This window comes from Ptychodera flava, chromosome 3, assembly GCF_041260155.1.
Source record: "Ptychodera flava strain L36383 chromosome 3, AS_Pfla_20210202, whole genome shotgun sequence".
Classification (NCBI taxonomy): Eukaryota; Metazoa; Hemichordata; class Enteropneusta; family Ptychoderidae; genus Ptychodera; species Ptychodera flava.
The window spans coordinates 26,176,156-26,248,244 of NC_091930.1; the positions used below are offsets into that span (position 1 = coordinate 26,176,156).

Genomic DNA, 72,089 nt, shown 5'->3' on the forward strand with positions numbered 1-72,089 from the left:
AGCGGTCAATTCAAGAAAAGTGGCTTAGTTTTCGAGTTTAATGGACCCACCGTACCCAAAGCTATGCGATACCTCATTTTAAAGCTTATTTTGTCTACTTTTCGAAAATGCCTGCTGTACTGTCAAAATCTGGCAGCGTTACCATGGAAACGGGCCTTAAACAAAGTGCATTAAATTCAACGTTTTTAACCATGTCTGCTATTCTTGATGGAATGGATTTGGTTTGAGTTACCAATTCGCTTTTGTATGTTATATTATCATCTATACCGTAAAACAGAGTATTAATTATGAAAAATGTTTGCATAATTACTATGTCACACGACCTTAAAACTGTTAAAATTGATATTAAACTCTAAATACGCGAGCGTGAGAGCGATATCGTCTTTAAAGATGTTGAAACTGACCCATTCTACAGCTTGCAGTTGTAATTACATCTTTATAGTTCTATGTTTAACTTCTCGACACCGCATCTCATAGCTTTCTGTCACGTGACCATTCATGCACCCAAATATTTAGTGCGTGTTTGCTTTGAAGATGCGCGCGTGCTGAACAGCTGAATCACACAGCCGGCTAATTCAGGCAAACACAGTCTCCTTTATTTTGCGCGCTTTCAAGATTTGTCGCTAAAAATAAATACAAAGTATCAAAGAACCTTATATTCTCGCTATTTTACGCGGGAAACCAGAGTATAAAAAGAGCAATTTTTCAGGTAGAGCCCAGTTGCAAGCTTGGCTTTTCAGGTGATACTTCGAGTTTCCCCTGTGCTGTACGCATCGACCCTTCTTTCTCGCGGGTATTTTACGCGGGAAACCAGAGCATAAAAGGAGCAATATTTCAGGTTGAGTCCAGTTGATAGTTGTAAGCTTGGCGTTTTCAGGTGACGCTTCGTGCGCATCGAAACTGAATGCACTCTAAAATCTCCAAAGTTCACTTGACGATTTGACATTGCTTATCATAGACAACAGTCATGGCATCCAGCGAAAGTTTAGGGGAGAGCCCCTTAAACTTGCTCCAAAACGGCGTAGATTCTCTACTAACTTTGCACGGCGTGTGGTTTGCCAGCAAAGTCAAAATGAGAGTCTCAGTTTAGCAACACCAAAGGGAATAACTAGTTTCTTCCATGCTGCTGAGGTTAGGAGAGATGATGTGTTCATCCGCTTACGAGAAAAATTTCCAGACTTTAGTGAACCTCCAGATAATGCGGAAATAAGATATCATAGAAAATGTTTGCATTCGTATGTCAGCAAGAGAAATCTATCTTTTAAAAGTGTGCCGGGGAAGGTGAGCATGACGCACATGGTTCAGGGAACTTTTCTGATAAAATTTGCACTCCAGATATGGTATCAGGCAGATGTAACAGATCAACAGTTGAAAGTACTGACTTTTCCAAGTGTATAGTATGCCAAAAAGTATACCATAAAAAGGATAAAAATTGCATAAAATAGAAACTTTTGAAAGGGGTGAAAATCTGAAAAGAGCTGCAGAAAGTCGGGGCGATTTAAAAATGCTTCATAGAATTCAGCATGAAGATTTAATCGCAAAAGATGTCGTATATCATGTTGGGTGTCTGTCGACATATATCGGTAAGAGAAACATCAAGCATCTGTTGCATCGACGGATGCAGAGACCGATCATTACCAAACTGCCTTTGACATGTTAATCGGCGAAATTAAAGAGGATCTTCTCATCAAAGGGAAGGCACTGCTACTTTCAAACCTTTTAGAAAGGTTTAAAGAGCTGTTGTCAAATGAAATGAATGCAGGCCACTCCACAAGTTCCAAATTACAAAATAGACTAACGAAACATTATGGTGACGCAATTGCCATTCAGTCCCAACAGGGCAAGGGATGTCAAATATAGTAATTAGCAGCAAAATTACACTTGCAGATGCTATCAGAGCAGCGAATGAGTTAAAACGAGATTTAAAAATGAAAATCCAAAGAAAGAAGTCATTCATTCATGGACGGAAGCCTAATAAATCCCACTTCTATTTTTTACGATGCAGCAACAATTTTGAGGGGTGAAATATCTGACATACAAATGTAAATGAGTATCCCACTCCTGATGGTGTCAGTATACAAACTTCAATTAATCTCATACCAAAAATCTATACCGTTTGATACTTTGGCTTATAGATAAAAAAGCATATAAGTCAGCAAACCCGGATTACAAGACATCGGGTGATGTCAATAGAAAGTGCGTCTCAATTGCTGAATGTATTTTATTTGAAATGGAATTAATCTCACTCCTCAACATGTGGGTCTTGCAGTACAACTCCACAATGATTTTGGATCTAAAGCATTAATTGATATTTTACATGCCTATGGGTTTTCAATTAGTTATGACGAACTTCGACGTTTCATGACAAGTGCAGCTGAGCAAGAGATAAACAGGATTAAAGAAGGTGTTTACGTTCCAAGTGAAATAATTCCCATTCAATCAGGTGGAAATTTAGTCCATGAAAGAGATGATAATATTGATATAAATGCAGAAACTATTGATGGAAAGAACACCTTTCACTCGATGGCCTGTGTTGTTTTTCAACAGCAATGTGTACCCCAAAATAAAGTATTTACTCCCATCAGTCGAGGCCAGTACAAATCCCTACATATGTCAGATGACATAACAAATCTTATGCAATGCGAAAAATTCAGAAAACCAAACACTCGTCCTACACCTCCACGGTATACGGACCCGGTCAAGAAAATCGCTTTATGCACAGTAAATACACCCGTTTCGGTACGAGACCTTTCCTGGCTTCTATTAAGATTTTTTCCCAGAAATGTGTTACCTCTCCCCGTTGAACTTGATTTTAATGATAACCAAGTTGTGCCATTTTGGACTGTCTTTAATGCTATGATCAGTGAGAAAAAAGAAAGCTTTACAGCAGTTGCTTATGCTCCTGTAATCGATTCAAAACCTGCAGAAATGGCAACTGTTTATACTACCATGATGAAGTGCAGACAAATGTGCTTACAACTCGGACAAAGTATGTCCATTCAAACTATGGATCAGCAGCTATATGCTATAGCTCAACAGGTTAAGTGGAGTAAACCAGATATTTTTAAGATGCACTATGTACGTTTAGGTGGGTTCCACGCCCTCTGCAGTTTCATTGCAGCAATTGGGCGACTGTGGGGAGATGGTGGTCTTGGCGATCTTTTAGTGGACTCTGGCGTTTATGCTGGTTCAACTGTAAATCTCATGCTTGCTGGGAAACAGTTCAAGCGGGCGGTTAGAGGGTTGTCTCTTGCATATGAGGCACTAAACCAAATTTTTTTCTCTGCCTTTTTTGAGTGGTGTGAGCGTGAACGGTATCTGCAATCTATCCCAAACGAAGTTTGGCAACAGTTGGCTTGTGTACAAGTAACATTGACTGAAGGTGATCAAAATGACAGTCTTACTGCAGTCAAAACACTCGATGCTTCAGTACTGAAGTATATTGTGCCACTTCTAATTAAGTTTAAAGAATTTGGCGGAGTACATTCTCCAACTTTCAAATACTGGGATATGTTTCTCGATGCCGCACACATCATGCTCTTAAACATAAGAGCAGAACGAGAAGGTAATTGGGTTTTACATTTGCACACAGTGGCAGCAATGTTACCTTATTTCTTCTGTACAAATAGGACAAATTATTCGCGTTGGATGCCAGCATTCATTTTAGAAATGCTTGAAATACCAAAGACTATTCAGTCAGCATTTGAAGACGGGCAATTTAGTGTTCAGAAATTGCTGGCCGATTTAATGGTATTTGGAGTGACATGGGAACCGAAAAAACAGTTATAAGAGATTCAAAAGTGAAGGGGGAATTGTGGGTTTGACACGCAAGAAATCAGCCTTGATGAGATGGTCCTTAACTTGCCATATTACGGCAAGATATTCGATAGCAATGAAATACAGGGCTGGAATGACAATTGTAGAGAACAATGAAATAGGCAGACACAACCAGCTGCTATGAAACAAGATGAAGATCACGTTCAACGTTGGTCTATCACTTGAAGGATAACATGACAATCCTTTTGAGATTAGTGATGATGCATGCTCAGATATTCTGATTAATATATCCACGGGTATGCATGCCTCTGAGGATGTAAAAAAATCCCTGCTGAATGCTACTGAAATGGGTAACCGCAGGATGGAGGTATTTATCAATTCTGCATTCTCTGAAAATGAAAATGGTAGTTTTTATGCTCCAATAAGTCGGTCACAACTTAAAACATTTAGTGACATGTCAAAGAAAACAAAAATCAAGCAGCAAGGGCATATAAAGAATGCGAACATCAGTTCTGAACTAGTCTTTCGCCGTGCTCTAACAATTGCGAATTGTCGGGATGATGTTACTCTGGATAATATCCTAAGTCATCCTATTGGACCAGTTCCAGTCTCTCTTTTCCACGAAGATGGTACAATGAGAAAATGTACAAAAGCGGAACTTGGTCAGAAGCTCGAAGAGACTATTATAAGTCAAGAAACGTTTCCAACTATAGAAAATGTTCAACTATATACATTCGCGATGCAATGGCTATTATTCAAATGATTAAGGTAATAATTGGAAACATTTGACGACCTTGGCGCTGCCTATTTGAGGCAGTTAATCACTTGTTTTGATAGGGCTATAACAGTTGTTGATGTCTTTGATAGATACGATGTTCAGGACTCAGTCAAAAGTGGGGAGAGAGCACGCAGGACTTGTGGTGTTGAGGGTGCCAGGCAATACAATGTAATTGGTGGACGTTCAATTCCTCCTTGGACTAAGTTTCTTGCTGTTCCTGAAAATAAACAATCTCTCACCAAATTCCTGTGTGGCTACTTAGTTAACCATGCCCCATTGCAATTTAGTCTCCATCCAGAATGGAAACTTGTTATTTGCTGGAGGTTTTGCAGATGGAAAGAAACAAAATGTGTTACAGCAAATGGTGTTTATGAAATGCACGATATGTATAGCACTCAGGAAGAAGCCGATACACGTATGCTACTACATGCCATAAATACTATTTTCGTAAATGAGACTGGTAAAATGGTAGAGCGTGTCATAATCAAATCCCCCGATACAGATGTTTTAGTTTTAGCAGTACATTACTTTCCTGAAATCCAACATCTCAAAGAACTATGGATAGAAAAAGATGTCACCACTTCTGTTCGAAATATACATAGATTCGTACCTGTTCACGAGATTTGTCAGACTGTGCCTGTTACCTTTTCTCAAATCCTGCCTGCAGTGCATTCACTAACAGGCTGTGACTCAACATCCTCTTTTCTGGGTATCGGGAAGAAATCTGTTATTAATGCCATGAAATCAAATGGCTTCAAAGATTTTCAAAACCTCCTTTCGCTACAAGAAAGCGATGTAGAGATTGCAGTAAAAGCGTCCCGCACCTTAATAGCTACTCTGTACGACCCAAAATAAAAACAAAAGATGTCGCATGACAATTTAAAACAAGTTGCGAGTGAAATTGGCGACAAAAGGGAGGCTTCACTGTCAAAGTTGCCTCCGTGTGAAGCTAGCTTCAAACAGCACGTACTTAGAGCAATGTGGCAAACTAAAATTTGGACATCCGCACATGTAAGCATGCCTGATTTAGGAACACCAATTGATTATGGGTGGCAGAGAACTGATCTAAAATTGTCCCCGGTTTATTTTGAAGGTCCAACGGCTTCTGAGATCATCAAAGACTTGATATGCTCATGCCACGGCAGGAACCGGTGCATAGCTGTGTGTGCATGCCACCAAAATAACCTACCTTGCACAGATTTGTGTACCTGTCAGGCTAATGTTGAAACATGTGGCAATACTTTAACACATGAATTTGAGGTCAAAAGTGAATATTTATATAAAATAAGAGCCTTAATCTTTCACACTGTGTGATTACTGTGCATAATTTACCATTAAAAGTATGTAGATTCTGTCATAATACCTCTGAATTTATTTTTAACTACATAAATTTGTGTTTCTAAATAAGCGCAATAGTTATACTAGCTCAAGCCCATTCGGGCTTAATCGGCCCATTTTGGTTTAATTAGCATACATTTAATTAATTTAATTTACATATTAATTTACATATTTTGCTGATTATTTATTTAATATTTAGGTTCGGTATCTTTATATCTGAATGCAACCTATATAGTTACTTAAATGGTTGGTAAGCCGGGTTATCACCATTGCACGCACGGCCGAAAGACAAAGCCAATGTTGAATAATATTTTCAATCCTTTTGTTTACTATTTGTGTATTAAAGTCATGCTGTTTTCAATTTTGTGCGTGCTTTTTATGTTTTAGGAGATGAATTTGAATTTCAAACTGTTAAACTTGCAAATTACTGTTTTTAAATTGTAATAGTAAAGGGCTAATGAATCCAGACAATGACGGTTATCGAACGATGTTACTGTTTTGAAATACGGAAGAGTTAAAATCTTCTTATTTCGGCGGGAAAATGTCGCAAACGGTCACGTGACTTGTAGCTTACTGCAGAATGGCACAGTATACATGTAGATAGACTCAAGTCAGTTATTACTTTTAACTTTTAGACGGTGTTTAGGGCGTTATATCGGTCCCTGCCCATAAATCGTAATTATTAGGTGTACTTTGTTTGAAGCCGGTTACCATGGTTACGCTGCCAGATTTTGACAGTACAGCAGGCATTTTCGAAAAGTAGACAAAACAAGCTTTCAAATGAGGTATGACATAGCTTCTGGTACGGTGGGTCTATTAAACCGATTTTTCAGCTGTCCTGGCCGCTCACCTATACCCTAACTACTAGTCCACGGTGCCTCCTAGTGTAGAGGGAAATTACATCCATAGTGACGAGGATACTGTTATCTGGTACTGTGGTATTTTCAGTGTCCTGCGGATGATTGATGGTGTCCTTCAGGTATGTGCTGCGGCATTTTGTAATACTGACGTGTTTTGTAATAACTTACGCAAAATGTAATAGGGAGTATCAGCATTTTGTAATAACTGACGGCATTTTGTAATAACGTCTGCAGTATTTTGTAATAAACCAGTCTACGCGTTTTGTAACAAGGGTATCAGCATTTTGTAATAAAAAATTGTCTACGCAAATGTAACAAGGGTATCAGCATTTTGTAATAATTCGCACTTTGTAATAACAGTTAACGCATTTTGTAATAATTTTAAAAACGTTTCCCAGTTTTATAACATTAACAGATATTTTATTGACTTTGGAATGGTATTACAAAGTGTGTGTTTACTCGGTAAGTAAGTACAAAAAATTGATCGCTCCCTGACTTTAATTTCAAGTTAGAAAGACTTAATTTTAGATAGCTGTCAATCAATTTTTTTACAAACTGATCATCTGAGGCAGGTAACTACTAGATTTTGACTGGTTTATTATCATATTATTGAGAGAATAATTGGTATACATACTCAGTTGATTTATTAAATAGAGGATAACGACATTGTTTCTGATGTATTGCAGACAACCAGTAATCTACAGGTTCATACTCAGATAAAATAAAATATAATGACATAAAATAAATTATTATACATCTGCCTTCGCAAACAATAATATCGAGCTCCCGTAAAAACGGGCACGTAACGGGCATGCGATAACCCCTATACTTTCATATTTGATGATAAACATTGCGTCATTGAATGGCTTACATGGAGGAAACCCCTAGCGCGACGTCTGTCACCGGCAGGCACCTCCATGTTGTGAGCGAAACTCCATACTGTACTTTGAAAATAACTTCTGATAAAAGAAACGAAGGTAAATGTATTACGACTGTTTGAAGGTGAAAAATATTATGAGGTAATAACGAAAGTGTTCACCAAGACGGCACTGTACAGATATGGCACGACATCGCTGATCGGCTCGTGATCGAAAATAGGTCAGAATAATCTGATGTTTTAGTGATTTGATTTGTTTAATTACTAAAGCAGAAGTATATCTGACCTGTTGAGTATGTATGTATGTATGTATGTATGTATGTATGTATGTATGTATGTATGTATGTATGTATGTATGTATGTTGTATGTATGTATGTATGTATGTATGTATGTATGTATGTATGTATGTATGTATGTATGTATGTATGTATGTATGTATGTATGTATGTATGTATGTATGTATGTATGTACGTACGTACGTACGTACGCACGCACGCACGCACGCACGCACGCACGCACGCACGCATGCATGCATGCATGGATGGATGGATGGATGGATGGATGGATGGATGTATGTATGTATGTATGTATGTATGTAGGCCTCTGTATGTATCTCTGCATCTATGTTGGTAGGGAGGTAGGTAGGGAGGAAAGAGTGCCTGAGTATGCCTGTTTATCTGTCTGTCTGTCTGTCTGTCTGTCTGTCTGTCTGTCTGTCTATCTATCTTTCTGTGGCTGTTATCATTTAATGATAATGGCAGATATTTGGCAGGTATAACCCTAAGGATAGCGAGTCAAATTTAGCTTAATCATAATATTGCAGGGCAGCTTATTCTAGCTCGTTGGCTAGACAAATTTTTACCATTGGAGAAAACACAACCATGTCTCAGTAGATATGAAGTGTCACCTTTTACATACAAGGAAAAGTGGCAGGTCTGTCGATAGAGCTTCATTTCGTCCTTGTATATTAAAATAAATTATCGTTCAGTATTTTAATTGGCTGCTTCACATCAGTGTTTATTAGTCCCCCGGACGAAGTCTGAGGGGACTTATGGTTTCTGTCTGTCCGTCCGTCCGTCCGTCCGTCCACGAAGATATCTCAGACATGTCCGGGCCAATTTCTTTCAAACTGTGTATAAGAATAAAGCGCTATGGCATACATATGCACGTTCATTGTTTTGGGTGTGGCACGCATAATTAGTGCTAATTTGCATAATTAGTGATTTTTGAAAATAGAGCTCTGTTTTTTAAGAGATAGCACCAAATTTGACGAAACTTTGTACAAATGTCGGTCACACACAGGTCTAATAGCACATAAAGACATTTGTCAGTATTGTGTCAATTAATTGCTAATTTGCGTAAATTATGAATTTTCATAATTCCACTTATATTTCGAAAAATACTGACTCAAATTTAATGAAACTTCTTACAGATGTATACATACCAGAGCTGTTACTTTCTGCAAAGGCATTTAGCAGGATTATGTCAATTAATAGCTAATTTGCATATTTGATGATTTTTTATAATTAGGTTACAAAGTCAAGAAATTCCAATTAAAATTCAATGAAACATGGTAGAGATGCTGATATACCAGAGCTGTAACAGTATGCAATGATAGTTAGCAGGATCATGTCATATACTTGCTAATTTGCATATTTTATGAATTTTTGTAATTAAGGAAATATGTCTAGAAATACGACAGCAAATTTGATGAAACTTGGTATAGATGTTGATCTCAAAGTGTTGTAATAGCTAACAAAGACATTCAGCAGTCTCTTGTCAATTAATCGCTAATTTGCATATTTAATGAACTTTCCTAATTAGTGTGCTGTGTCCAGTAATATTGCACCAAATTTGATGAAACTCGGTACAGATGTTGATCTCAAAGTGTTGTAGTAGCATGCAAAAACATTAATCATATCATGTCAATTAATTGTGTATTGCATATGTAATGAATTTTCATAATTAGACTGATACGTCAAGAAATACATCTTCAGATTTGTTGAAACTTGGCATAGATGTTGAGCTCATCTTGCTTTAACTGTGTATAAGTACATTTATCAGTATAATGTTAATTAATCGCTAATTTGCATATTTCATGACTTTTCCTTATTAGTGTTATACGTCCAGAAATCCTGCATCAAATTCTATGAAACATCGTACAGATATTGATCTTCCAGTAGCATAAAACTGAATAGTGACATCCTGTTGATGAATTATTTATTGACTTATTTAATGACCTTTTGTGATTAGGGTGGCACCCCAGATTTGCTGAATAGGGAAACAATGTTTGTAATGAGAGATCTATATTCTGAATGACTGCACTAAATTTGATGACACTTGTTACAGATGTTGATCATGCAAAGATTTACCAGTCAAAAAAGGCATTTTAATTTTAGCAGTATCAATAGCTAATTATAGGAAGTCTCTCCTTTGCTGAACATGAGGACATTTTTGGTTCACATCTGGTGTTCTGACTTTTTATGTCAAGAGCCATTACTCAGACATGCCTACACCAGTTTCTTGCATAAATTTGAATTTTGACATTTAAAAAGCCAGAGCATGGCATACCTAATTCTGTCAAACTTGGTAAAAAGGACATAACCCTATGCCACTACTTATCTACAATCCAATCAAATAAGGGCATCATTCACAGACAGGGCTTTGGTACCCGCATTCCTTGTTTCATGCACATCATATCGACTTCAATTTTTAGTCACTTCCAGTGACAAATTCCAAATTACAAGGGGGGACTATGTCATTGTCAATGATTTGTTTCAGTATATTTTGATAAATATCAGCTGACAGCATTGACATATTAACGTGCTCCTCTCCTCTTATTACCGTAAATCATCGACAATCAACTTTAGAGAAACACATATCATACGTATAGAAGTTGCCTAAAATACTGCAACCTTTCGTACATTTATTTTCCACTTTAATCGGCCGTTTTATGTCAAATTCACTTTTTCTAACAAAATGTCATGAAATCGCACTTCATATATGTGAAAATGTTACTAGTGAGAGCATGTCTTCAGCTAGCGGTAATCCGATTATGAAGAGCATTATCAATGAGAGAGCAGTTTCCTGTCACAAAAAGTGCATCTCGGCCTCAATTTTGACGTGCAATATAAATTTAAAGAATGTACTCGGCTGTGCGTGGTACTTTTGTAAAAAATATCCAGTTGCTCTTTATAGTAAAGGTGTACGAAACGTCTTGTGATAAACTGCGCAGAGTTAGAACAGTGCTATGAGCAATCGCGTATACTTGATCAGTTTTATAAAACGTAAATCTGTAGAGAGTTGCCAATCATGATCGACAGCTAATATGGAGAGACAGTTTGACCTTGTTTTCCCACGTAAGCTGATGTCTTGAATGAAATAAAGAGTCTGAAAAAGTAAATGTGACTGATGTACCTATATCAATTTGAACCGCCATACTGACATGTGGATTTATTTGCCCAGAAGCGATCCATTTCTGGTTTACAAGTAAAAGATACATATAGAAATACATTTCAGCTACACGTATACTTGAAAGTAAAACACTAAGGGGTGACCTTGTTGTCATGACTGGGCAATTGGGTTGAAAAATTGTTTCAGGGAAAGAGCAGAGTCGTTACCTTAATGTAGTTTCAGCTGCCTGACATTTGGTTTCACAAAAAGTTAAATTGACTTAAAGATCCATTAGCTGTAACTTTTGGTCATTTTTTTATTCTGTTTGTTCTGTGTATCATCTGCAGTTTCTGGTTTGAATCCTCGAACCATGGAGAAATTCCTAATATTTAGCTCATAAATATACCCTCTATGAGTATAATCTGCATTTTTATTGTTTAAATTTTGTATTCAGGTCCGGACTAGAATACATTTCAACAATAACAATGGTCATTTCACATATACAGGCTGTGTTGGCAAGCAGGACACCGGGCATTGTTCATGATGATCGGATTATAGTAAAATTCTGTAGTTGATACATTGAAACAGAGTAGTGAAAAATTAGTCAAAAGTTACAGCTAATGTCCCTTTAACAAATTGTCCGAACAACGCCTGCTGAGGTTGATTTGGTAGAAGTACGTAATCACTTGTTCTGAACCGTTCGTAACAGTGTTGAAAGTTGAATTGACTCTTGAAATAAGGAAACCAACGCCAGTGGACGATTATTTTACTAACAATTACACTCATAGTTGTTGGCCTAATGCTGGGAATCAGTTGAAAACAGACCCCTTCATCTGACGCTATTATGATAACCTAGTACTGGTAGTGAGATATAATCTCGACATCATTATATGCTGTTACATTTTTACGTATTCATAAAACCACAAAGCATTTTGAAATACCTACAATATCAGCAGATGTTTATAATTATTACAAAATGCGTTAACTAATGTTACAAAACGCGTTTTATTACAAAACGCTGATACCCTTATTACAAATCGCGTAAACAATATTTTATTACAAAATGCTGATACCCTTATTACAAAATGCGTAGACCATTTTATTACAAAATGCTGATACCCTTATTACATTTTGCGTAAGTTATTACAAATGCGTCATATTACAAAATGCCGCAGTACAAGGTAATAGGGAAGTTATTTGACAACAGGTTGGAGTATATTGTCAATGTATTGAGCAAGAGGGGTGGTGACAGCTTTGCATTGTGGTACAATGGGACGTAGTGGCGAATCTTGCTTATGTATTTTCGGTAGACCATAAAAGTGACTGGGTTTTGGCTCTTTCTGTATCAGTTTTTTATCGATGTCAGGTGTGATCCATTTCTTGTTTTTCCATTTCTTAACTTTTTTTCTCAAGTTCGTTTAGGTATCGATCAGTGGTGTCATATTTTAATTCTTTGTAGAAATAGCGGTCTTGCAGTATGTCGTAGCATTTATCGATATAATGCTTCGTGTCCATGACAACAACACCAACACCTTTGTCAGTCGGTTTAATTGTGAGAGTTTGGCTCTATCGATGAGGTTTTTGAGAGCAGTTCTTTCTTCTTTACTAATGTTATCGTATGTTTTCTTTCGATTATTACCATGACGGACGTCTTCTTCGATAGCATTGAGGAAGGCTTCCACAAGGTAGGGCTTTCATTTGGAGGTGGGTTAAAACCGGATTTCTCCCTATCGAATGGCCCTTGTTCTGATGTGACACTTTGAATAAAGCACCGACCTCGAGGGAAAGCAGTTGTCTATTGCTGAGCAGTTTTGTTTGAGGTTATTACTTTATGTTATATTATGAAATGTCCATTGCATTTTAATTGGTCGAGCTGACCACGTGACTGCCCACAAATACACAGTAATGATTTGTTTACTTGCCCATAAATAGGAATAATATCGTAAACATAGTAACGTTACAGCTTAAACGAAAATTGTGATTTGTACAAAGATCATAAACAATCACATAATTACAAAAAATCACTTGTGGGCCCAGTTGAACACGTTTTTCAAAAAAATCTCCGGATTTGCAAACATCTTTTCAGCGCGCACTATTCACTGACTACGTATGGGGTCCCGTTGTCGTTCGCACGGAATTTGTCGTAAATTTTGATGTTTTTTTCGGGTTTCGTTAATGATATAATGGAAATAACAGACTACGCTGACCATTAACGTTTATTAACGGCCGCGGGCTAGAATAAAGCCAAAATAAACGGGCTCGGTAAGCCTCGCCAGTTAATTTTTGACTGTCTTCTCGCCCGTGGCCATAAATAAACGTTAATGGTCAGCGCGTCGTCCGTTATTTCTATAGTAACAATATGCGCGATTGCATCTTTATTCAAAAGACCATTCTATTATGTACATTAACAACAGTGAAATATTAATGCACAAATAGCGCGATTTAGTTTTCCAATCTCTTACTGCCTCAACCACTCATAAGAAGATTTAATGCATGAATACATATAGATGGATAGACAATATTAGGGCTGAAAATAGCATTATTTCAAATATTTCAGAACATGATCCAGAGTGTACAGTTCAGCCAAGTAAAACAGTAAAAGATGGAGAAGACATTGTTCTGACATGTACAATCGATTTAGATACAAATGCTCCAGGAAATTTAGTCTGGTTAAAAGACGGAGAAGAGGTTTCGCGCAGGGGAGGACAAAGCAACACGTGGGAGACTCAGCTGAGCAGATCAGACAACAACGCTATCTTTGACTGTCAGCTACAACACTACACACTACCCCCATGGAAATGGTCAGAAATATCATGTGAAAATAAAATTCAAGCAGATGTTCAATGTAAATTATTTTACACGAACGTTATAAGTTTTATCTGTCGTCATATATATTTTTATCTATAGAAATTATGTATAGCACATTTCGCAATTTTAATAAGATAACTATTTCTAAAACTAAAATATATAAGGCTTTATATCCAGACTAACAGAAATTGTGTCGTCTATGATACTTGGCAAGGGCGAAATGATGGTTATACTAGATTGAACGCTTTCAATGCGTTTCTGTCAAAACTTTTTGTTACTGACAACTTGACAGATTTAGAAATGGCGACTCTTCCCTCTTTGTCTATCCTTTCTCATTCTTGTTAGCTGCTTTAAGCCTCGATACATTCGTTTCACTGCCGTAGAAGATCGCTTTCAAATCCCAAGCTTCGCAGGAGCCAATCAGGTTGCGATTTAAAACACGGTGCTGAATGCATAATAAGTGGCGACTGTAAACCCCTTGCCGATTGGTCGCCTGTTCTGGCTTATGAGAAAGATTTGAGCGTGATCTTCTGTAGCAGTGTTATAAATGTAGTTTGGCGACTATTAGCTAACGAGAACAGCAAAGAATAAATAAAGGTGAAATCGTCGCCGTCTCTGCATCTGATTCTAATCAAATTGGATGAGAGTACATGAAAATATTGGACACTTCTGTGTTATACCTATTTGGATCTAAATTAACTTGAAATGACCTCTATTTGACTCAGCTGACACACATTTTGGACGATGATCATTGAAGTTCAGTTTTGCTTATACGGAGTTTTTTCTTCAAAGTTTTCCAGTTCTAACTAACTTTTCTAAAAGATCAATCAGTTGATTTGAAGTTAGTAAAAATTGTATTTCTGACTTTTTCAGATTTATCAGTGTTCAATATGACAGTATCACCGAACACTATACTAACAGAGGGTGAAAGAATTACCATTGACTGTACAGCAAGAGATGGAAACCCCGGTCCTTACAACATGATACTGTCACAAGACGAAAACTTGTAACTTCGTATGATAGGCTAGATATACATCACACCATATCGAGCATTTCAAGATCAGAAAGTGATGTCTATAAATGTGAAGCAAACACCAAATTTCAGGACGGCAGCGAAAATCATTGGTATAAAGAGGATGAAACTGTTGTGTTAAGTGAGTCGTCTGGCCTTGTTTACTTGAAAATGCATTCAAGATCAACATTTGCATTATCACCCAGAAAAGTTACCATTGTTCATTAAGCCCGTATACAATAGTTCTTCGTTTTGTGCTTGACATCGTTCTAAAATTATCGTTTATGTTTAGCAATTTTAGTCTCTCGATCAAATTTTCCTGTAAAATGTCCTGATACTTCTTAAATGTACTTAAGTCGTCACAATTTCTTGATGATGGCAGCTCTTATCTCTTTAACAGCCCCGGTTATCCTCATTGAAACAAGTACGGCCGTTGAAGCTTTACTTGGTGACGTGGTCGACTTGGTTTGCACCGTAGACGGTTTCCCGACACCGATAGTGATCTGGTTTGACAATAAAGATGAAGTAATCTCGGGCAGTGAAGAAAACAAAAACGTAACAACAGTTATCGATGACGTGGAGACAGTTACTAGCACTCTGACAGTCTCTGTCGTGAATGAGTCGTATTATGGGATATACACATGTGAAGCATCAAACAGAATACCACCGACTGTTAAACAAGAAATACATATCATTGAACCAGGTACATCGTTGCTATTTCAATCCTTTGTATGGTTTTCTACTTACTACTATAGAGTTTATAATATGGAACACATTGCACGAGTGCCTCGCCGACGAAAACATGGTGGTGTATTACTTAGCTATTAACTTTGAAATAAAGTTGTACTATTTTGATCATCACCGTGCAACATGTACACTTTTAGGAAACATGCAAGTTCGTGTTATCTTCAATCAACTGTAATTTCTTTCGGTAACCAAAACTCTATATAGATTGAGCAATTTATACGTAAATCTGGTTGTTTTTCCCTCCTGTCTCTTTTACGAAGTTTTAAAAATAAAGATGTCAGAGCGACCGTTCAAAATTGAGTAATACTACAACTTTAAAGACACATGTGAATATTCTTTATGTGGTGTAAACTTCGACAAATATCAAAGTATCAACTTGGATATGGTTGTTTTTTTCTGTAGCGACTTTGAAGCGTGTTTGCTATCATCTACAGAAATCATAAGCGAAAATGAAAAATGAACATTACATCACAGATTACGCATGGTGCTATCATCAGTGACAAAGACGTTATATACTCTGTTCGATCAAGATCAATTTGAATTTATTCCATTTAAGCTTCGTTGAATTATTTACCGATGTACGTAACAGAGATTTTATGACATAGAGCTATTTCTCTCTTGATATCTCCTTTTGAGGATTTCGTGTTTTTCACAGGTTCACATTCAGATATCATTGCCATCAGCGTTACATGTACCGTCATCTTTGTTGTTCTAATGGTTGGAATTGTTCTGGGAGTTCTATTCTACAAAAAACGTGTGGCCAAGGATCAAAGCAGCAACACGGGTATGTAAATTAGGACATTTGCACGTGATAAATGGAAAGGCATTGGGATATCTCTCTGTATCAGTAATAGGGCATCCACGATTTAAAACCCGTATGGGTGTTTCCACATTACCGAATTTAAAAGATGTGTACAGATGTGAATTCATAGATCAGGCTGTTTATCAATAAATTTGAGTCATAATTATTAACCTTGCCGTCTTTTGAGAGGAGACTACTAGTGCTTGTATTTAAAATGGCGATAACGGGAGCTGAAAATGTGACATTTGGAGACCAGTACCGTAAAACGATATGGTATTCATCTCCGTACAGAACAAAGGGAAACTGATACAAATATTCCTTAAATTTAACGCTGCGTTAAATAATGTAACAAAACAGATCAAAATTGTTCATTCAGATTATCCAAGTGCTAATTGTTTCAAGCCTAAAAAGTTTGTCTACGGTTACAATTACCGTATAGAAAGACAGTCTTTCACCAAAAAGAAGAACTGTACAGATGCGAGTCTAATGTTAGAACATTGCCTGTCGAGATGCTTTACAGAAACAAAAACATCATCTGTTAATATGTTTTTCTTTGCGTTGCAGATTACGCCAACGCGGGGTAAGTTATGCAATTTAAATTGAAATAATAATTATTGTTGATATCTAGCATTGTCATTAATTGACTTGTAAGATGAATTCGGATCAATATTCCTTTAAAGACTAGATACAAGCGATTATGCTGAAATACCCGAAAATAATTCGAGTAACCGACAGGAAACAGGTTTATCAGAGGCGATTGATATCGATCCATTTTAAGGTAAGAATTGTCCTTTATTACACTTCAAGAGACATGTTTTTATTTACTAAAACTGTTGTTTAGTTGTAAATTGTCAGAGGGTACGATTGCAAAATTTGAGTCCTACCTTAAGGGTTCAGCGCCGACAGTATTATAAGAGAATACTTCAAAGAAGGTGGGACAATCCTGGGAAATTCGTCCTCTTGTAAGCTGTTTACATACAAATGAGATAAGAAACGGGCCACCCTCGTCAAGCGCTTTACGCAAAAGGAAAAAATAGAGTTAATTGTGTCAATCATATGGTATTGGATGTAGCTATCACTGAGACAAGAACGTCAATAATACTTGAAATTTGCCCTATACATGCCGAAATCAGGCAACCAAAAACTTCTTTTTACTATACATTATATGCACGGTGCTAACAACAGGAAAAGATCTCCCTTGAAACTGAAGTTCTTTCTATTCAACCTTCACACTAATTGCTTTTACGAAGTTGGCTCATGGTTGTTTCATACACCTAAATGAATAGCATTACGTGATTTCTGTTACGTCTATGCATGTCTATCATTATTCTATTTAATGTCATTATAAAATATGAATTTAAACAAGTCTGACAATGTTTTAAACAAAAATAGTGAGAGATTGTATTTATAGTTTTGTAATAGCGAATTTTTTATCGCGTATAGGCGTACGTATTGCGATCGCTGATTGGCCCGTACGCAGATCGTACATGATTATGACACCAATGATAACAGAATGAAATCGAAATAGCACACAATATATGTAGATATGCACATCTCTGAGCATGTAAGGCTTGTGGTATAAATGAAATTGAAAAAAGCAAACGTCTGACTGCGTGATTAAGGGAAATGTGTAAAACCAGTATGAACGCAAATAGTTGTGTACGCGGAATAGGCGGCACACGGGCGTCTTTGAACCTTGATTGCTCATTAAATATTCATTATGATAAAAAGGAATCGAGTGAAAAGACATTCATATATGGCCCTAATCGAATATGGACGAGGTCTATGGTGATTAAAGCAGTCTATTCTATATGGAAACATGTCATGCATTCTCAATCTGGGCCCGTATCTTATGCAATGATCGGTCCAAGATCACAATAGCCTAGTTGGGCAAATATGGTAGTATTCTCAAAGTTAATGTATACCTACACTTCTTTGAAGAAATCGACAGGTGGTTTTCACGTTTACGTTTGATATCTGCTTGAGCAAGAGCATACAGTCTCCTTTGGTAAAATAGGTGATAATCTACCCAATTATTATTTAATGGTAATTATTTTACGGGATTTATGTCGGAACTTTCACCGTTATCTGCCCAGCTATTTATTCCTCTGAGAATTACCACTTGTTATTGTAGTCTGGTATTATAGGACCTTTATCGACAGTTTTGCGGTGAACCACAATTGAATTAATAGATGCCAAAGAAAAAACTTTCTGTTTTTCAAAAAGGTCATCTTATCATCTCAGGGCTGTTCTCTTCGGAAGTATTGCGAGGTAATAAATTTAGGCATTTCGATTCAGGGATCATGAGTTGGCTATTTTTTGAGAGAAAGGAGTGCTAAATTGAGTGATTCTTATATTTGGCCGTGCTCAATTTACCTTACCTATAATATACACCTAACATCATTTGCATCAGCAGAAATCACTGGTGAGAAATTTCATCCCAAGTCAACTCAGCATGTTGGTCGACAAAATATCACATCAAGCCGAATAACGCCAGTAAGCTATCTCTTTTATTAAACGTCTATGTTTCTTACAGTGATGCAATTGGTAACAGACAATTTTGACTATTGAGTACTTCACCCAATGTCGACATGAACATAACGCGAACATTGTGCAATATTCTTTTGAAGCCCCGGAATGTTAAAGCTTCCTAGTTGATCAAGTTACATTATCATATCAGACAGTAACTGCAACATCGTCCCACTTTCAAATTGTTACTCTTCCTTTGGTTTCGATTCAACACTTTCGACTCATGACATATAATTCCGCGAAATAATGCCCCTAATATATTTTTCTTTGTTCAGGCGCCTAGTCAAAAAGACGTCGGCTATTATGAAGTGGCTCTCAACTCGATCGGTGTCCCTGTGCAGCAGAGCCAGTCCGAACCTGCCAATATAGAGCAAACGCAATATGCGTCACTACAGCCAACACAACCTAGTGAATATCAAAGTTTAAGGTAAATGCACCCCGAGAACAAATATCCGGACTGTGAACTATTTACGATGCCGTTTCTAGCTGGAAATCTTACTGCTTATGTTGGGTAAATTGAAGTGCCTGTCAACATGAATATAGAAATTATTTTTCTAAGACATCGTGGTACGAAGCAGTTAGTATGCAAACATGAGAGAGAGAGAGAGAGAGAGAGAGAGAGAGAGAGAGAGAGAGAGAGAGAGAGAGAGAGAGAGAGAGAGAGAGAGAGAGAGAGAGAGGAGAGAGAGAGAGAGAGGAGAGAGAGAGAGAGAGAGAGAGAGACCGACCGACCGACCGACCGACCGACCGATCGACCAAAGTGAAAATATGATTATATTTGTCACTTAAGTTTCTGGCATCTTGCAATCTTCTCACAAAATTTTGAATTCACCCTCATTAATATGGTCAGGACGTGCTGTTACACTTAAGTTATAGAGGGGGATGTTGAAAATGAATAAATAATATTTGTTTTGATGACGAAACTTTGAAACCAACCCATAAAGTTTGCTTTAATAGCATGGATTTTGCCAGTACTCGGAATGTGAAGCTTTTCTGATATACAAAGATTACACCGCTTGCTCAGTAATGTCAGAGTAACTGAATGCTTTGTCAATACTTGAACAACATGCATCATTTTTTGTAAGGAAAGATTGCATGTGATTAGCGAAGCGTGTATTGAAGGTGTTATCCGTGAGACCAATGTAAACTTTTTCCTTATTGACTCTTGTTGAAACTATAGCCTTAATGACACTCGCACCTTGTCTGCTAAACGAACATGAATAAGGTTTCACAATGAAAAGACAGAATAGCGTAAAACCTGATATCAAAATGCTATCTTTATCCTTATCTTTATGTAAACTGGACTGAAATGCTATATTAACTTGTACATCTCGAGAGAAAAAAAACGCAAACAAAACAAAAAGAAAAACTAAAAAACTAAAAAGATATATATGAAAATAAAGAAAAGATAGAGCAGGGTTTTGCTTCCCATGGAGTCTATTTTGAATGTATTGAGTTCAAAGGACCATAAGTGACTCTAAGGCAGGATACAAAAGTGCGAACACGGACCATACCTTTGCGCCTGGTCAACACGCAGCCCTTATATGTCGAGTGTAGAGCTAGCAATAGACTATAAAAACAGCATCGTTGTTGGTCATGTTAAATGCCCGTCACAGGTGTTCATATTTATTTATTATAGAAATTATCTTATTCCAGGACATGATTTCCGTCACTGGACATGCTTTTTTTTTTTTTTTTTTTTTTTTTTTAACGTTTTTATTGGAGTTATCAAAATTTTCAAATACATGTCTCATTAATCTGAGAAAAAAAAGACATTACAGAAATCAATAAAGTAGTGATCATACATCATTATTGTGTATGTCTGTTGTGCTAGGGTCTTGGTGGATATTAGTACTGTAGATTCTCCACTTTTTATTATGGGCAAAAATTTTATCTTTTCTCAAGGCAATGTGATACTCAGTTTTTTGTATAGAGTTCACAAATCTTTTGTATGCTGTGAAGTTAGGCAAGGTCTTTTTACAACGACAAATATAAATGTACCTTTTACCAATAAGCAGTAGGAAATTCACAATACTAGAAAGTTTGGGATCACCTAGTATGATCTGCCATATTTTTGGTCTTACTCTCAATTTTAATTTTTGTCCCCATAACATGAAAAATGCTTCCCAAAATAGTTGCACATGTTGACAATCATGTAAAATATGGAGTAAAGTTTCTTCTTTGTTCTTGCAGAAAGAACAAAGAGCATTATCAACTGTGGGTATGTTCATTTTACTCAGTCTAGCATTCGTATACAGGATATTGTGTAAAATTTTAAACTGAAATTCTCTCAACTTACAGTCGATAGTTACCTAAATGGAAGATGATAAATTTCGTTCCAGTTAGTAACATTGATTTTAAATTCATGTTCAAAATACAGTTCTGATTTTGGTGGTATAAAATTAATGTCATTAATCAGCTGTGTGATTACTTTTATATTACACAGTTCCACACTGATTGACCTGTGTTTCGATACAATTTTTACTTCATCTTCATCATCAGCTGTACTTTGCTGATTCACTTGTATGTTGGCTGGGATAACACTTTTTAGTCCAAACCATTTCAAAATGGATGATTGAGGGATACCATTATTGTGTACAGAATCCCAGTCCCGCTTTTGGCCATTTTCGTTGTACAATTGTTCTAATATAGGAATCCTGCATCTACAAAATCCTGGTAAAAAATAGAACGTTTTCCAATCAAAATATCCTTATTGTTCCATAAATAGTTTTTCTTGGATTCAAATTATTTTCACAGTGTGGTTTTTCAAATTTAACTCTTCCCATGTTTTCAACATACTGTAAAAGAAACCACTGATTTTCAATGGCAGTAATTCTACTTTAAAATTACATTTCAGTAATAACTTTAAACCTCCAACTGGTTTTAGTAAACTAGTAAAAAATAGTTTCCATGGGTGGTTATTTTGTTCATTAAAATACCTTCTGATCCAATCTATTCTTGTGGCATTATACATTGCAAAAATATTTGGCATTCTTAGTCCTCCATTTTCTACATTTCCTACCATTGTGTACCTGGCAACCTTATCTGGACCTTTCCATAGAAATTGAAATAACATTTTGTTAATTTCTTTTAGTTTGTTTTTAGGAACCATAGTCATACTCATAATATATTGAATTTGGGACAGGGCTAATGATTTAATTATCTGAATTTTACCCAGTAAGGTGAGATCTCTAGTTTTCCACATGTTTAAGGTAGTTTGTAGTTTTTCTATTGGTCCAACAGTATTCAGCTTGCCAGCTATCTCATGGTCGTGTGATACATAAACACCAACAATTTTTATAGGGCCTTTTGGCCATTTTACCCGGAGGGGAGTTTTCTTCGATTTTTTCATAGTACCTAGCCACATGGCTTCCGACTTATCATAGTTGATCTTCAGACCAGAAACTTTATGGAATTTTTCAAGAAGACCAAAGAGATGTTTTGCAGATTTTATGTCATGCAAGAAACATGTCAAGTCATCTGCGAATGTAGCATTTTTTATCTGTTGATTATTTATATTTATACCTCTAATATTGTTATTGTTACGCATTGAAATCAAAAACAATTCCAAACTCAGAATAAAGAGAGCCGGAGAAATACAGTCTCCTTGTCTGACACCTCTGCCCAATGAGAAGTACCCAGTGGATGTACCTCTATTCATTACACAACTGGAGATGTTTCTGTACAGTGATTTTATCCATTTTATGAAATTTCTCCAAAATTAAAAGACTTGGACATGCTTTATATCTTTTTCAATGACACCAGAAGATCTGACGTTTATCTGTAAAAAGACCTGGTGTTTTTTACATGCATCGTATATCAAACGCCGCGCTCTCCATAGGAATCAACGGTAACTCGTCGATGACAACTTGTGATGCATAATCATCACTTGACAGAAAGTGAACCGGAACAATTATAAACTTGACAACTTCAGGATTTGACAATGATCAAATTGAAAATTTACTTTGGAACTACTGTATCTTTACCACAAAATGCATAGAAAATATGATAAACCGCACAACAGTGCTCAAAATATATCAATGCGCCCTTCGATGATGAAAATCGTTCTGCTTTTATCAACAGATTTTCGTCTAAAATGAAAATAAATAGTATATAGTTGTCATAAGTATGTGAACCCAACAATGTTGAGAAAAAACTTGTTTGAGAGACATGTAATAAAAATTATGCCAAATCAAGTGACTATGTACCCTCGAGGCTAGGGATCACATGCCCTCTTTACATCGGAAATGTCACCTACCCTCGGACACCTAGTCCTATGTTTGAACTGTATTATAGAATAGTCAGTGGTCTCGTACTTTTCAGTCGAGAATCCATCACTCAAATGCTAAAATCAGTTAATCTTGTTTTAACTTCTAGTAAAAACGAATTAGATGACAGTAATTATCTTCAGAGTACAGCAAGTGTGGGGATTTCAATTCCTTTCAATTCCTTTGGATGTAATAATGAGCCAAAACAGCAGTTGACAGAAAATTAAACACGTATCTTTTGGTTGGTCAAGATAACTATAGCCACTAAAGAAGATACATTTACTAATACATGTACCGACCGTAGCGTCTACTGTAAGCCACTTTCAAATAGTTGTTGGTAACCAGATATCGCAAAGTGTCTCCTAGCAAGCTGTAATTGTTTTCTATCTTTTTGCTTTACTGGTTCACCTCATTTAATTCTATACAATAAAGGTCTCATACCAATGTGGAGATGATGTTATACTCTTTATACTTCCTAACTTACCCAAATACTACAGTTTCAACGATTTTTGCTTTCGGCTTGGTCAACTTCAGTACATCGGCAAGCTTGGAGTTGCTATTGATATCAAGGCGCAGGTAAAATGAATGTAGGACACTTTCGCCAGGTTTGATCAACGAATATGAAGGTAACATTCAGAAATGAAAAATCCAAGGCAAAATAGCTTACGAAAATCTATAGCTAAATTAAATAGTGACCAGTTATCTTTCAGGCTTTTAGTTTATCTGAAAGCCTCAGGATAGAATATATACATGTAAGATCATGTAAGCAAATATTAGGTCACCTGTACTTTCTCCCCAACACCTAGCACAACGTTGTATTCGCTTAGCTCAATGCGTAGAGCCACCAAGCCACTCATGGTTACGCTGCAACGCGGAAATGTCCTTGAAAAAATCAGCCGAGTCACACTTCATGGCACAGTGGTAATAGCTGGAACTGTTATCAGGAGGTCATCGTGTCATGACGGGGCAAGACTCGTTAACGCTGTGAGATAGTGACCATTTTTCTTGGCTGGTAAACAGAAGGAAACCTAAAAATTACCAGTGAGGGCCCTGGGCAAGTTCCAGTGCCAGAAAAAAAAATACACAGGTGATTCTCTTACAATAATAATGGGTCAATCATCGAACACCTTTGACATAATATCTCAGGTCATAAAGAATAGGCCTGATTTCTCAACGATTTACCGTGCGTGTCTGTTTATTCAAGCTTTATTTGAATGGCATTAATAGTCATTTGTAACATTTTGTCATTTTTATAATTATGCTTATTTTTTAATAACCTGAGTGGAATTAATTTGGGATAATTTTATGGTGAAGTAATGTCGGTTTTTACGTTATGCACATTTTATAAGTCATTTGTAATATTGAAACATTCAGCTATAAGGCACCTAACAATTTTTAGAGATTTAAAAAATATGAAGATCCAATTATCCCAAATTATTTCAAATCAAGTTTAATTAAAACATGTGTGTGGATAAAAAATTCATATAGTTCATTCTGATAACTCTCCATTGTGTCTGGAGGTGTAGGGGGAATTTATGTACGCAAGAAGACTGAAGGCGTTGCTCTAACAGGGCAAAGTTTAACAGTATTTTACAGTAACAAACGTGTGGCTATTACGTTGAAACTCTCTATCTGGCTGATTACACTTCAGATTAGATTTGACTTGCAAATGAAAGAGAACGATGACTCAAAATGCAGTAGATCAAATATAAAGACTTTAAAGTAATAGTGTAAAATTACGCGAAACTTCGTGCTCTAGAAAACTATGTAGTAAGTATATAAATAAAGTTACAGATTATGGAAAATACCGTGTATCTATCTATCTATCTATCTATCTATCTATCTATCTATCTATCTATCTATCTATCTATCTATCTATCTATCTATCTATCTATCTATCTATCTATCTATCTATCTATCTATCTATCTATCTATCTATCTATCTATCTATCTATCTATCTATCTATCTATCTATCTATCTATCTATCTATCTATCTATGTATCTATCTATCTATCTATCTATCTATCTATCTATCTATCTATCTATCTATCTATCTATTTATCTATCTAACTATCTATCTATCTGTCTGTCTGTCTGTCTGTCTATCTATCTATCTATCTATCTATCTATCTATCTATTTGTCTATCTGTCTATCTGTCTATCTGTGTATTGTAAATGGGCGAACATGGAGTGCAAAGGGGCGAGTGCTCTTTATGGGCGAAGATCGATGGACAATTTTTGCTATCGGGAAAGAGAGGGCGTAGAGTCACTTTTCATTGTAGGAATTGTGGAGTCTTAAAGAGTTGTAATTAGAGGGAATTTTCTCGATAACATCAGTTAAGGCAACACTGCTGACATTCTTGAACGTGGACAAAACTTTTGATACACAGCAGTAGGTGGAACCGTGCTCTTTTTGCATTCATTCTATCAAAAGGGCCAACTGCAATGCTTACGACAGGGGAGGATTTTCATCCCATGGAATGGCCTATTGGGTCCTCTATGTGATGGAAATACACAAAGCAGGATTGTAAAGCATCTGAAACAGAAATACAGCTGAAGTAGTTAGAAATCTCTGCAAGCTACATTAAAAATAAACAACAACACTCATAAAATGAATTTCAGATTAACATTTATTGCTATTTACAAGAAATGAAACAGTAATTGTTGAAACATAATCAAATTTAAAACTTACAAGGGTACACTAACTTGCCAAAAATGAAAATCTTATGAATGTTACTTGTAAAATCACATGGATAACATAATTCGATGTCATCAAGTTTACCTCATGCATATGATGCAAAATTGCTGGCTGTTTTACTGGGAAATCCCCTGCACATTACATACCACTCATAATTGCGGGCCCATTTACCTCGCATCCCAGCTTTGTCAAGCCAGAAGTACTCTACAGATTGACAAGTTCCTTTCACACATCTGATGTGTTTGAAACCCTAGATAAACTAAGCAAACCTAGCACGACATTGTCTCTTTCCCATGCTGCAGAATATAACACCTTCAAGAAACAACACAAACTGCTTGCTCCTTCATAGACGAGCACATCTAAACAGGACTATGAAGGAGCGAGCAGTTTGTGTTGTTTCTTGAAGGTAATAATGACCATTAAGTCATTATCGCGATGGTTTCGCTTATCGTGTTTAAACCGGGGTAGAATATATGCATGGTCACCTATTTATTCAGTGTCTTTCACCATGTCAAACAATCTAAGTAGTATCTCGTATCAAACAAAATTCATGAAAAAAGGCCGACTTTGTCCCTTTAATCTAATTAAACATTGAAATATTTTCCCATCATACTCACAGTTGATTTGTTATTAGTTTATAAAAGAGTAGCATATTCTGAAGAATCTATGGTTTTCCAAAGATATGATAGCTTTTTATTTAGCTTGTCCGCTTAGTGACTTCGATGTTAGGCGCAAATAAAATTCACTTGATTAACTTTAGCGTTGCATGCACAATAAATTTCTCTTACGCACTCTTACATGAAGTCAGATTAATTTTTGGATTCGATTTTCTCTTAGAACAAAACATGATCAAAGGTTACATCATTCAGGAATCAAGGTGCTTAAACAGAGATTCACAACATGTATACAGGATTTAATATACCCTTACGCATATTTTATTTTGCATCATCAAGAGTGCACAATGTATGTCTATACCGTCATTTAAAAATGTCTGTTTGCGTCTCCCATGAACACTCTAACCTGTCGAATTGTCACTCATTCTACAATTACGAAATATACTGACAAAATTATATAAAATGTCGTTGCTTTTAAAAAGAGTGCGTTGAATTAAGGCGTCTTCCCACTCGCAGCTAATATACTTATGTTTGCATGCAATATGAAATGTAACTTAACCAGTATTAGCCTTGTTACTTGATATTCCCTAATAGGAAAACAGTTTCTTTGTAAAACCAGTGACAAAAAAATTGAAAACACTTTCACTAAGCGAGAGAAAATAAACTTCTACATTTTACACGATTATTATCGAAATAAAAAAACAACTAAATTTTAGTAGTATGAATGATCTTTAAATGTAATAACAGTGTCATGTACATGTAATCTGTAACATTTTTCCTTTTATATTGTTTTTACATTGAAATGCAAAAGTATAATATTGGAAGAGCTTGATTAAATTTTCTTACCATATAGTTTGTCATATGTAAGTCCCAAGCCACTAAATGTGGAATTTTTAAAGGTCAAAAAGACTAAATGAAAATTTTGTTGTATCCAAATCCATAAAAATTATGCACAAGATTTTAGTTAAAATGACAATAATAAAATGAGTCAAATCTTTCTAATGTTAGACAAGAACGTGAATTCCTGGTTGATTTTAACGTACATTATATTGTGTACATTCCTTCTGAAATTCAATAATAACGGTGTCCGTATGACACAATTACATATTTCGAGTACTAAAATGAGATTTCATTTATCAAAAGTAGCCCAGATTACACATATGTTTTGAAAACTTCATAATCGCTATCTTCCAGAGAAAATAAAAAAAAATATTATCAGGTCGTGAAATAAAGAAATAGAGTGAAAAACATACATCAAGCCGTTTGATTATGTGAGTATGCTTTTATGACGGGAAGAAGATGAATTTTCATTTTTTGCGAAGGAATTTTTAGTTGATTATCCTTTTAGCTAAAGCAGTTTCACAGTCCACGCAATATTGGGTCATCTTTCCGCGGTAAGAGTTTTCGTGTTAATCATCACTGATCAAGCCAATGTCCATTATTTTAATGTATGTCTACAAAAACAGAAGAGTGAGAGAAAAATTGTAACGATCATGTGGAAGAATGACGTTGGCTTCCTATATTTGAAAAATATGTGAAAGTACAAGACGCTCATTTGAGAGACGAAACTGATTATTGATATTGGCGACGATGGTCAAAATATCTAATCCTCACTTACTTTTTGCACTAGAAACCCATTTCAACATAACAACCTGTAATGTAATCCTTCGTATGGAATATGCTTAGTCTTTTGTTTTAGAATATTGTATCATGAATCCATTGTCTCAATTTAGTCTCTGTTCAACACATTATCTGTGTCTAGATTCGTTTATTTGTTTCTGTGCTAGTTGACCGTTTTCTTCTTACCTTTTCATCAGTGGTCATTTTTTGTAGAATAGCTGTCAATTTGGCGAAGGTGGGTCTTTTCTCCGGATCTTCGTCCCAACAACTCAGGATTGTAGAATACCTTAAACAGACAGTAATTTTTATAAGACATACATATCAACTTAACATCAAGAGCAAACATCACTGTAATTATTCGCTGAAGGAATTAAATAATTTCATCTATATATGCGGACGTTCAAAATGATGATGCAACTGCCGTTGCCGAGTCAATTTTTGCCTCTTATCATGTCATTAGCCGTTATTCAGTATCATCTTTTTAGCCGCCGTCAAACCTAAATAATTGCAACTCTCGGGATTGTCTACACATGGGGTCGTCTTAGAGACCACAACTCCAAATAACAGGGTAAAGAGACAACGGAACGCTAATCTTACAGCTCTTTTTCACAGTGCGAAGGTTTTGGCATTCGATAACCTTCTCGCAATGACGACGTCACTTCCTGTTCCGACATTCCCTGATAAGGTATGTTGCCTGGAGGAGTAAACACAGATCAAAAAAAAATTCCCGCTTAAGTTAAATAATATTTATTTTGGTGCGTTTGTAATGTAAATTAATAGCAGCAGTTGCAGAATCCATGCATTGTAATGAACTCTAACCTTACAAACGCAGTGTGGAACAACCGCCTCGGACTGTGATTCAGCAGACACACAAAACGTTTCACTTACCCATGGTGACAATTTCCCACAAGACAACGCCAAATGACCAGACATCACTTTTTGTGGTACACACGCCATCCTTTATAGACTCCATAGTCATCCAGCGAATTGTTAATTTACCCTAGATGAAAGCAACCAACGATTTATCAGTAATACTTCGGTTTTGATTTATGTTGAAATGAAGCAGTGTCAATTTTCGTCACTATTGGCAAAGCTTCAGCGCCTCGCTCCGACCGGATATATCGTTGTTTTTTTTCACGTCGTGTTACCAGATGATATGTGAGCGGAGACTACAAATTGTCTTCTTTCAGCGACCAATTTAAACCTATACTGTTCAGTAATGCATCCAGGTGCAATATAGCCACAAGGAAATAGCAAAACTCGAAAGAATACAATGCATGAAAAGCAAGGCACGATTTCAAGCAGGTCTCTGACGCGGCTGTGTGGAGTATGTAGATATTTGGGACTTCTTCTATGCGGAAAACAAGGCGTTGGTAAGCAACAGCTGCATTTGAGAGGTACCAAACCTCTTTTTTTCTTAACCTTACGTTCATAATGTTCCCTCGAAATATCATTAGAGATGGAGATCAAATTAGAAAAGAAAATTATGATTCCGAAGAAAACGAATCATACAGAAAAAATGGTTACTCCACTGACTGTACAGTCCTGTCAAAGTGAACAGTCAAAATTGCTGCGAGTGATTGGCCCCTAACGTCTCTGCCTATGTGTATACATATACCCTCACCTTCGTCTTGCGCTCATATTGAGGTTTATCAACTACACCAAGAGCCAATCCGAAGTCAGATATTTTGCAAGCGATGTTTTTGTCTAGGAGAACGTTTCTGGCCGCTAGATTCCTGTGTACACACTGGGAAAAACGTTATTTATGCTTTAATGTTATTGGAACATTCGATGCATGGGACGTTATTGACAGCTTAGCAACACCCTGGAAAATTCAAAATATGTTTAGGCGCTTCAAATATGATAACAAGTTACCCTTTACCCATCTTTTACCCCCAACTGAAAATAATATGGGATGCACAATGTCTTTCATTATCACGCATAGCCACTTTAATTAGATTATGCTCTGTTAGGCCTAAAGGGTGGTATCTTTGCTATCTAGGTATTGATAGATAAAACTTCCTATTCAATGTATACATATAACGAGTTAATAATTAAAAAAAAACCTCTTCTAGGTAAATTTCTACATAACCATATCATCTACTGAGGTTGTTTAATTTTATATACAAAGCATTTTTAATTCTTTCAAATATATTACCTCTCTGGATGCTAAATATTCCATCCCGAAGACACTTGATGTGCAAAGGTCACGAGTCTGCGCTTGTCAATGTCTTGTTCTCATTGCTTATGTTAACGTTGGTATAGGCACTGCCAAGGGCAGAGCTGTTGTTTCTTAAAAACCCTTGGAGATTTCCTCCTTCCATAAATTCCATAATCATGTAGAATGGTTCTAGAAAATTAAAAACACTTTACGTTTATGATTTGATTTATGTATTCAGGTATATTGCAATGGTTTTCTCTTGCAATAAAGATTGTCTTTGGTGCAAAGATTGATGAAGTAAAAACGATAAGACTCAAGCCAATAACACATGGAACAGCATATATTATGTGAACATAAACAAAAATCAAACATCAAGCAAACACAAAGCCAACACCGTTGATACAAAGAATTCATAAAACGGCCAACACATGTGGACTCAAAGTAGCACCTAAATGAGAGTGTTAGAGCTTAAAATAATAACAGATGACGCAGAAATTACGATTAATTCGTTTGGCTCGAATATACTCTTTGTGTGGTTGACAATCAGAATGCAAAAGACTCAAAAACCTAGTGTATGATTGAATAAATCAAAATGCTCTCTCTGACTTCTTATTCCATTTTAAATTTTCTTGAAACTTTTTTTATATTTCTGTTTGAATTTTGTCATGTCTATATCATTTGAAAGCCTAATTTAGTGCATCGAAAATGAAAAACTCAAACATGTGACAGCTAACAGAGAGTAAGCGTTCGAAGTGCTGTAAAAAGGAGTATGTATAGACATTGTACGTCTACCATAAGCACGACTGGTTGCCTACCGTATTCCGTACAGCAGCCTAGTAAAGATACAATATTTGGATGGGTTCCAGTGGATTTCATTAGATCTATCTCTTTAAGAAAATCCACTTTGTCATCATCAAGAGGAAGTTCTACATAACGCAAAAGAATCCTCTATTAATAAAATGATTGACTAAGATTTCTCTTGAATATGTACACATCACAAAACATAACAATATCAGAAGGAAACCACAAAGTTTCAGAAACCATAGCTTTGAGTATATTTACCCTTCAAGATCTTAACAACGACGTTCGAGACCCTTTCTCTGCCAGCGATGTTCCAAGCTTCGGCCTTGACAACTCGACCAAAGGCACCTTCGCCTAAAGTCTCCCTTAGACAGAGAAACTCACGCGAGATTTCGAACGACGACCTTTCCCCGAGCTTCATGTACAAAGATTCGCCTTCTACGCGACGTGTGATTGATGTGTAATGTTCATATTCTTCTTTTAACAAAACGAGAGACAAATTATATAACAAATGAAGTGAAAGACAGATATTGAAATAATTAGTCTATTCATTGAAATATATATATATATATATATATAATATATATATATATATATATATATATATATATATATATATATATCTATATATATATATATATATATATATATATATATATTATCGTATCTGTAGTTTCTGAATGCGGGAAATATTTATGAGACATTCTTCTTGTTTCATTGATCAAGGCCTCCCTTGGCTACAACATTACCTCACAAAAAAGGTGTCGGTAGTATATTGAAATCCGCTCCAACAATATACCGTACATTAGAATGAGTACATAGCAAAGTGAAATCGAACTCATACACACCTCTTTGAGGTCCAATTTACTGTCGTGTGCACGCCGGGTACCCTTGTAATTGAAATCGAGATAATTGCATGAGTCGATTAATATTTACCAAACATTTAGTTATGTAGTCTTTCGTTTCACGACAACATAAAGACAAACACTAGTAAGCAATCTATGTAAAGGCAAAACGATGATGAAATTGTATGATATTAACATATAGCGATTGAAGAAGACACACGTGTTAGATATGCGTCATAGATAATTTATTACAGCATTAACATATTGTCACCACCATAAATCTACCTTAATGCTTCAAACGTTACGGATTAAAAGCACAAGGATGTCTGTGTCTGTAGTACGTCTCTCGGGCAAAGGAGTCCTGCAATATATGTGGCAAATAAATTATCTCTTTATTTCGTGTTTTCGTTATGAGCAGAAGGGAGGATACAAATGACTACAGCTACAGAGCACGTGACCTTAGCTATTATTTACGAAACGTCGTTCCAAGACATATTTAAAACCTACTTTATCCTTTAGTTTTCTTTTCCAATAAAGGCTGGACAGCAGGATTCCTATCAATGCTGCTGCTGGAATGAGGATAACTAATAGCACTATGAATAAAACAGTTCCCGTGTTCGAGGAGGTGCATGGCACTGTAATAGTGCATGGCACTGTAATAAGAGAATAGAACAAGCAAAAGTATGTATTCAGATCACTTAACGACATACGCATGGATTTAAAGATTGAGGCGATATCAGAACCCGTGTTTATTTTCAGTGCTAATAAAACATACAAAACAGCGACGAGAAAGCAAGACAGACAAACAAACACAGGATGGACTTACTTTCCATCTTAATTTCCCGGCCAACTTCGGAGAATCCTTCAGTACCGTCGAAAAACAACGTAACTGCCTGGCACCTGTAGAAACCAATATCGTTTTTTCCAAATTCCTTGATTTCGTAGGTAAGTTCGCCTCCATCACCTCCAGTAAGTTCCTGAGAGTCATGTGTCAACTTGAGCTTGTACGGATCAGGATATCCATCTGACGTTGTGCAGGTGATCCTTACATAGCTTCCTTCCGTCACTTCACTGGATGGCTGGACTGTCATATTCACGATTGCCGTATCTAAAGGTGACAGTCATAAAGGCAATGACAGAATTAAATACAGAAATGCCGAGACAAAACGAGACTGAGGGGTAAAATATATCTCAGGTACACGCTGCAGTAGAAGAACACATTATCTGCCTCTAATTGTCACTTAACAGTTCGCTGACAAGCACTCTGTTCAAAACAAATGTCACAGTTATATCGAACAAAATCTAGTACCATCAGAAAAAAGTTGTTCAAATCAAAAATGGAAAAATAAAGTTACAAAAGATAAAACATATTTTCCTGGATATATAATGATTAAAGCCAATCTATATAACAGGTCTATTTAACTATTTACAGAGCTAGCGTTATATCGCCAGGTGATTCATCAGCCACTACGTTAAATTAGGGGTAATCATCGTCTTAATTGACGTCAAACCTCTTGGAAATATACATTGTAGGTTTGAGACAAAAATGAATCTTCAATGATGTCACACTCAGTCGCGGGATACATTATATCGTTATCATGCACAGACCATTTTTTATATTATCAGCGTGTGGCGGGTGTGTTGTCCTACTCCAGTTGATTGAGGTAACTTAGTAACGCATAGCCCTTCAGTGCATCAGTTTAATATTTCTCTGTCGACTTTCGCGCAACATTCAAAGCGCTTATCGTTAAGGATATGCTAAAGTATGATGATGTAATATTTTCAAGTGCAATATTGTATATGAAGGCAAAGTGATGATGTTAAAAGCTTTTTGAAATTTATCTCTGTTTTTCTGTATACGTAGCTTCGCTCATACTTTGGTATACACACTCGAATACGCTGTGCCAAGAAGACACCGGTTCGACTGCTATGATCAAAACACTGTATTAAATCTTGACTTTAGTTACAAGTTATGGAGCAAAACCACCATAAACAATGTTTTCTATACGCTGCACTGAGAAAAAATTGCTGCTATAATGCAGAGCACAGCACACTACAGCAAAGTAACACCAAACTATGATAAAAATGCCATCATTTGATGTACAGTATGATTTGTAGACTAATATATATATATATTATATATATATATATATATATATATATATATATATATATATATATATACATATATATATATATATATATATATATATATATATAATATATATATACATAATATATATATATATATATATATATATACATACTCTCTCTCTCTCTCTCTCTCTCTCTCTCTCTCTCTCTCTCTCTCTCTCTCTCTCTCTCTCTCTCTCTCTCTCTCTCTCTCTCTCTCTCTCTCTCCTTACACTGCACTTCTAGGTATATGAAATCACTTCCTGATCCCTGCGTTCCATCGTAGAATGTATTCGTGGCTGTGCAGCTTTGGTTACCATGCAAATTCCTTGTTATGTTGTCTATGTCGATAACTGCCTCGACATACACAAAACCATCGGCGAGAACCCAATAATATACCACATCATTCGGGTTTGCATCGATGACACGACAAGTCGAGGTCAATGATTTGCCCTCTATTGAAAATGCTGCAGATGGTAGTATTTCAACAGAGGGCAAAACTGCAACATAAAATACACGATTAAATTAAATATGATTCGTAAAAACGTTTTTAGCTATTTCTAACGAATTGTAGACTAAACAGTTTCTGACATACAGCCGGGGATGTCTTTAATGCTTTCTAATCCTATGATATTTCTCTGCTATTAATTTGAAAACTACATATCCTACGTTTCATTGGTAATAACATCGACACTCTTCACTCACATTGGACGTCCATAATAATTTGGTCCTCACATGCAAGTTCAGACCATTTCGACTGAGGCAGAGTGTAATGTTCTAGTCGGCAATTGAAAACTGCCCCGTTGTAGTCTTTGGACAGCTTCGTCGACCACACATTCACGTTTCCACTAGGTTCGAGAAACTTCCTTCCCATCTCTGTACCAGACAAGATCGCCAGGAGCATTGTCATCTATATCAATTCTGCAGTTGAAAGAGACTTCATCACCCATGACTACTGTTGAATCATTACTTACTGAGCACTTTAACGCATTTGCTGCAAAATAAATTGAAGTTGAAGTCGTGGAGACATCGTTGCTAGTTCAAGCAATAATTTGTACCCTATAAATTTTAAATGAACCCTGTAACAGTAACTTAAAACATTTACTGTAAAGAAAACGTAGCCATATTCAAACTGACCGCCATCCGACCAGCCGTTATCAATATCTGTGTACATAAATTTGCATCATGTACATTGGAGGTAATGTCAAGAACAGAATTTCAATTTTTTTGATTAACATACTCACGACATTAATGGTCGCCGATACTCTTCCTGGTCCATTTCTGATCAATTGCAGCAATGTGTCCAGTTTTTGAGAGCAACATGATTTTAACGTTTTTATATTTAGCCCTATCTAAACTTGTTGAATTAGAAAGCTACAGTCATTGCACATGATTTAAACTGTAATGCATTTACCTATGACATAAAGAATAGCCGCTGCTTTCCTTGTACGGTTTCCTACATCCGTACATTCGTATTCACCTTCATCGTTTAGAGCCGTATTGAGGATTCGAAGATTATACACATCTCCTTCGCCGACGACTTCAAAGCGTCCTGTAAATGGAGCTTGTATATCTTTGCCGTATGCCACCAAGCTGTTTCCACGATACCATGATTTAAAGACAGGGGCGACGTTATAGGTGCAGTTCAATTGCGTAGTAGTTCCAGGTAGTACAAGAGTATCAACCGGTTTGACGATGAATGCTGCTGCATACCTGAAATCTAGAGTTATATTTGATCTTTAACTCTTATTCTACTTTGCCTTAAAGGATGAAACTGCTTTGCAGCTTTGCAGTTAACTTTGTGTTAACAAAAGAAAATATGAATCTCACATTTATATATTATTTCCTAATATTTTTCTTCGATCAGAACCTATGACACTCATTGCCATAATATGTAAAGTAGGCCAAAATTTTTCGACATTTTAAAACCTCTTACAGAGATTCCTGTGTACAGTTGACAACATGGTGCTATTGTATTTTATGACAGTTTTAAATTTGTAATTTTTTCGGTTATTTTTGTGATTTTTCTGTATATGTATATTGACTAGAGTGTATGTTCTTTTTATTGTATGAGGGCCTTAATGAAAAAAGAAACCGACCAACTAGTTTGCTAGGGTTATTGAGATATCCTGAATAAAGATGTTATATAATAATAATAATCAGCAAAGGAAAATACGAGTGACGTAATGACCGTGTCACCACGACTAAGTCGAAGACGAGTCGTGACGTGTTCATTACGTCACGAGTATTTTCCGAGCTGAACGAAGATAAATATTAGAGAATAATATACTTATCACATGCACAAGCCAAGAATTCGTTATTTTATTGAAACGTACAAGAAGGTTCATTAATACGATCTCCATATAGACGACAGAAACAAAACAGTATGACTCAAAATTTGCCAAGCGATAGTTATCTGTCAGACTCTAATAATCATGACTAATTTGTATGATATTTTCATGACAGATACATTTTGATCGTGGGAGATATTCCGGCCGCCATGTTGTTTACTTACATTGATATATACACCGTAGATCGACGCAAGGTCCAACGCACTAAAATTGTTGATACAGACGCGGGTTATCATGACGTAGAACGGCCAGAGAATAAATCCTGTATTTTTTGTTCGGAGACGACAAACTTTGCTTTTGCATGTGATAATACTATTGTAGCGTTCACAAAAATATTCTAAATGTTTCCTGTCACGATTTAAGTTAAACTGCTCTTGCGACAATTAGGGGTTTATAAAAGATTCAGAAACATACATAAAATGCATTCACGATGAAATAGTTGAGTGTTTTTCTGCACATTGAGTTCGACTAACGGTGTCCTTACCTCGGACGATGATTATGTAAAGTAGACAGATGTGAAGAAAAGACAGTCGGAAGTCAGCCATAAGTGTTAAAATTGCTGCTCGAGTCAACGACCAATAGTGGAAGAACTTTGCTTTATTCCACTTTTCTCGCTAGCTCACCACAGCTGTTCTGTACCTAAAGGCGAAAGAGGAAAACAAAACTTGAGGCCTTTGAAGTAAAGTAAACATAAGTGTGACAAATGTACCTCTCAGGACCGTATGACTATCATTGACGTTATGATTGAAATTGGCCTAGTTGAGAAAATATATATATATATATATATATATATATATATATATATATATATAATATATATATATATATATATATATATATGTATATATATATATATATATATATATATATATATAATATATATATATATATATATAATTTTATATATGTGTGTGTGTGTGTGTGTGTGTGTGTGTGTGTAGCACCACATGCTCATTCTGTGTCGCGATTCGCCAGAATACGTCACGTTACGATAAAATAGACGTCAGAGGGTATTTTTTAAAAAGACCAAATTTGGAAAAGTGCTCGGTCACGTGACGATGATGTAGTCTGCTGCTGTGCAAAAATGCTGGGTGACTAGAATGTAATGTGCGTCAACGATAGGTGACAACACATTCTGTGAAACATATTTTTCAACACTTTCCAACATTCCAACAGCGTAGAAACTTGAACAGCCCACGAACGGAAAAGATTAAAGTGCAACTAAGGATGTCGCTAGGTATTCTTAGAATAATTTTGGAAGAAAGTGGTACCACGTACAATTGAAACTGCTGTGGAAACATCGCCCAGAAAACTTGTAATAATTGATTGTTGCCGTGCAAAATATCAAAAAACATTACAAACTATTAACAATACAACATGAGCATGTACTTTGTCATACAACACCTATAGCCTGGTCTTTATTCGGGCTATAGCGCCCTTCTATTACCCCTCGTGGCCATGTGTTACCAGAAACACATCGCTATACCCCTCGGCAAACGGCCTCGGGGAATAGCGATGTGTTTTGATAACACACGGCCCCTTGGGGTAATAGACGGGCGCTATGGCCCTCATGACCAGGCAATAGGTGTTTAAGTATTGCCACACCCATAAAAGTTAATGTAATGACTAATGCCTGTGTGAAGTCTGACAAAATTTACTGAACAAAGTTTCGAAACTTTGTTCCACTGATGATTTTGCTATGACTTCTCATATTGCTTAAATGGAATAATAATCTGGAATCATGAAAATATTTAAACTAAGTAATCAAACATTCCGATTAAATTTAAGGGATTTATAAGGCTACTTCTATGCAATAAAACCCCAGGATTCTGATCAAAGTGAATACATTGAAACTTGGATTAAGGTCTAGGAACAAATTCTTGCTCTGTATTCCACATATGCGGATAATCTTTATGTCACCATAATTTACCTGTTTCACATTTGTTGCATTTTCACGTCCTACTGATATCAATAAAATTTTGCATTGTGATTGCATTATGATAGTTTTGTGTAAAATATCAAAGATGCTGTAAAAGACTACTCAATGTGCCTTCAAGTTACACCCATGGTGCGAGAAGATTACACATTGAATACAGCCAATAGCCCTTTCGGGAATCCGAACGAGAGTCTCGCGAGAATTCATCAAACGAGGCTGAACATGACCAAGGTCGAGTATCGCATCGCCACCATAGGTACGATACGCTGCGCTCTATGGGTGAGAACACCGCCAAAATTATCTTGAAAACTTTATTTAAACTATCTCATCATTATTATTATTCCATTGTTTGGTGATTTAATGATAATTATATCAGTATTTGGCCATTATTTTGCAATTATTTGATCATTATATGGATATTATTTTGACATGATTATGAACTTATTTGGTAATTCGGTTGTTTTGACATTATTCAGCATTGATGTCTTGATTTGGAACTTATTTCATCATTATTATGCCATTATTTGGTGATTTGGTCATTTTTATGTCATTATTTGGTCTTTCTTATGCGATTATTTGGTCATGATTATGACATTGTCTTGATATTATCTTGATATTGTCTTGACATTATTATGTTAATTCGGTTCTTTTGCCATTATTCGGCATTGATGTCTTGATTTAGAACTTATCTTATCATTATTATTCCATTATTTGGTGATTTGGTCATTTTTATGTCATTATTTGGTTTTTCTTATGCAATTATTTGGTCATGATTACGACATTGTCTTGATATTATCTTGATATTGTCTTGATATTATTATGTTAATTCGGTTCTTTTGCCATTATTCGGCATTGATGTCTTGATTTAGAACTTATCTTATCATTATTATTCCATTATTTGGTGATTTGGTCATTTTTATGTCATTATTTGGTCTTTTTTATGCAATTATTTGGTCATGATTACGACATTGTCTTGACATTCTCTTGATATTGTCTTGACATTATTGTGTTAATTCGGTTCTTTTGCCATTATTCGGCATTGATGTCTTGATTTAGAACTTATCTTATCATTATTATTCCATTATTTGGTGATTTGGTCATTTTTATGTCATTATTTGGTCTTTCTTATGCAATTATTTGGTCATGATTACGACATTGTCTTGACATTCTCTTGATATTGTCTTGACATTATTATGTTAATTCGGTTCTTTTGCCATTATTCGGCATTGATGTCTTGATTTAGAACTTATCTTATCATTATTGTTCCATTTCTTGGTGATTTGGTCATTTTTATGTCATTATTTGGTCTTTCTTATGCGATTATTTGGTCATGATTACGACATTGTCTTGACATTCTCTTGGCTTTCAATTATCTGACCTCCTTTATTATCTGAACTCATTATTTGACCTGCATTTGAACCCATACCCAGAAATCATTGCACATTGCGTACGTGTGTGTTAGGAACGCACACGTACACAGGGAATGCATAGCGTACACTGCGTACGTACGCAGGGCTAGCGAGAGAGTTGCCGACATCGACGGTTATTTACGAAAAAAGAATAAAAGACTGGCATTTTTGGAAGCGATCGAGTAGCTGAGGTAGGCAGGGATACGACTTGGGCCCAAGAACGCTGAATTTCGGCAGTAATTTGGCTTTTTACGTCAAGTCCAAAAATGGATTTGAAGTCACCAACCTACGTACGGTGTTTGCAAGGCTGTGGTGAGCGGGGCTATGCTGTAGCGGAACACACAGCATCGTACGCAGGGCTAGTAGTATAGCTATTACACCTAGCCGAGCGTACAGGTCTGTGTACCGTGTACGCGTGTGTTCTCGGCGTTATATGGTACAGGCCCACGGCACGTTTCGTAGATCGTCGTCGGATGGGAAGTGACTAAGACCGAGTTCGGTCTTCGGCCTCACAGTGTCAGTCACTTCCTATCCGACGACGATCTACGAAACGTTCCGTGGGCCTGCTATGTTATATGGTGGAGGCCGTATAACACCGGAAACACACAAGACCTGTACGTACGCACGGCTAGGTTACACCCAGCCTGCCACACAGAGATCAGTATAGAAGGTATCGATACCGTGGACGAAAACGACAATCGCCGCGCTGTCTTAAAAAAATCGCAACACATAGAAGACTAGGGGACTAACAGTTACCATGGATTTTGAATTCTGGCATATGAGAACAATCAAATATTAGAGAAAAAAGATGGGGTCACCATACTTGATCTTATGCAAGTGTACGATGAAAAGTCAGTTTTTCTGAAATCACTTAAAATCAATATATAAAACCATTCATTTCAAGTTCATGCAGTAAATTAAATTTTCACATCTCATTGTACCAATAACACAAAGTTAAACTCTGAACAGTAAAGACTCTAATTTAAATGGAAAATGTGTGACTAAATGGAAACTTTTATTTGTTATTAAATTTGCCATTATTAGAACCAAAATTTCAAAAGGAAATTCAAAGTCACAATAAAACGTAGATACAAAAGCTCATACTGTAACCACTATCCAACCATATAGTATTGTTTACCATACAGTATTGTTTATTTTGGATGGGTATCATGACAAGGTTTCCACTTAGATATCTGACAGGGCAGAATTTGAAAGTACAGGAGAACAGTCAGGAGGCTGGGGGCAGTGTCAGAGGAGTTGTACCCTCTCGTGTTGAAAATTTGAGAGATTGATGTGTGCAATAATGCAGTCTGGTGCAATATGAGAGATGTTATCAATTTGTGTAAAACTGTTAGAACACCCCACAGGGGAAAAGTGTGAGAGGCGTGTCCCCTCTGCCACGTCGGAAATTTTGAGAAATTAATGAGTTCAATGATGCAGTCTGGTGTAATATTAGGTGTTTTCTATTTGTTTTTACTGAGTAAAACTGTCAGAACACCCCAGGGGGAGAGGAAGTGACAGGGGGTCGAATTAAGAATTTTGAGAAATTGATGAAATGGTGCAATCTGAGATGTATTTCAATTCATTTTGTACCAAAAATTGAGCAACCCCCTTCTTTCTCCCCAATTTTGAACAACCTCCTTGTAGCTTTCAATTTTTTGAGTGACTACCCTCACATTCCTCTGACCCCCCCCCCCAGGCCCTTATGTTAAATTACTCTAAAAGACCCATAAAAATATTCTTGATGGCCTTAGAACAAATTTGTGAACAACATGTACAGTAAAAGTGGTCAACTTTGATGCAGTCTTGCTGATGCATTTTATGGGGCTTGAACTCACAATATCTACATACTAATTCGCCTAGCTTAGCAGTCATTAAAACCCCTATAAATAGGCGTTTCAACTATAGCAGCGGCCTGGTGGCTCATGTAGCTGTACTGTGATAATATTCAAGAGAATCCATAGGATAGCTAGGTGTGTGCCTCAATCAGACAAAACAACAGTTAGCAATAATAACAACTGAATAAATATCAATTTCTGCAAGTCATTTAAAAATATACCACCAAGGGCACAGTATTGCTCCTATCTGACAAACAAAAAGAGGTATTCCTATTTCCACTTATTCACTCAAAATACTATTGTGTTTGCAAAGAGTTTGAACTTTCAATTTCCATGGGCAGAATTCCGTTTTAACAGCCACTTTTCAATTTTGTAGATCAACAGTAAAAATTTGATGGTCCTTGCTTGAAATGTTAAGATTTACTCAGAGTTAAGTTATACACAGATGAGCCAAGAATACAATGTGCAATATACACACCAAATAAACTGGTGAGAAGGAAACCTCCAACAGGTCAATTAACTTTCGAATGTAGGACGTCAGAGAAAAATTGAAAGATTTCAATAACTTCCTAGTTGTATGACTAGTATGTGTAACATTAAATGTGGAAACTTCTTGGTTTCAGATAAAAATGTGCAACTATATTTTGATAATTACTGCAAGCAAAATATATTGTAAGTCAACATTGTCTACTGCAAGTTCGAAGTTGTAATCAAAAGCAGGCAACCACTGGTAATTGGTCTATGATAACTGATGAATGCGAACCTTGGAAGGAGTAAATATATGCAGTGTACTGATCAAAAACAATATGGTGTCAGAGGGATAGGTCGTCAACATTAATATCGTTGTTTATTCTGTTTGTGTGGTGAAGTGACCTGATAGTATCATTCATCACTCATCTTACACCCGTGGCCACTTTAGTGTTGATTAAGCCTGTCTGGTGCAAGCAGAAATTCTGTTTGTATAAACGAAACAAAGTGGTGGTCGGTGTAATAAATGGAAGGTTCACTATCGGCACCCCACTGTTAGGATTGAGATAACGTTCTACTAAAATGTCTCGCCTGCCCAATTCAAATCGATCACAACACTGCACTGTAGACACGCTGTAAGTCTGCACTCCGACAATGAACATCAATATACAACGGTCGCGAATATCATACGGCAGCTTGATTGTTCAAAATATAAGACATTGTGGTGGCAATTTGGCATCCAGCGAGGTACCACAAGGAGCTACAAAAAACAAGCAAGCGACCATTTTAAGATAAGCGTGGAGGGAGCCAGAAAAGTTTGGAAGAGATATACATGTATCAGGACAGGTTCCCTTCAACCGGGATGAGAAAAGTGTCGTTCATATGGTTACACACATGTGAATACATGTACATGTAAAATGCCACCTCGACTGTACTTTACTCTTACCTTTTCTCTCGTACCAAGTGAAATTGGAGTACGTTTATTCACGGTTTGTAGGAAAGAAACATGGATTAGTGCAAGTGAATGTTTATTTCGAAAGTTTTGCAGTCAAGACGGGCGATGTCTGTAATTTAATTGCTAACATTTTCTCAGTGGCATTTTCTCAATTCCGCGTCTGAACAAAGTCTGAACACGACACTTGCGATGCACGCTGTAGTATCGTTGGTATTCATTCAATGCAATATTGAAATCGACACAAAATGTGTGATGTTCTGTAACACTGACTGCATTTGAAACACATGAGTTTTACCTGAAACTAAATACTGATAGGGCAAATGCTGTGGTCAACATCATTTGTATACAGTGTATTTTATAATCACTCCGTAATTTCAGGCTAATCGGCGTGTCCATGGGGTACCGATAGTAGGATCATTATCACCACTGATACAGGGTAAAGTAACCGTTTTATCACCCTTCTGCAGACAGAATTTCTGCTTGCACCAGACAGGCTTGATCAACACTAAAGTGGCCACGGGTGTATTCAAACTACACATGATTTCACTCGGCTGCCTTCATCTTGTGAAGATTTACTTAATTAAGTGATACCATGACAGGTTTTTTTTAGACAGCGCGGCGATTGTCGTTTTCGTCCACGGTATCGATACCTTTATACTGATCTCTGTGTGGCAGGCTGGGTGTAACCTAGCCGTGCGTACGTACAGGTCTTGTGTGTTTCCGGTGTTATACGGCCTCCACCATATAACATAGCAGGCCCACGGAACGTTTCGTAGATCGTCGTCGGATGGGAAGTGACTGACACTGTGAGGCCGAAGACCGAACCTCGGTCTTAGTCACTTCCCATCCGACGACGATCTACGAAACGTGCCGTGGGCCTGTACCATATAACGCCGAGAACACACGGTACACAGACATGTACGCTCGGCTAGGTGTAATAGCTATACTGCAGGCCACCAAAGGCTACCCAACACAGCCCAGTTCCGCCGCCGAAAATAATCGATTTTTAATCCAAAATTGTGGTCGAATCTCAGTTTTCGAGCACGCCCAACTATTCTAGATACGCGATGTGCTGAGCTGCGCTTAAAACTTTCGCAAAGCCCGTTTTTCTATCTCTATGCGAGGGAACAGACCGTATCATCTGCGCCATTGTGAATGTGCAATGATTTCTGGGTAGGGTTCAAATGCAGGTCAAATAATGAGTTCAGATAATAAAGGAGGTCAGATAATTGAAAGCCAAGAGAATGTCAAGACAATGTCGTAATCATGACCAAATAATCGCATAAGAAAGACCAAATAATAACATAAAAATGACCAAATCACCAAATAATGGAATAATAATGATAAGATAAGTTCTAAATCAAGACATCAATGCCGAATAATGGCAAAAGAACCGAATTAACATAATAATGTCAAGACAATATCAAGAGAATGTCAAGACAATGTCGTAATCATGACCAAATAATTGCAAAGAAAGACCAAATAATGACATAAAAAATGACCAAATCACCAAATAATGGAATAATAATGATAAGATAAGTTCTAAATCAAGACATCAATGCCGAATAATGGCAAAAGAATCGAATTAACATAATAATGTCAAGACAATATCAAGAGAATGTCAAGACAATGTCGTAATCATGACCAAATAATTGCACAAGAAAGACCAAATAATGACATAAAAATGACCAAATCACCAAATAATGGAATAATATGATAAGATAAGTTCTAAATCAAGACATCAATGCCGAATAATGGCAAAAGAACCGAATTAACATAATAATATCAAGACAATATCAAGATAATATCAAGACAATGTCGTAATCATGACCAAATAATTGCATAAGAAAGACCAAATAATGACATAAAAATGACCAAATCACCAAATAATGGCATAATAATGATGAAATAAGTTCCAAATCAAGACATCAATGCTGAATAATGTCAAAACAACCGAATTACCAAATAAGTTCATAATCATGTCAAAATAATATCCATATAATGATCAAATAATTGCAAATAATGGCCAAATACTGATATAATTATCATTAAATCACCAAACAATGGAATAATAATAATGAGATAAGTTTAAATAAAGTTTTCAAGATAATTTTGGCGTGTTCTTACCCCATAGCGCTCAGCTCCGAAGTTCTATGTCGTTCATGTCGAACAGTACTGAGTAGACATCGCTTTTGTCGGTCATCAGTCTTAACTCGGCCAATGGTTTCCCACGCTGTAACTCAGGTAAGAATCTATTTCTTCTTTTTCAATGCGTTTCATGAAAAATGAATACAATAGTGATTTTCACATGCTTTCGTGGTGGTTAAGAATGACCTCGTTACGATATGTATACTTGCAGTCATAGTCAGACAAACAAATGTCGACTGTTATCTTGTGCATTGCAAGTCCATTTGAAATGTTGGTTAATACTTTTCGGTACTAGTAACTACTTGTAAGAAGTTAAAGATTAAATCGGACAATGTTGTAGCTCTTCTACATCAGTTGTAACGACCGGGACCCTTGCTAGCTCAACGAGTTTGTCAAAAGAGCGAGAGTCGCAATGTCCATGCCATGGCACAGTCAGTGACTCGGTGGGCTATGGCTTTACTAATTTCGGACTTCGGAGACGGCGTATTAACTTAAGCTTTATTCCTGACTTGCTGTTATCATAGTTTTACCAAACTCCCACTGTTGTTTGTGATAGGGACAAGTTAGTGAAGTCGAGTTACGGGACTGAAGGAAACCATAGCATAGCATTCTGTATGATTTCGTCTCAGTACAGAGAACTTCTTCCTCTCCATGTGGATTGTCTATGCTCAGACACATTTATGTCACGTCAGACAGTGTATAACCAACTCAATCGTTATGTTTTTTGGTGTTTTATTTTTATCCCCAATCATCCGGTCAGATGTATTTTTGAGATGAAATTGATGAGTTTGCTGTTTGTACTGAATTTTTCTAGAACAGTGACAGCAGTATTGCCTCCCAGAGTGATATCAGCCAGATACTGACAGCAATGGAGGGACAGGTTTGTGTTTCTTCATTGCATGACATTAAACAGTTAAATGTGAAACAGCTTAGAGCCTTGCTGAAGGAAAATGGTGATTGCAAATGTCCACCCAAATGTAGAAAAGCAGATCTTGTATTGAGGGCTTATGCAGTGTTATGTGCTGTAGGTGATTGTAGTGCTGGAAATCCACATCACTTAGATATCAGCAGGGATGTTACATTATACACATATTGACTGGCCATGAGGGCAACAGCAAACGTCTGTACCCCGAGGACTGTGAGTCACCCCCAAAAACAGACTGTTTCCGAGGCCGTAGGCCTCGGGAAACAGTCTGTTTTTGGGGTGAATCACAGGCCCGAGGGGTTAAAGACGTATGCTGTTGCCCTAATGGCCAGTCAATATGAGTTTTGTAACACACTCATCCGTAGTCATACATAAGAACGTACCATACACAAAAGTTGTCGCATGTAAGCTTATGATGTAATATGTTGGAGTGGTTCAGCAAGAAAAGTTTTCCCGACAGGGTCGCCATACTTCTGCAAAACGTTCAATGCACCTTTGATTATCGTCTTCGTCGTTTAGAGTCCTTGTTTGAAACCAGAGCATTCAGTTCTTCTTCAGAAAGTAGGATAAACGGAGAAATTTCTCGACTATCGTTTCGCTCGGCCGCAGACGACATCTTTGTTTACATTCCAGTTCGCGCATGCGCAAACGTTTTTTTGACGTCAGCCGGCATCATTTTTCGGAACTGATGCCTGGCAGGCACAGTTCCGACAAATGATGCTGATGACGTCGTTTACGTGGATCAGCACAAAAAAAGGCACCCACGTGACTATCAATTGGCGAATTAGAACACAGACTGCGTATGAGGTGTGTTACACAATATGAAGATATGTTAAAGGAGACAGTTGGAGAAAGATGGTGTAGTGACTTAAGAGAGGTTCCACCACTGACATTTATTCAGCTCTATGAATATTTAGTTATAAAGACGAGAAGATATAGTATGAATAAACTTGACATTGGCAGAATTAAATATAAGAGACTTAAATCATATAAATACTTCTATGAAGGCAACATTAAAGATATTCAAGTTTTGTCAAAAGATCATCATAAATATGTGAAAGCTAAAGTGATACCCTCGATGAAAACAAAGCCGTACATGGCGATGCTTGTCTTTTCACTGAGCTCAGGAGAAGTTGTCAAGGCAGCTTGTGAATGTCCAGCAGGGTAACTGATTAAACCACAGGGACAGTAGCTGTAACTGTTGATTTCATTTTATAATCCTTTTTCTTTTGTTTATCAAATGCAGTTTCTCCTTGTTCCCAAGGTTGATCTCAGTGTGCCATGATAACATAGATATTAAGGCATGTGCCTTAATGCATTTAAAAAAAAATAAAAATTATAACTGATGATACACAAAACAAAAAGATTTAAAATTATCAACATTAGCAGCTGCCAGTCCCATATGTCATGTTAGTCATGTTTATCATTATTATGTTTTTAGTATCCATAAGTTAAAATTTATACTCTTTGTTTGGGTATCTTATTTCAGTGATTTATCTCTCATCCTGTTTTAGTTTCTACCAATTTTAGTTTAACAAGTTGAAAAGTTTCATATTGAATATTTATCTAGTAATCATAATGTTGAGAGAGAGAGAGAGAGTTGCTGTAACCTTTGACTCTGTTAGTTAGATTGTTATTTATGCAACAACTTCAATTTCTTGTGCCACTCCCTACAACATGTCAACAGTTCCGCTATTCTTGAAATGTAGAAATTATAGTTGATGCATATGACAGTTAAATACAGAAGATAGAAGTTAAAGCTATTGTTGGCCTATTTGCGCTTTAAAACATGATAAATGTTGTTCTGATTGTAGTTCTGATACTTGTTATTGTCTTGATCTTTTTTCGTTATCGACTGTACAGTGTCAAAGTGTAAACATAGGTAATGTGCATGCTAGAATATTAGAAGCTAGCCTAGAGCTTGTATCTGAGTATTCCACAATCAAAATATAGAGTATTGTGTGATGTTGTATTGATCACATATTGATTGGCCATGAGGGTAACAGCATGTTTGCTGCCCGAGGACTTTAGACTCTCCCCAAAACAATCTGGTTCATGTAGCCATTAACAGAAGGAAATGGACTGTTTTGGGACAGCTCTCAGGCCAGAGGGAAAACAACATATAGATTTTACATAATTATGGCCAGTCAATATGTTTTGTAACACACCTCATCAAATGTCTTCACCAAAAAATTGAGAAGTTCCTTTGCTATCACCACTCTTTCCATCTTCTTTACATATTTCAGAATGTGTGCATGTGTAGACAGCAGTTTCAAACTACTTCCCCAGTCAATAGTTTTGGACTGTTGATTGTGGAAACTGTGAATTGGTAACTTGAACTTTGCATATGTGAACGTCAAAATGATGTTTACCATGTGACCATAAATTCATATATCACACCAGGGAGTTTGGACGAGATGTGTTACAATATAATTTGTATTATTTATACTTGAAGAACTGTTGCTTGAGTCAAGGCAGTGCCTGGGGTACAGCCCTGGCTAAAGTAGCAGATCTTCATGTCTATTGTTTCATTGTGTAAACGTGGAAAATTGTAAAGTATTTTTGCTGTACAGTATGAGCATACTTTATCCTGTATATTTATAGGCGTGGAAATCATGGACTTGGAAAATGTTCACATGTTGGTGGTGTTCTGTTTGCTCTCGAAGACTCACAGACGTGGCCTTCATGATCATCCAGAGCCCTTATCATGTACTTCAAGATTGTCAGTGTGGGTAGTACCCAGGAATCTCAAGGTATGCTTATCTCAATCAGTGTAGTGTTGTTTATTATTACATACAGTGTACCGGTACTTGCATTGGAGCATGTGCTTATCATACGTATCTGCATTGCAGTGCAATACCAAACACATTAACACATTATGCAATGAAACTATGTTAATGAGCACTGGTAACAGAGTTTGTTTGTTTGTAAACAACTGGTATTTTGTAAGCAAACCAAAAATGGTCATCTGCAAACTTACAGCATGGAAGATTTCACCGTCAATAGCTAAGACAAAGCTAAATCTATATTCAGTCTTTAATGTGATTGCTTTTTGCTTTTTTTCCAATCATTATTGCAGCGAAAGGCTTGAGTGAGAAATTTTCTGGCATACACTATACTTTAGGCCCTCAAACAAGTTAACAACACTCTACCAATTCAAGACCAGTGCTGTGGTGCAATTAGCCATTTAGAATTTAATGATATCATTTTTTGTAAAACCTGACTATGGAACTGTGACTTTAATATATATCCCCATGGTGTTTTAAAAGAGTGAATTTTTCTGTTTTGTCTATTATAGTTGACCCAAAACCCTTGAATGAAATCACCATATTTCAGCCACATTATGGCAGGACAGGAAAGTTGATGTGTCAGTCATCTGCCAGATATGATGTCAGGGCACCTCAGGATCGTCAACTTGGTGAAAGATTTCCAGATTTGTGCAACACATTACAGCAGTGTTTGCCCTCATCATCATTCTTTCTGTTTCATGACATTCATCCCCATCAACGTTTAGAGTGCACTGAAGCAAATGTTCCTATCACTGTCGATGACTCCACCCATGTCACCATGCCTTTCAGTGATGACTATGACATCAGCTCAGCAGAATTTAAGGACATGGTTGATTATCAAGTCAATAATATTAAAATATCAAGTGAAGAAGTAGATGACATAAAAGTAAAAACAAAAGAACAATCACATTCAAAAAAATGGGTACACATAAGAAAAACAAAGCTCACTGCATCTAACTTTGGTGTAGCAATAAAATGTAAAGTTGAACCATCAAATATCTAAGAATATATTATATACAGATATCAAAACAACTGCTATGAAATATGGCAATTTGTATGAAAGTATTGCAATCACAAATATATTGAAATGAAAAACAAAATGGGTACTGATGTTTGTGTTGAGAAAATTGGTTTATGGGTAAGTTTAGAAAAGCCATATTTGGGTGCAAGTATTGATGGCCTTGTGAAGGGAGATCCAGAAGGAGAAGTGACACTTGAATGCAAATGCCCTTCATCAAAAGCAGGTATGACAGTTGAGGAGACATGCAGGGACAAATCATTCTGTCTTAAGATAGGTGAGGAAAGTGTCCGCTTGAAATCCAACCATGCTTACTGGCATCAAATTCAAGGGCAAATGTTTTGTACAGGAATGAAGTGTGCTGATTTTGTCATTTTCTTTGGGGAAGAAATGTCACTGTTTATTCAACGAATTTATTTTGACGAAGACTGGTACAGAACATGTCTGCCTGCAGTGGATTATTTTTATCGAAGGGCTATTTATCCTGAAATTCTGACAAAGGGAGTTGAAAGAGGGCTTTGTCTGTACAAAAATATGGTTTGGAAACCATATGCACCCTAATGGATGTTATACTTACTGTGCTATGTACGATCTTTGAAATCTTAGAGCAAGACTGTTTTTATAGACACTTTTAACATTGTATGTATTGTCTGAAAATGTCTTGTGCGATGAACTGAAAAGCAGATTTTTACTGTTTGTACTTCTTTCATTAGTTTTATTTTTGCAAAAGATTTTTCAGCATATTTGCATATACAATCAAACTTACTCCTTTCTGCTTGTTGCAGATTCAAGTCTCGAATGTTGTAAGCATGCATATTTTGATATTGGAACTATTATGTACCAAATATGTTCACAGATGACATTCGTATCTGATTCAGAAGGATATTGTGAGAAGATATATCACAATGTCAGACCTCCCTTACAATGAGAATTGTACAGCTTACACAGAGTCAGGTAGACCAACAGAAGTGTTTAAATGTATTTTTTGATCCTGCTTTCTGTATCTGTTTGCTTCTGTCCATTCTTTCTGTATGATCCTGGCTAAATATTTCCAAACCTCTGGCGTTGTTTAGGTATTCTGGCTTGGTCAGCTCTGCCTGTCAGACACGTAAGTTAATTGCAGATATTTCAGCCAGGGTCATGGAGAAATGACAGGCAGAGACAGTTGGATGCAGACAGACACAGAAGAGCCACAAAAGGACGCCATTTTAGTTTCCGTTGTCTCTCAGTCCATTATGCAGTATTTAGTACACAAAATATACAGTCAAATATATATGGGATAATCTGAAATGCAGTGTTAAAACTTTTGTGTGGTTGTCGGGAATCATGCTGGTTTTTATCTAGCTAACTCAAATCAGGTGAAATTTAGGCCATCCAAAGAAACAGGTGCAAGCAGAGACATGATTTTGACTATTGTTTATTTCTGTAAATCTGTAAGTAGAAAATGCAATGTCAACTATTGTCTTACAGTATTTTTGACAAGAACATTGATTGGTAATAAGTTGTCAGAGTTCATTCTTATAATTTTCCATCAGCAATATCATAATACTGTAGAATAAAGTTGTACAAAATAGTTGTACCTTAAAATGGAACACAGACTCCTGCCTTGTATTCATTCCTGAGAAAAATGATTTTTGATGAAACTTAAGTTCTCACTGACAATAAACAAGTTCACTGGAATATCGACTGACATTTTGAAGTATGGTTAATAGTTATAAGGTGACCAACATTTTGAAGTACTTGCTCACAGTGATAGATTGACTAACATTTGAAGTGTTGGCTGCCCTGAAGTATTGGCTGACAGTGATAAAAGGTGAGTGACATTTTGAAGTATTGGCTGACAGTGATAAGGTGAGTGACATTTTGAAGTATTGGCTGACAGTGATAAGGTGACTGACATTTTGAAGTATTGGCTGACAGTGATAAGGTGAGTGACATTTTGAAGTATTGGCTGACAGTGATAAGGTGAGTGACATTTTGAAGTATTGGCTGACAGTGATTAGATGAGTGACATTTTGAAGTATTGGCTGACAGTGATTATAAGTGACTGACATTTTGAAGTATTGGCTGACAGTGATAAGGTGAGTGACATTTATAAAGAATATAGGCTGACACCAGACAGGGATTTTGTTAAAATGAATATGACACGTTTCTAGATCTGTTGAGGGGCAGTTGACTCGGGTAGAAGTAAAGGGGGTAGGAAGTTTGTCAAATTGGAACATACTATACTAATTCTTGATAATGTGTTTAAGTGAGAGGGGGATGACTCCATTTAGGATGTGATAATTTTTAATTCTCCCTATAGCTCTTTCAACATGAATCCTGACACTTGCAATGTTGATGGTATCTGATACTTCCTTAGAACTAAGTTGGGCACGGTCCCCTTTAAATGGAGTTATGTTCAGTGTTATACCAGGTGGTAAGATATCCCTAATTTCAAACCCCTGTCAGCCATAATATTATCTCCTTCATCTAGTTTTCCAAGGATGCCACAGTCTCTAGTGATTCTGTAATCTGAGACCCTCCCACCCCACAAATCAGAAACAAATATAACTTGACCATTTGGGGAAATTCCAACCAAAACTTTCCAAGTATTATGGTGCTTATAAGATGACCAAGTTTGTGACTGTGCAAGCATGGAAGAAGGAACCTCAATAAAGAATTCTGTGCAATCAATTATGACACGTGTTGTAGGATAAAGTTCATATGCATGGGGAATATTCTTTCTTACAGAGAACTGAGAAGGAAAAGGAAACAATAGCAAAAGCTCATGAAAAAGGAAAATTATCCAGGTTGTAAATATCTTTGATACAGCAGATGGGGAAATGCAAATCGGTCAGCCAAGTCCTTCACAAACAATCCAACTTTACATCTTACTAGTACCATAAAAAACTCATCTAATAAGCTAAGCTTACGTTTTGGTCCAGGTTTTGACTTGGAATGATCTTGATAAGGCATGGATGCTTTCATCTGTCTCTCACCTTTCCAATACTGTAATTTTTTGGCTTTTGGTTCAAGATAGTGAAAAAGGCATAAAAACTCGCATAATTTTGAAAACCAGTATAAATTGGATTGCATCATCATCTTTAAAATTATCAACACAAAATTTTCTATTTTTAAACTCATTTAATTCAATCTGCATTTGCCCAAGTTCACATTTCAACATCTGAATCTCTGTAGTGCACTCTGACAGTTTTTTCTCTAAACATAAATATACTCTTTACACAAATCAATGGTATCAAGGTAAGACGGCTTTGTAAAAGAATAAGAATGGTCTTCAATATGGGGTGGATGTGGTTTGATATCTTGAGTGTCAGTCTGTACAGAAGCATCTCTGAAAAATATCTGAAAAATAGGAAGAGAATGAGATAATTTTTCAGATGGTTACATAAACAAAATCAATTAATACATTTGATATTGTATTAACAATGTCATATATGTTTGGATGATGACAATGATGTCTGTGTACGACGCGAAGCAACTTTCAAATTGTTTGCTTAATAAAGAAACAATACGTATACATTGTATCAGATTGCTTAATATATCATTATAATAGTATCCATAAAAGAAACAAAAATTTTAACGAATAAAATTTGGTCAATTTGATGGTTACCGTAAATCAGCACTTTTGATGATTATCTATATTTGAATCATGGGATACATTATTGATGAATGTTATACAATATTTATATGCTTACCTTTCTATCTGTCGAATGTTCAAAATGTAATCGTCTAACCGCTTTAAGTTTTTCTTTGCTGTAATTCTCTGTCTTGGCTTTTTACAACCAACACTTTTACCTTCTGACAGGACAGACTCAGGGACAGCTCCTATGGAAATGTACAGATTGATGTATAAACCCAACCCAATAATATGTTTCATATCTATAACATGAACGACCATCAATTAGTGAAAATTACAACATGCATACTCCAAGTTCACAACAACAAAACCTTTGTTTGAAAAATGTCCATAAATTAAGAATTACACACAATCTTGTCAACCAAAAGATTTTCAGCATGTCTTGATCAAATACTGTCATACATAATAGTTTTTTACCTATCTCATGAACACTATTTAAATTTTTTCAAAAATATAATGACTGGAATTATTTTACTCATACCCGGATTCAATTTCCAAATTTTAGCTCCAAGAGAAACTGTTGTATCTTCCTTTTGAAATGCTTATGGCATATCACTGTTGATTTAGTGACTTTAAAACCATCTCGCCCATCTTGCCGGCATATTCTGCTGCACCATATATTCTTCATGGAAGGCTTAGGAGAAACCTAAGCAGGTGGATTCCAGTCGAATTTCCTTGGCTGTCCCTGGCCGTATTTACACAACCATAAGCACAGCACTGTCTTCCTCTGCTGATTCTCGTTTTGTGTAAAGATAATAACAGTAAGATTAATAATAATAATAATAATAATTATTATTATTATAATAATGGTTTGCTGCGTTTGCATAATATATAAATATCACGAAAACGTAAAAAACAACTACACCTTAAGGATTATGAATATTTTACTTAAAACTGAGTGCAGTTGATGTGAGATTGCGATTTATCAGCATGACGATAAAGAAAAATTCAAATTTGATATGAAAGTCCTCGAAATCAAAGCCTGAATGTATCAGGCAGAAAAAAGTCAGAATCCACCTGCAAGACTTAAGACCTCAGCTACTAAAAGTCATCGATTCACTCTCTGTACCCTGTGGTCACAGGAACGCACGCATCGTAGAGCGAGCCAAGCGCTTGCTATGACACTGACAGCTACCTAGTATACCAGCACACATGCCCACGGCAGTATCGTGGCAGTGGTCGAGCATCAGATGGGCCTAACCAATACCTAGCTGCAAAATTGTAGCGCTACGGTGAGGCGGTCGGTGATTTTGGTTTTTGCGACTTCGCTCACCAGTAGCGCTACAAGGCCGATGGCCCTGGGGAGTATCATATAAGCGCGTCGTACTCGACCAGGCGTTTTGATGTGGAATGCAACATATTTACTGCATTTGGTCGTACCGATTTATCATTACTGAAGACTAAACAGTATACTGCACGAACGTTGTCATTTATGGGGTTTGGAATTTGTTCAAACACGACGATCGCGTTCTGAAAAACATTGAGCGTGGGCGTCGGTGTTTGTGGGAGCCGCCATTACCGGAAGTTGGTAATGACGGCTCCCAGAAATGTTTCGGAACGCGATCGTCGTGTTTGAACAAATTCCAAACCCCATAAATGACAAAGTTAGTGCAGTATATACTGTTTAGTCTTCAGTGGTGATAAATCGGTACGACCAAATGCAGTAAATATGTTGCATTCCACATCAAAACGCCTGGTCGAGTACGACGCGCTTATATGATACTCCCCAGGGCCATCGGCCTTGTAGCGCTACTGGTGAGCGAAGTCGCAAAAACCAAAATCACCGACCGCCTCACCGTAGCGCTACAATTTTGCAGCTAACCAATACCATACATACTCCATCGAGAATATTACATCGAAGAGTGTGCCATTACCTTGATATTATATACAGTCTACTATTTAAATACTCCAAAATAATTGAAAAATGTGTCGTCAATTTCAGTTGCAATCAACTTTCACGAAATTATGTGTCGTCTGCTGGTTTGTGACGCGGCAAAATGTCATCAAATCAGATTCGTTCTGTCGAAACCAAACCGTCTGTGTTGATGTACAGAAGTACGAATAAATAGCGCGTTTTCTTTTGGCAAACTTAAGAAGACTTTGTTTAAAGTTCTAACATGATAATCATTTCCACAGCACTCAATTTATTTGATTGAGAAACACTGCTTACCTTTGTAACTCCCTCCGGGATCGGTGAGCATCTAAGTTCAACGGCGGCCATAGTTGTATTCATTGCAAACCAGCTGGTCAATCTCAGCCTCGTTTTCGCGCATCTCGCGAGAATCTCGAAACTCGACTATTCGTTTGAAATGAAACAACGCCCTCTGTTGACGAGTATCTATAATTTCGAATACCATTTCGTTAGGAGTTAGGGAGGCTTATGACAACAGTTCACAGAGACACAAATAAGCTTGATGATAACAAAAATGGCTGCATCTGGAATCATGGCTTTATATGCTGCCATTGTCGTTATATGGAGTGAGTATCAGTTTATTTTATATAGGAAGGAAGAAGAAATTCTGTTTCTGCAGCTGTGACGATTCTGTCAGTGCCGTACCTTAGAAGTCTGTACAGTTTGTAAAAGTCTTTCGTCATAATGCGTATCATGAATAGATAAAACAAGGAAATACGTTCATATAGTCCCTAAACTCGACAGTTTTTAAATATTATATTTTGTATTAGTTATTGTCGATATCATCGATGCTAAGGACTAATACGGTGAGTATTAACTTTTGCTTGCGATATTGTCTTCTACTTGACATTGGCGTTACCACGTTCAGTTAAGTTAGAACTGTATACAATGATGACATATCGTCTTGAAATACGTGTTGCTATGCTCAGGGCTATCATATAAGATTTGTTAGCCGTGGTGAATGTTCCGTTGCTATTTTTATTTTCATTTTCTTTTGCCGTGTGGCATTCAGACTCGATATCCTCAAGGACGCATATGCATATCACGAGTCGTGCAAACACCTGGCATAAAATAGCAGACAAAAATGTAAAAAATGGATTTGTTTTCACTTGTTCACTTGTTTGGGTTTATGTTCAGACAAAACGAAAAAATAATGTAACCAACACATTAACTATAGTACAATGACCTAACATGATATTGCTATTTTAAAACTTGTAAAAGTTAAAGAAAGAGCAATATCACGATAAAATATACTTTTAAAATGTGACACAGAACGTGATGAAAATGAGTGCTTGGTAAAATTAGCCTGATTAGTAGATAGGCACTCATAGAATATCGGTAAAGTAAACTTGAAAATTCACTGTTGTGCATACAGTACAAATCTACCTACAATACAAGCTGTTGGATTAAATAGACAGCAAAGGTTGATATACTTGCAAATATATATATATATATATATATATATATATATATATATATATATATATATATATATATATATATATATATATATATATATATATATATATATATATATATATATATATATATATATATATATATATATATATATATATATATATGGCGGTGCCACATGTGGGGCAGGATGCGCTTACTATTTTCGAAACACTGACCTCACTTCTTGGTCTTTGGCCAGAGGTCCATATATCTTTCTTTCATGAATTTGACTTTGTTTGTACCGTCTATTTACTGTCTGTTCTGTGCTGTTTTGTGTCTATGTTTACAACTATTGTCTTACAAATTTTGACCTAGTGTTATTGGATTATGGATTGGTATGATTGCGATTATTTTGCAAAGATTGTACACCAAGACTTGTTTAAAGCTTAACTTGATGACATATCTCTGAAACCTTTTCAAATTTGTTGGTCAGATATTTCTTCAATGGGACAATATATGTGAAAAATAATCACGGTTATATCTTGCACATGGTATATATCTCATTTAAAGCAGAATAATTGATTAAACCGAGTAATTGAAAAATGTTGAGTAATACTGAGAATACTAGTAAGGTTATTCTAAAGGTCATTGATGACGTATACTTTCTTAAGTAGCTATTTGTATGCCTGTAATGGAAGTTGACAGCGTTTGAATTTTAGAAAAGACAGAAGCATTGCATTGATGGAAAAGTAATTCGTCATAACAAAAACAATCGTATAAATTAACGCTGCAAGCAGCGTTGGCGGAGCCCAAAAGTTGCCATGGTTTCAGATTCTCTTAACGATCAGGTGCCGCCAACTGGTAAATTTCAACAATATCGCAATATCATCACAAAACATGTTTTGAAGGCTGATGTACTATTTTTACTCATTTTTGACCCCGACCTAAAATTTAGAGGGGAAAGTAGAGCTGAATGCTGTCCCACTTGCATATACGGAAAGTATGCCCCTTCACTGACTTTTGATGTCCACTGCCCTCCAGTATCTGTGCTCGCTTGCCACTCCCCACAACAATTCGAGCTCCGTACTGCCCTCTGCCCACTACTAAAATTCCCCATCGCCCAAGATGCCAATTAGCAACCAAGATCAACGATAAATTGTGCGAGCAGTATACCTTGGATCGACTACGATGTCAACAAAGAATAAACGATTCTATTATTTATTTATTTATTTATTTATTACTACTGAGCAAAGTACTTGACCAACGGTTACTGAACACGAGGCTAGGATGAGTTCACACACAGACGGACTGCTTCATGGTTTCAAGCACATTGCCTCTCCCTGTTTGTTTGTGGATCTTTGTACCTGTAGGCCTATGAATAGGTGATGTGTATTTTGACCAGCAGTACGATATTTTACAATAGATCTCTTTTAGAAGCATTTTGTCGCCTAGCCCTCCGTACCATGCCGCGTGTTCCCGGCGTTATACGGCCTCCCCCCACAGGTCTGCTGAATGCCATGGACAAAACCTGCGACATGCGGACCCATTTAGGACCGAGCACGAAAAGCTACTTTTTACCTACTTTCAATCGAAATCAACTCGATTTCGACCAATGCCTACCTAAATTACTCAACCGCTCACAGACTGAGAAAAAATGCTCTCGTGACGTAAAAAACCGTTGTTTGCTGGCGATGCACTGTCAAAGGCACATGCAGTGGACGGCCATTGAACACGTCCATGCTGTAACATCCATAAATGTAATAATCTCCATAAATGTAACATCAACCATAATTGTAATAAAATGCACCCATAAATGTTATATCACCCATAATTGTAACAAAAATCAACCATAAATGTAACAAAAACACCAACCACAATTGTAATAAATGGTAACCATAAATGTAATAAAAAATCACCCATAAATGTAATAAATCTATTTTGTCGTTGCAATTGAGGAGCCCTTAAATAAGTATGTAATAAGGAAAGCAAATCCATACATTATTCATATCTTAAATGTTTGCTTTTAGTGTGTTTTGTGTATTTGAAAGTTTATTGTACGTTTCCCTGTTTTGTGTACAGAACTGATCGGCCATGGCTAGACACAGCTGTGATCTGGACGTCAGTGCGGTCTCTACTCCAGAGTGGAGGAGACTGTGTAAAACTACGATCCTTTAACGCCGTTTTTTTCGAAAATTTGCCCTACTTTTTAATCAGTCGCCCCAAATACGTCTTCAGTGGTTAAATTGTCTGGGATAATCGATAGATTGTCTGTATTCCTATCTTGTTCAACTTGAAGATTGTCCCTTCACTGGGGATGTTAGGATGTATAATTTTGTTCTACTGTGTTCAAGGTAGTAATCGTATTGACTTTACTTGATTGAAATATAGATATATGCTCTCGCAACATGTTTTGCGTCGTCAGTTTCTGTTATAAGGTTGTATATTTCTCTGTTATTTGTTGTGAGACATCTGTCATAATCTTTGTGGTATCACTGGTTGACGAGTTATTTTGACGCTTCCTTATTATGTAATTATCAGTGTCTAGAACTGCTGTTCCACTTTGATCAGTACCTCGCCGTTTTCTGATAGTGTTCTCAAAGTATCCTATTCTGTATTTCGAAAAGGAAACCTAGCTTCACTAGTTTTATTAAAGTTAGTAATTATTCAGGGCAATTGATAAACAAATGATCACATATGCAAGTTCGAGTTTATTATATTTATGGTTGAGTTTTATTATATTTATGGTTAATTTGTTTATTTCATCTGCTGTTGCGAGTTGTTACATTAATGGTTGACTGTTTCATTACATTTGTGGTTGATTTTATTACAATTATGGTTGATATTACATTTGTGGAGATTATTACATTTATGGAGGTTACACATGCGACGATTAAAAGGCGCCCATCAGCTGTATTATTAGCGGTCGGGTCGGGCGATGAAACTAAATCGCGATTGATTAAACTGCGGAGTTGTCCAGAAAGAGACCGGAGGCGGCAGCTCAAATCATCAGCAGTGGATATGGGGAATCGCGTGCATCACTGGACGCAGAACTACCTCAACATTACGTTATGTACAATGTACGCCCCTGGAAGTTATAGAGGAAGCCAGCTGTGCCACCGTCGGTAACACATGTATAGGATAATGCACGAGTGGAGTGCAATCGTTCAGAAATTGAACGGCACTCGGGCCTACGGCCCTCGTGCCGTTCAATATCTGAACGATTGCACGACACGAGTGCATTATCCGACTTACAACACGTGACCTTGCACCTGCGAGTGGGCACGGACCAATCAGATTACAGCAATTAATTAATGGCCATTTTGAAAGTGCGCACCTGTGTATAGTACTATTTCATTGGCTAAGGATAAACACATGGAAATTTCCACGTGTTCTACACGGAGCGTAGACGTGGCTTTCCAACGTACACGTTTTTGTCATTGGTGACACTGCAACTGAACTGCAAGCATCATGCTGAGTGACAGCGATGAAGACTTGTTCATTACACAAAATACTTTCCGAAACCCCACTGAAAGTGATAACCCTGAAGAAGACGACTGGCTTGTTCAAGACTTTGGAGAGTTACTGGGTGAACAGGGAGAAGGCTCGGCACAAGTAGAAAGTCTTGCTGTCGACGTTGCACCTCCTGGTGTGTCAAAGCCTGTTCCACTGCTTGTAAGAGACACGTTGCCTGTTCATTCTGACACACCTTGCCCCTCCCGTTTGGATATAAAAAGTGACAAAGAGATAGAAAAAATGGCGATTGAAAGGATTCCTAAAAACACCCTAAACAAAAATAGTTGGGCCGTAAACACATTTAATTTCTGGCAAAACGAGAGAAATAAGTTGGCCTCAGACCCGTCATTTAATATTAGTGTAATACATCCTAAACTCGAGGAAATGACGAAAGATGAATAAATTTTGCATTGTCACGCTTTGTTTCTGAAATAAAGAAAAAAGATGGAATGATTATCCTGGACAAAGTTTGTATGAATTAGTGATGAGTATACAAATCCATTTGTCGGTAATGGGTAAAAGCTGCTTGTTTCTGAATGACCCCACCTTTAAACAGTTAAAAGATACTTTAGATTGTATCATGAAAACAAGAAGCGCTAAAGGAATTGGTACGGAAAAGCGACAGGCCATGGTGTTGAGTGTAGACGATGAGAATAAATTTTGGAGCAAGAAATTGATTGGCGATTTTACACCACAAACTCTATTGGACGCTCAGGTCGTCCTTTTCGGAATAAATTTTGCTTTGAGAGGGGGCCAAGAGCACAGGAATTTACGCCCAGGCCAAATTTGCAAAAATACTGTGAGATTGTTGGGAATATTATCTGGAATACACCGAGGACGTGTCAAAAACAAACAGTGGTGGCTTGGCATCCAGGAAGGTGAAGCGTAAAGTTACAACTGCGTTCGAAAACACAGACTGCAAGGAGAGATGTATTGTGCGTTTGTATGATACATACAACAAACTTTGGTAAGAATCCTGTTTTGCTTCAGTGTTGAAGTGTACCTTTACTAGAGCCATGGTAGATGTTCCAAGTATATCGTACCTTGATTATTTTGGTTGTGGCGCTTTCCACTGCGCATAATGTGAACAATTCGAACGTCCGGTCTACTGGGTCGTCCACTACGACGCTCGAAATTATTATTTTTCGGTGGTTTTGTAATATTCTGAGTAAAATGTGTTGAACTAGAAATATTGGCTGATAGAGGGCGCCTTTCTTCAAATTAAGCCCAGTGAACTTATATATTTTTATGAATAAAAACCTTGGGCATATTCTGCCAATAGCTGAAATTATCTGACAAACATGGATAACGAGATGCATACAACCTTAATGTTAACGTTGACATGATCAGTATACTATATTACTTCACCAAGTCCAACTTTTAATTGTTGTATCCCCAACCGATTTCGGATAATTAACACCCTTATGTCAATTTAGTCCTTCAGATCGCCCTCAAGACGTATACTATTTGCAGCCGGCCAAGAAAATAACCGCAGAGTGTTGGTATTCTATACGATGCCAGTTGGGAGGAATACACTGATTGAAACTGTGGCAAGACTCTGCGAAAACGCGGGAATTGAAGGATACTATACGAACCACAGTCTACGGGCCACAGCTGCCACTCGCTTATTTGCCGATGGTATGGACGAACAACTAATTGCTGAAAAAACGGGTCATCGAAGTTCTGCTATTAGATCTTACAAGGTAGTAATAAATTACAACATAGTAAATTATAACTCGAGACGTTTATTCATATAATTGATCAAAAAGAAAACTTGGTATCATAAACTTTGTATAAACTGATAAACTTTTGGGTACAAACGGAAAAGTGGTACCGAATGAATGACGGTAGTTGGACTCTATCATGCGATGGCATTTCTAAAATGTTTATATTTGCTCTGGTTTCAATGCCGTTCTGCATTTGCCGATGTATTGTTTACGTGCATAATCAAAAATCTTAACTGTCTCATTTAATCAGAGTTTTGTATTTGTGTTACAGAGAACAAGCATCGAACAGCAGTTCAAGGTGAGCAAAGTTTTGCAAGGAAGGCCACCAAAAATGGCGAAGTTGGCAGATTTTGGGCCGGGAAAACAGTCGATCAAAGAGGAGTGTGACGAAGAATTGAAGTGCCAGGTGGAAGAATGTTCGAACGTCGAATTCATAAAGAAAACAAGAGCAGCGTCCGTTACGTTCATTTGAGGCCGATCTTCCAGAGGGAGCAAACATATCTTTGAAATTCGATAAAAAGTAACGTTGTAATGTAGACATTCAATTAAATCATGGTGTATTAAAGTCCCTTCTGCTGTCATTTGTTGTTGGGTGTTTTTGTAGTGTTTCTGTTGTGTCGGTCACTGTGTGGTAACGGCCACCTGTTGTCAAGTTTGCACTCGTTTGATTTCGATATTAGATATTGCACCGGTGCAGTGCAATATCTAGATATTACACTGTACCGGTACAAAATTGAGAACAGGTCGATGTTTATCTCGCAGAGAACTGCACGACAAAACAAAGACAATGTCCAAGAGCAGTGTTGTAATGTGTCGTAATAGTCCTGTTTCATAAGTCAGGTCCATGACATATGTACCAACATCAGTGATTGGTTCATCCGGTAATTTAAGGTCCATTTGCGTTACGCTAATTAGTGGGACCTTATGCGTTAGGTCTCATTACTATGTATAATTTACTTTACAGCTCCCTGATTGGTTAATGGTTGGTCCGGTCCTCCAATGTTCACTGTCTCATTATGCAATGTCCTATGTGCTTCCTGGCTACCGCTGAAGTAATACGTTATTCGTGATGTTCACGGATCGGCCGAAAGTTACAACGAAAATTACCCGACAAACCTTCATGCGTTAACATTCCATGTTTTTACTTATCCCTGTCCCTTTATGCATTACAGGCACGTTGGCTTGTTGTTTTCCAATTGTTGGTTACGCAGTACTACAAAGTTCACGCTTTTCATTTTAATTTTGATTTGACGGGGGCATTTGCCGCATCGACAACAGTGAGGCCTGTGAAAGACAAGATGAAACATTAGAGCTTCAAGTGAAATACATGGGGTTCATTATATAATTCAGTAAGCCGTTTACCATGTTCCAAAGATCGAAAATTGTGACCGTGTGAGAACAGTTGTTCGCAGTCAACTGACTGCAGCTGGTGCCAGCCGTCATAGATTCTTGTGGGTCAGTCGTACCGGTCGTAACCTACATATACCGATCTTTGGACAGACATGTATGAATATCTTTCTCGCAAACTCTTGGAGAAATGTAAAATTGACTTGATCAAGAAATTTATCAGAGCCATTTAGCTAACCTGCAAGAATCCACAAACACTCTCTACAGATTATTCAACCTGGTATAAGATTATGTCCGTTTATACTGTAGTGTATTCACTGATTTGCATGATCCTAAAATTACTAATTTTCAAGACCTGAGTGCCGATGCCAATTTCCTTCAAAACTACTGAATGTATATTTTCAATTTCAACCTCGTATAGTACTAAACATCAAATTTCGTGGTTGGAAACAATTTACATTACAGAACAAGGTCAAATCTAACTAGATATTTTGACAAATACTCGGCATGAGTACCTTTCTGTATATACTGTGATCGAGCTGCGACCACGTGCAGGCATCATCCAAAAGTACATGGGACATTATTGCATAATGAGGCAGTGAACACTGGAGGACCTGACCTACACATTAACCTATCAGGAAGCTGTAAATTGAACAATACATAATAATGAGACCTAACACATGATGTCCCTCCAATGACTGCTCCGAAAGTGGACCTTAGAAAAGCATGCAGTACATGTGTGTAGGACGTGTAATGTAGGTCATTTTGAAACAGGACTATTCTGTCCCGTCTTTTGTACCGTCTAGAAATTTCAAAGTTAGGAATATTTACCCTGACATATAATACATCGACCTTGCACACTAATGATCATTCCGCTGTTTCTGTTTGGGTTTGTTGGGTTTTCTTATTTACCTACATATAACATTTCCGACATACCGACCTTCATTTATGATCTTTGACATTCAATAGAAATCATCTGTGCGTCAACCCTGGTAATTGTGCTTTAGTGCGACAGTCCACCACACCCGTAGGTTACCCCTAATTAAAACAAGTGGCACACTCTGCTAGGTACTTCCGTGGAAGTAGTGACAAGCTCATCGGTCAACCTAGCGTACAAGAGCTGTTCGCCGAACAAAGGACGAAGATTAGAGTTTGGGTGACTGTTAGCTGATTTGGACAGTGCGCATTGCAGTCTGCCGTGCCGTTCTTGACTCATGACGTGAATCAAATTTCTGTTCACACAGTGTTTGGTTCGAAAAATAAAGACTGTTCACAATTACATTAGGTTTTTCTTGAAAAACCAATATTGTGGCAAAACCATGTGACCGATGTATATATGCCTTTAACAAACTTGAAAGTAATCACACTAATGGTAATATGAGCAAAATTCCACTTCAAATTGTGCAATGGTTCTTGAAAAGGAAATTATTGAATGCTATTCGCATGTACTTGTAGGTTTTTCGCAAAAACCGATAGGGCTGCCAAACCGCGTGACCGACAGCAGTTATGTTTATGATTTGCAAAACTGAATTAACTTACACTAGAGATGACACAAGTGAAATTTCAAATAAAATGGTGCATCGGTTGAAGAGGAAAACATTTTTAGAGCTCAAGATGAAATTTTCGCCAAATCCAATATGGCGACCAAACCACGTGATCAATCCATATGCCGTTAATAAACTTGAAAGTGCGTACACTAAAATGATTCGAGTAAAGTTTCAGTTATATCGGTGCGTTGGTTCTTGAAAAGAAGATTTTTAAAGATTAAATTTGTATTTTTAAAAATATGGCAACCAAGGTTACTTGACCGTAAGCAAATTTTACTTGCCAATATTTAAAAAAATCTAAGATCATGCTTGCTACTCACCAAATTTCAAATCGACAAGACCCATAGGTCATCAGAAAGAGCCATTTCAAAGTTTTAAGACAATCCAATATGGCCGCCAGGTCACGTGAGAAATCGAAATTTGTAGGGTTAGGTGCACAAGTACTCGTATATGTCTATTAACTCTGTAAGTTTGAGAAGTTTACGTCAAAATGCTGGAAGAAATGAAAATGAAGGAGCATATTGATCGCCTACAAAAAAATAGGGGCCCAACCCATAGGCTTGGGCCCCTAAAAACTATTTCAACGCCTTGTCAACTGGTGCGTAGTTTGTTATCCAACTGCAGACTTATATGTATTCTAGATTTCAGGTATGCAGCAGCATTCATCGTCAAACCGGTTTATACTCTAGTACTACCTGGAACTACTACGCAATTAAACTGCACCTATAACGTCGCCCCTGTCTTTAAAGCATGGTATCGTGGAAACAGCTTGGTGGCACACGGCAAAGATATACAAGCTCCATTTACAGAACGCTTTGAAGTCGTCGGCGAAGGAGATGTGTATAATCTTCGAATCCTCAATACGGCTCTAAACGATGAAGGTGAATACGACTGTACGGATGTAGGAAACCGTACAAGGAAAGCAGCGACTTTTCTTTATGTCATAGGTAAATGCATTACAGTTTAAATCATGCACACTAACTTTCTCGTCCGCTATTCATGGGTAGAGACGGATACAGAGACGTTATAAAAATAATCAACTCTCAAAAAACTGAACACATTGTAGCGACCATGATATTGGAAGGAGAAATCATGAGAAAGATTAATGATGGAACTCCCCAAAAATCACATCGCTTTGAGGTGTATGTAGTGTATGTACAAGATACATTGTTGGAAGAGCAGACTCTTGGAATATATAATGTATCTGATGTATTTGAATAATGGATCTTTCAATTGTAAGGCTGTTCAAAGCGAAATGTCAGTTAAGAAGACGTTAAGAGAGAGAGAGAGAGAGAGAGAGAGAGAGAGAGAGAGAGAGAGAGAGAGAGAGAGAGAGAGAGAGAGAGAGAGAGAGAGAGAGAGAGAGAGAAGAGAGAGAGAGAGAGAGAGAGAGAGGGAGGGAGGGAGGGAGGGAGGGAGGGAGGGAGGGAGGGAGGGAGGGAGGGAGAGAGATTGCTTATTGACTCGGGATTATTCAAACATCCAGAGAAAAATGGACATACAGTTATTGACATGTATACCTAGAAAGGTGGCCATGACAATATCAGGCAGGCAGGTTGCCAGATGGATAGGCAGACAAAAATAGTGCGTTGTCACTGAGACAAAGTAATGATACATTCATAAAGTGATACGACGAAGTGTAACTGGTGAATCATTCAATAGTTTGAATCTTCTAGGTTTTTTGTGTGCACGGTCATATAGGATATTTAAATTATTTCCTAGAGATTGAGGTTTTTTCAAACTGACCTTTGCAAATAACTACGCCTGTAAGTGACCAGAAAATGGCATTTCTAGTGAGTTTTTATTGAACCCCCGTCGACGTCTGTTTTTAACTAAACACCTTCTCTGATTATACTTCTTCCAATAAACGAAAAACAATACAACTAAAAAGATATTTCTTTAATTCCCATTTTGTGCGTTAAGTACACGGACATACACTTTAAATAAAGCAACAGCTTTGCATTGAAAGCATTTGTATATTTCTGAGCAGTTTTGTTAGATGTAATTGCTTTAAAGAAACAATATACACGATAGCATCTCTATTCAAAATGTCATTCTATCATGTACGTTTACAACTGTAAACATGGATTCACAGTCGCAGCTTATTCTTATTCTAAGTTCCAACTACCTATTTCATCTCTACAGAATATTTCAATGCCCATTATATACCGTTGAATTGACATTATCATTGCCGAAAAATTAGCATGATTTCCAATATTTCAGAACATGATCCAGAGTGTACAGTTCAGCCAAATAAAACAGTAAAAGACGGAGAAGATGTTGTTTTGACATGTACCATCAATTTAGATACAAATGCTCCAGGAGATTTGGTCTGGTTAAAAAACGGAAAAGAGGTTTCACGCAAGGAAGGACAAAACAACACATGGGAGACTCAGCTGAACAGATCAGACGACAACGCTATCTTCGACTGTCAGCTACAGCACTACACACTGCCTCCAGGGTCAGAAATATCATGTGGAGATAAAATTCAAGCAGATGTCCAATGTAAATTATTTTACTCGAATGTTATGTTGTTTCCGTCGTTATGTATTTTTTTATCTATAAAAATTATGTATTGCACATTTCGCAATTCAAATATGATAACTGTTTCTGAAACTTAAATATATAAGGCTTTATATCCAGACTATCATAAATTGTATCGGCACGGGCGAAATGACTGCTTTACTAGATTAAACGCTTTCAATGCGTTTCTATCAGAACTTTTTGTTAGTGGCAACTTGACTTAAATCATATGTAGAGATGGCGACTCTTCCCTCTTTGTCTACTCTTTCTCGTTCTTGTGAGCTGCTATAAGCCTCGATACATTCGTTTCAGTCTTGTAGAAGATCGCTATGAAATCCCAAGCTTCGTAGGAGCCAATTAGGTTGCGTTTTTAAAATACGGTGTTGCAATGCATATTAAGTGGCAGTTGTAAACCTCTTGCCGATCGGTCGCCTGTTCTGGCTGATGAGAGAGATTTTAGCGGGATTTTCTGCAGCAGTGTTTCAATTGCAGTGGGGCGATTATCAGCTAATGAGAACAACAAAGAACAAGCAAAGGTGAAACCGTCGCCGTAGTAGAGTACATGGAAATAATAGGACACTCTTTTGTCCTGCCGATTTCCATTTTGATAAACAGTGAAACGACCTCCCTTTGACTCAGCTGTCAATCATTTTGAACGATGATCTTTAAAATTCGCTTACTATTATGCTTTTACAAAATTCAACATTTTTGTTTCTTATACAATTTCCCAGTTCTACCTTGAGTTACTAAAAGATCAATCCAATAATGCATTTGTGGCTCTTTTCAGATTTATCAGTGTTCAATATGGCTGTAACACCAAGCACTACAGTAAAAGAGAGAGAACGCTTCACCATTGACTATACAGCACAGGATGGAAACCCTGGTCCTTCCAACATGACACTGTCACGTGAGGAAGAAATTGTAATTTCCAATGATGGATTGGATATACGCTACACCATATCGAGAATTTCAAAATTAGAAAGCGGTGTCTACAAATGTGAAGCCAACACCGAGTTTTACGACGGCAGTTACGAATATTGGTCAAGAGAGAAACGAATCGTTGTTCACAGTGAGTATATCTTCTCATCCGGCCAAAGTTTGCGTTATCATTAAGAAATGTATATATTAAAGTTGTTTATGAAGTCCGAATAAAATAGTTCTTAAGGATATGTTGCTTCTCAAGAAACAATATAATCACTGTAAATCCACATTATTGTCAGTGTCGGGGAAACCATCTGCGGCGCAAACCAAGTCGATGATGTCGCCAAGTAAAACTTCGACGGTCTGTTTACTTGTTTCAATAAAGGCAACCGGGTCTGTTAAAGGGGGAAGAATTATTAAGCCATTATTACATCGTAACGTTTCTTTGCATTGCTTGGTCATCGTTAAATTATTTTTATTGATGGCGATTTGTGTTCTCTCAATCTTAGTTTAAAGTAAAATATCATTTACTCAATAAATCTGCGCTAAAATTTCTTGATAACACCAATTCTTTCCCCTTTAACAGACCCGGTTGCCTTTATTTAAACAAGTAAACAGACCGTCGAAGCTTTACTTGGTGACATCATCGACTTGGTTTGCGCCGCGAACGGTTTCCCGGCACCGAGAGTAATGTGGTTTTATAATGACAGTGACGTAATCCCGGGCAATGAAGAAAACAGAAACATAACAACAGTTATCGATGACGTGGGGGAGACAGTTGTTAGCACTCTGACAGTCTCTGTCGTGGATAAGTCATATTATGGGATATACACATGTGAAGCATCCAACGCAATATCACCGAGTGTTAAACAGCAAATACATATAATTGAACCAGGTAGATCATTGTTATTTCAAACGCACATCGACCTCCATGCTCATTACTAAGGCCATTATTACGTGAGTTTGCAAACAGCAAAACATAACAAAAAAGTGTTCGCTATTTAAATAATTGTAATAATTATTTTAAATGAGTTACATGATATGGAATACACTTACATCAAGAAATTTATTGCTGATCGCTCAAACTACGGTTTCTTTAATTACACTGTAAAGACATCAAGTCATTGAATTTGATTGACCTTCGATAACTTTCAAATAGAATAGTTTGTTCATTATCTGTTATGATTTTCTACAACTGCTATTACGTTTATGGTAAGGCTGCTTGCGCTTTTTACGCCTTCTACGTCAACAGATAAAAAATGTTGATTTCGTGCAGACTGACATTGCGATTGAAAACCCAGAAATCTAATGCTAGACGTAGCATCTATTAAGTCTGTACAATTTCTATGTTGCAATTGACGATAACATCTATATCATAGGGCCATCATCTAGCGACGTGTTTGTTGTTACAACCATAAAGCTGTTTGCCTTGCATGCCAAAGCTCTATTCCGGCATGCTAAGTGCCGTACGGAGCACCTGTTTAGTAACATTTACCGTTTCCGGATGCCCCTACCCCAAATGCAGTGCGTTTTGCGGCTATATTGCGCGTTCACTGTTGAACTATTGCAAGGGACCCATTGAATGATCGCCTGGATACTGGTATGTCTCGCGCTCTCTTCGTGTAGCGTACGTGATATGTTGAAGCGCATCCAAGATAGCGTTCAAAACGTGCGCTATAAATAGGAAGACACGTCGTTAACATTGCACGAAAATGGTCGATACTCCGCCAATTCGCTTCCCGGTTATGGATGTAGGATGTATAATGATAAGCTTTTCACGAAAATATTACGCACAAAGGATGCACTTGGACATTGTAGCCGCGCACCACTCTTCGCTTTGCGTCCGGCGACACGCTGCACCAATATCTTCGTGTATTCTTCGCGTTATTTTCGTAATAAACTTATAATATTCATCGGCTGAGTACAAAGCACGAACCAAATACACGTGGCTAACACATCAAATGAAAGCCAGCATTCTTTGATGTAGAATGATATTGTTTCGGAAAGCACGACTTAGCTGTACAGGTTTGTAGGAGGTCTTTGCGATATTATGTTGATAACTAGTTTCGATCATATCAACAACTTCCCATGACAGTTTCTTAGCGAAATCAGGTTACATATTCGCACTTTATTATATGCATAAAATATGAAGCATTCTATTACTCTCATTCATAGGTGGATCAAATACAATTGTCATCGCAGTCACAGTCTCTTCGGGCAGCGTAGTCATAATTATTGTGATTATCGTAGTGGTATACTGTTACAAAAAAAGTTCGAAGAAACGGCAAACATCAGGTAGATATGCAATTTGTGTCACATTTGCAAGAGACATTAAATTACAAGATAACGCGTTAAAATGGATTTTTGTATTTTTGAAGAACTGTGCAGTTATCACGTTGACGATTGTGACACTGAACGTCATCAACTGATAGAAATTATTTTCGCAAATGCAATTAAATGTCTAAAATATGACTCTAACCCTTTCAGAGTGAGTCCATATAGGCCTAATTGGTATAGCGATAATCTCTCAAATTATGTTTTTAATATAGTGGACGGGATTACCTGAAGCTTTTTTTCTTTGTTTCTTCCACCAGGTAATACTAGTGAAAGGTAAGAAATTTTTTTTTATTATGGGCAAATGTGTAAATTTTCGTGTTGATATTAAATTCATTGTTGAGAAAAGATCATGGTATGCTGTATTTTATAATGTATTTGATTAATCTTTTCAAAATGGGGAACTTTGTGCCCTTTTCCAGTGCTGGTGATAGTGCTGCTTCAAATGCATTAAAAGCGAATATGGAATCTGATGACAGACAGGAGCCAGAAGGGTCGTCTTATGAGCATGTAATCAATCGGTACCAGTCCGCAGGTAAGCCGATTTGTGTCATAGCGTTGAATTTACATATATACCTTAAAATTCGAATATGCATTAGTCGTACTCAAGCGGCAGAGCTATAATCTGGTCGCTTGCACTGATTATCTGTAGGGCAGGAAATGACGTATTATGTAATACGGAATTGACAGTTTTGTAAAGAGAACGATTTGGAAATAGTGCAAGAAGAGTAAAGCAACATACTTTGAATTACCACTAATATCCGCATCGTATCATATCACATCATATCATATCATATCATATCATATCATATCATATCATGTCATGTCATGTCATGTCATGTCATGTCATGTCATGTCATGTCATGTCATGTCATGTCATGTCATGTCATGTCATACATGTTATGTCATGTCATTTCATATCATATCATATCATGTCATGTCATGCCATGCCATGCCATGCCATGCCATGCCATGCCATGCCATGCCATGCCATGCCATGCCATGCCATGCCATGCCATGCCATGCCATGCCATGCCATGCCATGCCATGCCATGCCATGCCATGCCATGCATGCATGTCATATCATGTCTTTTCATATCATATCATATCATATCATATCATATCATACATATCATATCATATATCATATCATATCATATCATATCATATCATATCATATCATATCATATCATATCATATCATATCATATCATATCATATCATATCATATCATATCATATCATCATAAATCCTATGCCTGCATTGTCAATCTCCTATTTTTAACGAGTAATGATATGAACTGGTATTTTAACGTGTTAAAACATGAA

The 72,089-nt window shown here is 36.9% G+C and overlaps 3 protein-coding genes and 1 long non-coding RNA gene across 4 annotated transcripts in view; 3 read left to right on the top strand and 1 right to left on the bottom strand.

Annotated features, from left to right (window-relative positions):
* The first annotated feature begins 15,219 nt into the window (after nt 1-15,219).
* On the top strand, nt 15,220-17,482 carry LOC139130247 (vascular endothelial growth factor receptor 2-like). The gene is made up of 4 exons (XM_070695997.1): nt 15,220-15,547; nt 16,247-16,375; nt 16,958-16,973; nt 17,074-17,482. The coding sequence occupies exons 1-4, from the start codon at nt 15,220-15,222 to the stop codon at nt 17,168-17,170; spliced, it is 570 nt and encodes a 189-aa protein (XP_070552098.1). The 3' UTR covers nt 17,171-17,482.
* Nucleotides 17,483-27,437: 9,955 nt separating this feature from the next.
* On the bottom strand, nt 27,438-29,109 carry LOC139125934 (uncharacterized). The gene is made up of 3 exons (XR_011550416.1): nt 29,012-29,109; nt 28,721-28,817; nt 27,438-28,409 (listed from the first exon to the last, which is right to left on the bottom strand). It is a non-coding gene; the product is annotated as an uncharacterized lncRNA (long non-coding RNA).
* A 38,079-nt stretch (nt 29,110-67,188) lies between these two features.
* On the top strand, nt 67,189-68,620 carry LOC139128741 (cell adhesion molecule 2-like). Its single transcript, XM_070694473.1, has 2 exons — nt 67,189-67,489; nt 68,295-68,620. The coding sequence occupies exons 1-2, from the start codon at nt 67,189-67,191 to the stop codon at nt 68,618-68,620; spliced, it is 627 nt and encodes a 208-aa protein (XP_070550574.1).
* Nucleotides 68,621-71,089: 2,469 nt separating this feature from the next.
* The window catches only part of LOC139125940 (uncharacterized), a 5,085-nt gene continuing 4,085 nt past the window's right edge, over nt 71,090-72,089 (top strand). The window contains exon 1 of the mRNA XM_070692019.1: nt 71,090-71,297. The gene's annotated coding sequence lies outside the window, so the exon portion shown is untranslated. The remainder of the gene's footprint in view (nt 71,298-72,089) is intronic.

Coding starts and splice junctions, on each gene's coding strand:
- LOC139128741 (XM_070694473.1), top strand. CDS start 67,189: ATGATTTCCAATATTTCAGAACATGATCCAGAGTGTACAGTTCAGCCA. Junction 67,490..68,294: donor AATTCAAGCAGATGTCCAAT/GTAAATTATTTT, acceptor GGCTCTTTTCAG/ATTTATCAGTGTTCAATATG.
- LOC139130247 (XM_070695997.1), top strand. CDS start 15,220: ATGGCAGCTCTTATCTCTTTAACAGCCCCGGTTATCCTCATTGAAACA. Junction 15,548..16,246: donor AATACATATCATTGAACCAG/GTACATCGTTGC, acceptor TGTTTTTCACAG/GTTCACATTCAGATATCATT.